At 37.5% G+C, this 60,948-nt stretch overlaps 2 protein-coding genes across 3 annotated transcripts in view; both read left to right on the top strand.

Annotated features, from left to right (window-relative positions):
- Positions 1 to 395: 395 nt before the first annotated feature.
- On the top strand, positions 396 to 30,137 carry epas1a (endothelial PAS domain protein 1a). Of its 2 annotated transcripts, none has more exons than XM_079800991.1 (16): positions 396 to 1,064; positions 8,948 to 9,138; positions 13,029 to 13,186; positions 13,294 to 13,378; positions 14,888 to 15,006; positions 15,099 to 15,301; positions 17,344 to 17,450; positions 19,698 to 19,845; positions 19,923 to 20,140; positions 20,966 to 21,177; positions 21,397 to 21,507; positions 24,723 to 25,126; positions 26,033 to 26,159; positions 26,248 to 26,362; positions 26,493 to 26,648; positions 28,664 to 30,137. In XM_079800991.1, exons 1-16 carry the CDS (start codon positions 1,039 to 1,041, stop codon positions 28,813 to 28,815), a joined length of 2,532 nt encoding a protein of 843 aa, XP_079657117.1. In that variant the 5' UTR covers positions 396 to 1,038; the 3' UTR covers positions 28,816 to 30,137. The 2 variants fall into 2 exon arrangements, with proteins under 2 accessions (XP_079657117.1, XP_079657118.1); XM_079800992.1 differs by having other exon boundaries at positions 714 to 1,064; positions 26,251 to 26,362; positions 28,664 to 30,119.
- Positions 30,138 to 43,987: 13,850 nt separating this feature from the next.
- Positions 43,988 to 60,948, top strand: part of glud1b (glutamate dehydrogenase 1b) — a 20,101-nt gene continuing 3,140 nt past the window's right edge. The window contains exons 1-10 of the mRNA XM_079801000.1: positions 43,988 to 44,627; positions 49,872 to 49,952; positions 50,129 to 50,184; positions 51,363 to 51,426; positions 53,710 to 53,804; positions 57,845 to 58,024; positions 59,972 to 60,109; positions 60,218 to 60,355; positions 60,453 to 60,533; positions 60,616 to 60,739. Of these exons, the coding sequence (XP_079657126.1) occupies positions 44,231 to 44,627; positions 49,872 to 49,952; positions 50,129 to 50,184; positions 51,363 to 51,426; positions 53,710 to 53,804; positions 57,845 to 58,024; positions 59,972 to 60,109; positions 60,218 to 60,355; positions 60,453 to 60,533; positions 60,616 to 60,739 (1,354 nt within the window). The 5' untranslated portion in view covers positions 43,988 to 44,230. The remainder of the gene's footprint in view (positions 44,628 to 49,871; positions 49,953 to 50,128; positions 50,185 to 51,362; positions 51,427 to 53,709; positions 53,805 to 57,844; positions 58,025 to 59,971; positions 60,110 to 60,217; positions 60,356 to 60,452; positions 60,534 to 60,615; positions 60,740 to 60,948) is intronic.

Genomic DNA, 60,948 nt, shown 5'->3' with positions numbered 1-60,948 from the left:
GGCCTAACTGTTCTGATGCACTCTTAAAAACAAACCATTTTGACACACTCAAAACAGTTCTTTATTGGCATTGATAGTTCATCTATCAAGAACTGTTAACATCCATGGAACCTTTCTATTCCACAAAAGGTTATTTCAAGTGTAAAAAAAAAAAGTTCTTTAGATTATTAAAATGTTCTTCACGAAAAAAGATAATATTGTTCTTTCAAGAATTATTTATTTATTTTTGAGCGTAGGGCCTATTACAGACACGCTTGCTGTTTTCCATCAACTACGTGCGTAAAGTCATAACAGGGTTATAGGGGATCGTTTACATGTTTGTTTACATACTGGTATATACTCAAATATCTACTCTAATCTGTTTTATTAAATGGGAATGGGTTCAGGACAGAGTTGAACTAAAGTTAAATTTGTTCCAGTAGGCTACTCCTGGAAAATACGCTCTGTTATTTTTTCCATGGTCGACGGTCATGTTTGCTTGTTTATCCACGTTTAAAGATTAATATTCAGCCCGAATGAACTTTCGCTCATTTTGGCTCCATCTTGGACACTTCACATGGGATTCCCGTTGTTTGTTTTATAAGCGACTCTGAAACAACTTTTTCGCGGCCAAAATGCTGACAGAACTCGCGGAGCGCGCAGGAGTGACTGGGAAGCGAGAGTCTCGGGATCGCGCGCTGGGAGGCAGCCGCGAGATATGAAGAGCACCAATCAGTTCGCACAGTGCCAATACAAACCCTGAGAGTGCTGATAGCACGCGCAGCACAGGAGTGGCGCTCACGAGCTCTTGTCTTTACTAACGTCATGACCCGAGTCAGTGTCACTCTGGAGAGGTAGTGCGATCCTCGGCAGTGTTCTGAGACTGCACTAACTGCTCCGGTCATTACTGGAAATGTCATGAGAATGGACATTAAGGAGGACAAATGACAAAATAAAGGCATTTGTTAAAAAATAAGCGAATAAAGTTTTTCTTCCTTTCGGAAAAGTTAAGTGAATTCCTTATACGCAGGACAAGGTTGTCTTCAGCATTGGCGCATCATGACAGCCGACAGAGAGAAAAAAAGGTAAGGCGCAAGAAATCATTTTATTACAGCGTAAACTATCAGTTATGTATTGACTTGAGTTGTTTACCTTAATTTGAGATTAGCAGGTGAGCTTTGCACTGGCACCTGAGAGGAAAAAAAAACGTTTTAACAAATCTGAGCCACATATCGAATTAAAGGATTCCTAATCTTACCGGTGTTGTAGGTTGAACTGATATTTCCCCTCTTTTATGAATAACCTATTCACATAATCTCCCCCGCAAGTTTAGTTTCTCAAAACTTTGATATTGGAGAGGTGCGCGCGGATCCTATTTTTGGCTCGTCTTGTTAATGGACTCAATATAAATGCCTTGAAAAGTTATTAAAATGTCATCACCAGAGTCCCATTGCTACTACGAAATAACGAATGCCTACGGGTTAAAAAGATTTGGATACAAATAATTATGTTGTAGCTAATCATCATTGGGCATGTTCAATATGAATTTATAATATAGAACAAGACAAATAGTTTATTCAAAGAATTTGACCCCTTAGAGACTTTTAGAATAAAATGCGCAATGAGGTCTGACAATAAATAACTACCTGACTGTTGAATTCAAATATTATACTCGCATTGTAAGTTTCTTTGTTTTCATCCATTTAACTTGTCATCTTTTCTGTCATTTCTATTCGTTTCATGAGTTTCTAGAGCTCAATTTTCTTATTCAGTCATTATTATTATATATTAGTATTATTAGGCTACATTTGTTTAAAATATTCTGATTTATTTCAGAATTTAGCTATTGTGGTATTTTCTCTATCCTGAGTAAAATAATTCTAAACAGATTTAAAAGTCCTTATTGTCTTTTTTCTCTTGCAATATATTGAAAACAGTTAACAACCCATTTTGGCAATCCTGCTAAATTTAGAAGATAAACATGAAGTAGTGCAAACATTATGACAAAGTCTCTTTTTAGTCAGTAATTCACCAACTACTTCTGTGATATTTTTTTTCAGTTTGATCTTAACTATTACACTACTAATTCCCACTCATTGGGAATCAAAATGTAATATTTTTCTTGAAAACATTGCATTTATTTTGAATGTTTACAGTGTGTGTCTATCAGGTAAATAACAGCATGCAACCATGTTACTCTTATATACTTTTTAGAGTTTTTATTCCAATTCACATCTATTGGTCTGGGCATCAAAAATCTGCATTTGCTGCTTGGTGTAAATTGTGACATGGGGATTTGCATGGATGATATTGAAATCCAGATATTGCCAGATACAGCATATTGATTTGGTGCTAAAATAAACCAGCACTGGCTCTCTTGTGCCTAAGGCATGTTGAAGATATTCCTCTGCGTGGTTCTTGGTGGCTTGTTAACAGGAAAGTAATGTTCCAATTGAAACTGAGGTTATCAGATCAGGGCTCACCTCTCTTTTTAATGCATGGACAGGCATGGTGTGTCCCTGCTCTGGTTACTTCCATCACTTTATCCGATTCTTATTTCTTATCTGGTTAGTTTAACTTGCTCTACAAGTGTTTCATTAGCACTGTGATTTACTGTGATGTCTTTTGTCATTGGTGCCTTTGGGGTAATGTAATCATTTAACTCTGCTGTTTTAATGACATCCATCAAAGCTTGCACAGAAGGAATATGCACTGTAATACATATGCAATATGATTATTCTGACATCATATTCTGTTTAACACTGAATCGTTACTGGATTATTAGTTGAACTTGAGAAACTGAAGGCTGGCCATCTCTTTGAGGTTATGGGGAAAATAGGATTATCTGTCGTGAATGGCTGCTCTGTACAGTCTGGCTTTTGGCTTTCTGTGAACTCTGGCCTAATCTGGTTGAGAGGGGAGATGTAGAGAGAGATAGAGGGAGGAATGGGTTCACATCAGCCTGCTAATCACATGATCTGCCCCCTTTGACAGGTTTTGCCTTGGTTGTGCGCGATGACGCGCGATGAGGCAATAGGTGATAGTTACAGCGCTTTTGCCATTGTGTTTGCTAGGTTGTTATGTGCACTTTATGAATCGTGACAGCTCTTAAAATCTCTCTTAAGATCTCTCGCTGAAATACAGACTATTCTCGTGTCAGCTAACCTGTTGAGAGCCTGATTGACACTTTTAATGTGAAGAACACTGCATGTTGAGAACCGACGGGAGTGGCTACATAGCTGTCGGTCTTGTTATTTTGTTCTAGTAATGCCACGAAAGGTGAAAAGAGCGCAAAAGAGAGCACAAAGCAGTAAAAACGGCCAGCAGGCCTCTGCCTTCAGGCTATTTTGACCTGTAGCGCATCTCTAATTCAGAAGTTGTTTAGCCAGCTAATGTCGAAAGCGTTTGCAGCGTAACTGGGGGTTGAGGTCAGCAGCTGGACCGTGTGGGAACAGAACTCAGTAGCCTAGTAGAGGGCAGGGGACACAACTCCCCTTCATTTGAGAGATTGAATCCAGTTCGAATGAGGCCAAAGGGTTTGGAAAAACTACATCTCAGCAGAGAGATAAACCTTTACGCTCAGCTCACATCCAAGGGGCGTTTGGGCAGTGTAGATCTGGATTGTGTTACTTAAAAAATAAGATAGGAGTTCACGCATTGGGTGATGGTTACTGATTCCAGCTGGCTGTGAGAGAAGTGTTTTCTATATGGTTTGAATCCAAACCACTGGAATAATCAGATATGTATTATATATTTTTGTTATTATGAATCAATTCAAACAAGCTATGGGAAATATGCATAATGCTGATTGGGTTTTTTAAGCATTTTTAACCCTAAACAGGTAGGTTCGATATGCCAGTAGGTGGCAACAAGTGACAGTCTTTGTCATTGAGTCATTGAGCATGTTTACACTCTAAAAAATGCTGGGTTAAAAACAACCCAAGTTGGGTTGAAAATGGACTAACCCAGCAATTGGGTTGTTTTAACCCAGCGATTGGGTTGTTTTAAGCAAACATTTAACCCAACCGCTGGGTTAAAATGACCAAATTGGTGGGTTAAAACAACCCATTCACTCGGTTAAAACAACCCAATTGCTGTGTTTGTCCATTTTCAACCCAACTTGGGTTGTTTTTAACCCAGCATTTTTTAGAGTGTAAGCTGATAACTCAAAAATATCAGCTTATTGAAATAACCAGTTTTCCCCGTTTACAGTAAACCGCAAACCAGTAAACTGACAACGTAAGTAAACCGCGTTTACATGACTTTATTAATAAATTGGATTATTTCCTTGTAGTGACGTCAAAAATAATAACTTCCGTATCTGACTCTGAGTATTCCATATGTTATGTCAGTTGTGATGTTAAATAAAGCTTACAATGTGTCAGCGGGAAACCTATGGCTCATATATTACTCTCTCAGATGCAGCGTTTTGACTGAACCACTTCTGCTGCACGAGAGATGAGAACACATTTTTACAATTTTCTGGGTCTCAAAAAAGTCTGCGTTTGTGATACATTTCCTTCTTTCTTCCATCTTTAAAACGCTCGCTCTGTCTAGATGTGTTTAAATCTGCTCTGGGTATGCGTATCACACTTGCGCACTTCTATAAGAAAGCAGGTTATGCGTTTACATGCCATGCCGCGCAAAATCGGGATAAGAGGCAAAAGATTACCTGTTCCGACGGGTTTATGCCTAAGCCGTTTATGACCTTACTCCGATAAAAGAAAACGGGTTACCGCGTTTACATGACCATGTTCGTTGTCGGCTTATTAAGCATAATCGGCTTAAGAATGTGCATGTAAACGCACTCATTCACTCAACTGGTTCATTCGGACCACTGATTTATTCAGGAATAAAACAAATAGCTTATAACTAGTGTCTTTTTAAGTGAGTCATTGAATCGTTTACTCAACCGATTAGTTTAAAATGGCAATTCATTTAGAACGAAACTTCATTATGGTGTCTTTGCTTGCAGATTTATTCTGTTTTGATCTTAGTTTGTAAAGAACTATTTTCGTTGACGTACATAACAAAAATAGATAAGGTATCTGGCAACTTGTTTCTAAAATGTACGTTACTCAGCTCCTACAACCTTAAAAGTAAAGGTGCCAGGAAGAACCAAAAAGGGGGTTTCACAGCGATGCCATAGCATAGAAGAACCATTTTTGGTTCCCCCGAAGAACCATTTTGTGAAAGGTTCTTTAAAGAACCATTCTTTTCAAGCCATTTTATAGTCCTAACCTTTCTGCGCTACAAAGAACCTTTAGTGCAATGGAAACGTTCTTTGGATATTAAAGGTTCTTCATGGAACCATACACCCCCGCCAAAGAACCATTTAAGAACCTTTATTTTTAAGAGTGTAGTTTATTGAACTTGCTCTTTCTTATGTGATATTGATGAATTATTCTAGATTTGTTCAGTTCTGAAATGTGATTTCTGGCACTGAAAGTCGTAACTCCACCTGGTTTCTCTGGCACAACAATTTAGTTTCTATTTTAGTTTATAATGTTGTCTGGTGAGTTCATGTTTTTCCACGCGTGTCAGATTTTCAAAATGAGAGAACAATGTGCAGTGTTAAAGTCAAGCGAAATGCTGCATTATGCAAATTTTACAGTGAGCAGCACTTTGTTGATTTTAATGCATTAGTGCATATACAAATTGTACATATACAATATTGTGCAGCTTGTCTGTTAAATTAAAATGCCCTGCTGTTAAAATTCCTTCTTGACATATAATTGACACTTGCATGAATTTAACAGTTGGATAGTTTCCAAGAAATGATAAGAAATTAGAGCATTTGTAAAAGGGCAGATTCTGTTAGAGATTGTCTTGTAGCTCCAGATTACATACGATCATTTCATTAGTGTTTTATTGCGCAGAACTTTAAGTTCTCTCTAACTGTAAATTGCTTATATAATTGTTTGTATAAGCACTCAAACTCTGGAAGGTCATCATGCAGAATCAGCTGATGTCAAGGAATGTTCCCCTTTTCTGCCACAATGTATTGAACATGTGAACTCTCTGTATCAGTTTGCATTATCTTTCCCCTTTTATTTAACCATTGTGTCTGTATTTTTAGAGCTGCACTTGCTTTCTGCTCATTAAACCCGATGGGTTTTCATTTATGGTTGGAGACAGAAAGCAGTAACTGTTTGGGTTGAAATGGAAGTTGCCATTCCTCATTTAGCTCTGAGAAAATGCAGACAGAATATTCATGTTTAAGTCCCATTGGTTTGACCTCTGAGTAAAAACGATCAGCCATTTCCTGTGAGAACAATCCATAGTTACTATTAACAATGACAATTTTTTTCTGAAAATGGGGGTGGTGGGAGGGCAGAAAGGGGGCATGTTGTGGCCGCCAAATATGCAGCTGTCTAATAGAGGGCAGATTATCACATTCCTGCACCCCCGCACCGTGCTGTGCACATTTGACAAACACTCCCAGAGCCGGGAGGACCTGAGCCGGGGAATAGGGAACCCACACTGGGAGGCTGCTACTGGAGTTACACCGCTAGATCCTGGTCTCAGCATCGGCCTCCCACAGACACTGAATCTTAGTGCTGCATACAGGCCACGCGTCATGAGTTGGTATCGGTGTTAGTGTGTTATTATATGTGACGCATTAGAGAGCACTTGTGGTGTTTCGCCAACAAACAGTGCTGTGGCTTGGTTTTGTTGTGAGCGTGGCACAGTTAACTGTGGCACACCGCACTCAGAGGCCATTGAGAGTTCAGCTAATCTATGCCACACTCTCTTTCACACACTGGCAAGCCACAAACCACAGAAATCTTTCACCTGGCAAGATAAACGTCCGCACAAACAAATTCCTTTCACTCTCATTTTTACATTTTCATTGTTGGGTCCCTTTAAGCTGTACGGTTATAGATAGAATGCTATTATGCACTAATTAATAGCAGCATATGCTGCATTACACTTTGTCAGCACTCATACATACACTAGCATTCAAAAGTTTGGGGTCAGTAAGATTTTTTTTTTTTAAGAAATTGCTTTTATTCAACAAAGAAATATGCATTACATTGATAAAAAGTGACTGTAAAGGCATTTATAATGTTACAAATGATTTGTATTTCAATTAAATACTGTTATTTTGAACTTTCTATTCATCATAGAATTCCATAAAATATTAAGCAGCACCACTGTTTTCAAAATTGATTTAAAAAAAATTGATTTAGCACCAAATCAGCATATTAGAATGATTTCTGAAGGATCATGTGACACTGAAGACTGCTGAAAGTGCAGCTTTGCGTCACAGGAATTACATTTTAAAATATATTAAAATAGAAAACAAGCTCAAGATAGACATCTGCATGGGCCCGGCCCTGTAACCTGACCTGACCTGACCCGGCCCGATTTGACTGGTTTTTAATTTATTGTGCCAAATTAAAGAGCAAACTATTCATGAACCTGCAATGACTCCGTTTTTTTTTTTTCTCTGTAAGTGAGTAAAACTAGATTAAAACCCTGATGCTCAGATTCTCACAGGTGTGGTTTTGCAATGCTTTTGCTTTGACTCAAAGAGGATGTTTGAATGGAAGCTTGTTTCAGCCAAAAAAGATAATTTAAATAAAAAAAAAGATAGTTTACATCTCGCAATTCTGAATTTTTTTTTTAGAATTGTGAGAAATAAACTCGCAATTGTGAATTATAAAATCAGAATTGCGTAATATAAAGTCAGAATTGCGAGTTATAAAGTCAGAATTGCAACTTTATATCTCTCAATTCTGACTTTATAACTCACAATTGTGAGTTTATATCACGCAATTCTGAGAAAATAAGTCAGAATTGCGAGTTATAAAGTCAAAATTGCGTGATAAAGTCAGAAATGTGAGATAAAAATTTGCAAAGGACTTTTTTTCTCGCAATTGCAAGTTTATAGCTCGCAATTCTGGCTTTATTTCACGCAAATCTGACTTTATAACTGGCAATTCTGACTTCTTTTCTCAGAATTGTGAGATATAAACTTGCAATTGTGAGTTATAAAGTCAGAATTGCGTGATATAAAGTCAGAATTGTGAGTTATAAAGTCAGTATTGTGTGATATAAAGTCAGAATTGTGAGTTATAAAGTCAGAATTGCAATTTTATATCTCATAATTCTGACTTTATAACTCACAATTGCGAGTTTAAATCTCACAATTTTGAGAAAAGAAGTCAGAATTGCGAGTTATAAAGTCAGAATTGCGAGTTATAAAGTCAGAATTACAAGTTATAAAGTCAAAATTACGTGAAATAAAGTCAGAATTGCATGTTATAAAGTCCAATTCTGAGGGGAAAAAAGGCTTTTTCTCATAATTGCAACTATATCACGCAATTCTGAAAAAAAAAGTCAGAATTACCTTGCGCATTACCTTTTTTATTTTTTATTCTGTGCCGGAAACAAGCTTCCATATGTTTGTGCTTGTCCACAAAAAGTATGCTCAAAATAAAAAACATTTTGAAGAACAGATTATTTTTTATTAAAAATGGACCCAAACTTGTTCCAAACTTGTTCCGGTCTGGGCTTGAATTGAGAAGCACTTTTGCGTGCTTTTAAAGTAATTTTTATACATTCTGAAATTTCGCATGTGGACAGAAAAAATGTACCTCACAGATTTTTGCATCAGGTTCAAGTTTGGTGAACTTTGGCACACAAATTTGCCATGTTGACTAATAAAAAGCTACTGGGTTTAGAAGTGACACCTGCATGAGCAGTAAGACTTTCTTTGCCCACAAAATTTCCCTATTGTGACTGTGCCAACAAAAAGACAATAATTATCTTCAATCAAAGTTAAAGTTCATAGTTTTTTTCCCCCAAAAAATTATTAAAACAATAAATAATGTACAATTACTGTATGTGGATATATATCTCTCTTTTCACCCATTTAAAAACATTGACCGCACACAGTATCTAAGCTGAAGCTCAGCCTATAGGCTAGGAGTTGTTTTCATCAGCCTCCTCTGTTTTCCAGGCATCCTTCGGAAAGGCGCAAGGAAAAGTCTCGCGATGCAGCGCGCTGCAGGCGCAGTAAAGAGACAGAGGTGTTCTATGAGCTGGCCCATGAGCTGCCGCTAGCCCACAGCATCAGCTCCCACCTGGACAAAGCCTCCATCATGAGACTAGCTATCAGCTTCCTGCGCACACGCAAACTCTTCAACTCAGGTACACGGCTACACAATTTTTTTTGTGCATATTGTATCTGTTGGTTTTCGTATTATTGTGATTCTATCGCATCCCATAGAGACATACATTAAAGAAATTGGGATGTTTTTGAGTACACTTGGTTTTGGTTCAGATTGTGTTGGTCAAAAGTTATTAAAATATGACAAAGCCACATACTTCTTTAACTGGCTAATAATACACTATTTACATTGGATTCGCATATTGTTGTTGTTTGTTTCTGCTTACAATTTTGATTTATATTTTTGGTGAAACATTTTAACAAACGTGCTGGTTAGGATGTCTAATAGGAAGTTCTGTATGTTAATGGTTGTGTAAATGATTTCCAAATTTACAGTGGCTACTGTACAAAAGTCTGGGGTCAGTAAGATTTTTTTATGTTTTTGAAAGAAGTTTCTTCTGCTCACCAAGGCTGTATCTATTTGATCAAATATACAGTAAAATAGCAACATAGTGAAACATTATGACCATTTAAAATGATTGCTTTTTATTGTCATTTATTTTTAAATTTATAATTTATTCTTGTCATGGCAAAGCTGAATTTTAAGTGTCACGTGATACTTTAGAAATCACTCTGATTCGGTGCTTAAGAAACATGATCAATGTTAAAAACAGTTGTGCTGTTCAATATTTTGGTTTTCTCAAAAGAACAGCATGTATTTGAAATAGAAAAATGCGTTAATATTATGAATGTCTGTCACTTTTAACGCTGTAGTTCATGTCTGACCATATCTGCCTATGTCTTTATTTGGAAAGATGATTTAGAAATAAAATAATGGATTCAGGTTAGTTTGTAGCCATTATAATTGGTAACACTTTATTTTAAGGTGACATAATTACACATTACTAAACCACCAAACCCTAACCCAAACCGTAACTCTATAGTACATGTTCATTAATATTACTCAGTACTTATTTGAGCAAGTACATTGTAACTACGTCACCTTAAAATAAAGTGTAACCTTATAATTAGATTTTTATAAACACAGTAGAGGTCTGTGGTGTGTGCTCATTTACTTAGACAGCTAAGTAAGCATGTTATGTTTCAGTGAAGTTGGGGTGGGTTGGTCCATGAGATGTCCTGTACTCCTTAATCTATACAATAAGAAATACAGGAAGACAGACAAAGAGCACTGCACATTGTTTCCAGACTCCAGTCCTGACTCCTGACGCACATATGTGTGTACAGTATGTGTGCATATCTCTGAGAGAGAGGGTGGATTAAACAATGAAAAGGGAAGAGATTGAATCTGTTGGTGAAAAAGTGTGTGTGTGATGTGGAAGTGGGTGGAGGAAGATCGATGTATGTGGAGAAACTGTGGAGGGGTGTAATTAGGGATGTGGAGTAATTAGGGGCTGTTAGCCGTATTGTTTTCTGTGAACACTGAACAGTGAATTCTTCTCACACTCTTCTCTTAGCCACAATCATCTCTGTGTTGGCGCCTTGCAGGTCTGCCTGTGATATTCGACGTGCTGTATGCCTTTCTGGATGTTCTGATTTATTCTTTGGCCTTTGATACTGTAGGTCACTAGATTATAAAACCAGAAGCTTTATTAACCGATATATTCAATGACTGCATAGTCATAAAATCATAATATCACTTATAGGTGTTAAAGAGGTTGACCATATCCTTAATGGCACACTTTGTGTGCATTTGTGGTCTTGCAGTCGTATGGACCCTGCCATAAGTCCACAAGACCATAGCGTGTCCGCTTTTTCATTTTAGGTTTCAGAACGGTGCTCGTCGTGAGAGCCCCCTTTGCCTTCGATATGCACCCTCGATGCGCACAGAGTCCAGAGTTCACTTTCGTGACGTAACAGCACTTTGACTGTCGGGTCTGCTGCGGAGCTCGCTCCAGTGCAGGCTCAGCAAAAGTGCGCATCGAGGGTGCATATCGACGTTTTGAAACCTAAAAGGACAAATGGGACACCCTATGGTCTCATGGACTTAATGGACATGCTCACGCAGCAGCCATTGTAAGTCCACAAAACTGAAAGTGCATATGAAGTGTGCCATTTGGGACAGAGCCTAGGTCACGAAAGTGTGGACTCGGAGGAAGATCGTGATGGCTTAGGGTTTCATTTGGGACAGGGCTGTTATGATTCTCAACCGAACCAAATCTCAGTCTTGATCTTACTTACCTCAAGGGAGTCATTGGTTGAACACTGGGGCATCTTAATATATTCTGAATTTCCAGCAAAGTCCTTCTGAAGATATAAATCTTTGAACCCTCATTAGTGACCCATGTCTGTCTGTGTGTGTGTTTGGTCTTTCTGTTGTGTTTTGATTCTGTCACATGCTCTTTTATCTTAGTTTCCCGCCACCTGTCTGTTTCCTAGGTGACCCTCGTTAGTTCTGTTCAGCTGTGTTTAGTGAATTATCTCGTTTCTGTCTGCTAGAAGTTCCTCTTGTTCACTCTGTCTAGTCACTGTTATGTTGGAGTGTGTTTCCCTGTCTTTCTGTTTGTTCATGAGCGTCATTGTTTAAGTTTGTATTTTGATCTTCTGAGTCTTCAGCCTGTTCCTGGTTCACCTAACCGCCACAGTTAGCAAATGGCCCAGGACAGATGAACCAAAGAGGATCATCTCCTGTCAAAATGAAAAATCACAACTTATCTCTAACAACTCAGTTGTTTCTCCTAGACAGCAGTAAGATAAAATTGGGAGCAAATGTAGACTATTTCAAACTGCCCAGTTTTCAACAGAAGGTTCTGTAAAGGACAATTCAACAGTATTAGAATAGTATTAGAAGAGGATTCTTCAGAGACCAATTGATCTGAGCTAGCCACATTAAATGTATAGCCCCGTACTCGTACTGTAAATAATCGTATCACTTACACTATTGTTCAAATGTTTGGGGTTAGTAAAATGTTTTTGAAAGACGTTTCTTATTTTCACAGAGGCTGCATTTATTTTACAGTAAAAGGGTATTATTGTGAAATGTAATTGCAATTGACTGTAAAATAACTTTTCTATTTTAATATATTTTAAAGTGATATTTGTTGTGTGATGGCAAAGCTACGTTTTCAGCATCATTACTCCAGTCTTCAGTGTCACATGTTCCTGCAGAAATCTTTCTAATATGCTGATTTGCTGCTCAAGAAATATTTCTTATTATTATCAATGTTGTATCATCAGTTTATAAATGTCTGTACCATCACAAAAAACTTACTGACCTCAAACTTTTGAACTTAAACCAACCTAAATGAAACATACTGTAACTTCCTGAGACATGAAAGACCAAGGCTCTCAGAGAACCTTGTTTACAACCAGAAAAGGCCTAATTATTCTTATAGAGATGGACTGAGGCAGAAAATTGTGAGTTCTTGGGTTTGGCTGAGAGCCAGAGAAGTAAGACTTCACAGTGAAGTATTTATAGCACCAGAACGAATGTAGTGGGGCTTGAGGTGGGAGCGCAGACATGGACCACCTGCTGATACCCAAACGCACAATGCGGACACACAGTGCTGATGTCTGAGCGCTCGGGACCTCAGTGCCTGAGCCGGGGAGGAGGTCTTATCGGCAGGGAAGCAGACATGAAACTCACAGCATGAAGCCTTGCTTTAATTATTTTCTCAAGTTGTTGATGCTTTTCATGGCATTGTGTACCTCAAACATCCCCTCTTTGCTGATCAGATGAATAGCTTGTTTTGATTCCATGTTAGTATGTGAATTTAATTTGATAAATAAGTCTGTTTAATTGAATCTGAGGTGTTTACTTTTTTTGTGAAGCTAAAGAGTGTGTGATTGTGCCTTAACTTTGGATTTGAGAAGGTCTTATTGAGTTTGATAATTTGCCAGTGTAAATGACAAATAATACCAAATGTTACACTCTTACAGACACATACATACTAAGTTGTCTTGTCTTTAGTCCCAGGCCCCACAGTCCAACAAACCCGGTACCAGGATGACAGCCAGATAGACAGTCTATATCTGAAGTCTCTGGAAGGCTTTGTTGCTGTGGTAACATCAGACGGGGACATGATATTCCTTTCAGAAAACGTCAGTAAATTTATGGGCCTTTCGCAGGTGAGTCTCACCTTATTTCCTTTATTCTTTCAGAATAATACAAAGAGAAAACCTATATTCTGTTACTTCATTTATAGTGACTGAGCATTTATTTTAAATGTCATCAGGTGGAACTGACAGGCCACAGCATCTTTGACTTCACACACCCCTGCGATCATGAAGAAATCCGAGAGAATCTCAGTGTCAAATCAGGTGAGCATTATAGCAGAACAATTTACCCAGAAGTATGTTGATACATTTCTTTGGGATACATTGTTGCCTTTAAAACCATAATGGCAGAATCTCCTAGTCCTCTTTATCTCTGGGTGTGTAATTTGCCATGGAGATTGAGTCCTTATCTGAGCGCACTTATCAGAGTCATGATGTTTCATTTTATACATTCTTGTGGTGGCTCCAATTTTTTTTACAAAGCCTCACACTATAGACCACAGTCCAGCCTGTAGTCCCTCGTGTAAAGGATTATTTACCTAGGGCTGAATGATTTGGGGGAAAATTGAATTGTGATTTTTTTTGCTGATAAAAATGGCTATTTTATATATATATATATATATATATATATATATATATATATATATATATATATATATATATATATATATATATATATATATATATATATATATATATATATATATATATATATATATATATATATATTTTCTTTTTAATTATTATTTTTTAAAGAGCTCCAGGTTTGCTGTGTTTGTAGGACTGCATAATTTGGCCCAAAAAAATCTTATTGTGATTATATAAAAATTTGACCACAAAATAATATTTTTTATTTTATTTTTTATTTAAATAATGATTTAAATATTATTAATAATTTATTACTATTATAAAATATTAGACAAAGTAAGAACTACATTACTTTTGTAATAATATTACAAATGTAAATGAAAATAATAATAATATTAATAATTCTTTTATTTTACAGAACAACTGAACTGTAAACCCTATCAATACGCATACAAACTGGACTAGTCCAGTCTCATACACAAGGGGAATTGTTTTACTAATTGTTTTGTTTAATTCAAATAATTACTTGCAGTTTAATTGAAAATACAAAAAACATATGTGGCTTTAAAAAGCATTCTATAGTCAGGGCAATAATTATTTCAGTATCCGTACGTATTTGGGACGATGACAGGAATTGAGCAGACTTGATTTGAATAGTTTCAGTGCTAGCTTGTGAATTTTTATACATTCATGTCATTTATTGGTACCAAACTTGGTGGGAACTTGGCCTTTACTCTGGCCCAAGTAGTTTCTGTAACTTACTATTTCTTTTGCTATCATGTAAGCAGTGTGTGCTTGCTCACAGACACACACTCAGAATGAGAGTAAGTGGGCCTTCCCCACAGCAAATGTTCCTCCTCTTGTTTTATCTGTCTCTCACTGTCTCTTCCTCTATCTTTCACTAGTCTGTCACCTGACCTGTTTAGCGCTATTGAGCAAATGACATCATTTTCTTTCATTGGCCACTCGGAGATAATTCCTATGCAATAGCACAGAAAGCTCAATATACTGTAGTTAAGGTTTCGACAGACCGATTCAGCTTCGGTTGAACTTTGCACCTGGCATCCACGACCCACTGACAGAGCAAAGTCCTCTGAATGTGCTAGAAAAAAGCTTTATGGCCAGCACAATGGTCCATTATAAATGATTTTTAAGCATATATCTTAAGAGGGGTTTTATTTGCAGGACCTGTGTATGGCAAAAGAGGTAAAGACATGAGCATGAGCAGAGATTTCTTTATGAGGATGAAGTGTACGGTCACCAACAGAGGTCGCACTGTCAACCTTAAATCAGCCAACTGGAAGGTAATAATGCGTAAGCATATCATACAACTTCATGCATCGTACACATGGATGTGCTGTCAAATAAAACATTGTGTCGCCGCTCTGTCTTTCAGGTGCTGCATTGCACGGGGCACCTGCAAGTGTGCAACAGCCGGCGCCCTCAAGTCCTGTGTGGGTTTTCGGAGCCACCCCTCACATGCGTCACTATGGTGTGTGCGCCGATCCCACACCCTTCTAATGTCGACACACCTCTCGACAGCAAGACGTTCATGAGCAGACACAGTATGGATATGAAGTTTATCTACTGTGATGAGAGGCAAGGCACTGTTCACTAATTGGAGTATGAATGCTTACCGTGTATGTGTGTTTGTGTATATGTGTGTACAGAAAAAATATCTGAAGCTCTGAACACAAAGATGTCTGATGTATTTCCTATTGAGACAGGAAGTTTAGCATTTAGGACATTCTCATTCTAGAGAGCATTTGATTGGACAAATATCAATGTAGTTCAGGATGAGTCGTACTGTATTTATTGTCTGAAAGATGGTGGGCTTTATTTTAATGATATGAGCGCATGATCTGAAGCGCAGGTGCACTTAGGGCATGTCCGAAACCACTTTTGCTAGTTTAACGGCGGAAAAAACAGTTGGTGCATGCGCCAAAAGGGTTGTACCTAGTCTCTTAAGGAGTCATGGGTGTGTTTTGGGCATAACGTGCAATAACCCAATCTCATCTCCTTCTCCCATTCCATTTAAAAGCAAGTTGCACTTGCACCATGGAGATGTCCATATCTGAGTGCACTTATCACAGTCATGATGTTTGTGTGCTACTGTGCGTCCCTGTGTGTATAATAAGCAGAGTGTATGCGCGTTGTGTACCCGCCTATAGGCGCATATTACTAACTCGCCCTTTAAACAACACAAAAAATATAATGGCGCAGTCGTTTTCAGTTGCCTCAAAATAGCAACGCGCCAAAAATACGCCTGAACACACCTCGTTTTCAGACCAGCACACCCATGGGTGAACAGATGGACGCGAGTGCATTTGCTATTTAAACAATGTGGCTGCATCAGGCTGAAATTAGCAAAAATATCTTGTTTCCCGAACCTGTCGTTGCATTGTGCTGGGAGTATGATGGGGCCCTATGTGTGTGTATGTGCTAAAATTCATGCTACCATTCAAAAGTTTGGGGTCAGTTTTATTTTAAATTTTTTTAATTAATACTTTTTATTCAGCAAGGATACATTATATTGATCAAAACGATATTTTAAATCAAATAAATACAGCCTTGGTGAGCATAAAATACTTCTTTCAAAAGACTAATCGTACAGACCCCAAACTTTTTGTTAATTTTTGAATATTTAGGAGTACAGTAGCATATGGATCGCCACACATGGACTATCAAAAAGTCACTGTATCTTTGGTAAACAGTGTTCACCATTTTTTCATTTTGCGCTTATATGAGTGCACGTTAGTGAGCTAATATGTGTGTGTTTCAAAGGTCAGTATTGGGAACTCTTATCATAATCCTGTTTTGCTGCTACCTGCTTTGTTATCATTGTGTGTGGTAAGGGAGAGTGATTATGAGCTTTTCTTGTTTTCTTGCTATATTTCTTGAAAGCTCCTAAAGGGCACAATTGACTTCTCTTACAAATCTTGCATAACAAGTCTGGGGGGTTTGTTTGTCCCCTGGCAATATGGGGCCGGTGCTGCTCTGAGTGCCTGGTCACCCATCTGTACTACACTACAGTGGATGTGTTGTGAAGCAGGTTAACAGCTGAGGTCAGATATTTGCATGCTTTCATTTAATAGGGCTTATTCGTGACCGCACAGAGTTCATTAAAAGCCCATACTGGAGCAGGAAATGAGAGGAGGCTACTCCAGGGAAAAACTGTATTTGTACTGTTTTTGTACGGAGTATTCAACATCACAAAAAAAATGATATGGTGAAGATATTGAGCATTGCAACAAATGCATTTGTGATTAATAGACAAGCCCACATCTGCTTTCAATCTGGCATATGTCTTTTGGAGGCATTGTATTGATACGTGTGTGCTGTTCTGTTCTTTCTTTTCATCCAGCAAGTTGAAAAACAGACATTAAAGATAATGATCAGACAGAACAAGTACGACTCTCTTGCACAAGAGATTTATAGCTCCAATAAACAAGGGTCCTGCTTGTAATCATTTGTTCTCACTAAGCTAAGCGGAGAGTTTACATTGGCTCCCAGCAGCACAAGTTTGATTGCCTAGATGTAATCATGAATCTTGGTTAATGATGGCTTCGGTGCTTTAATTCAATCACACTTTGTTTTGACTGTTCCATTAGTTTTATTCTTGACTTGTCTTTGTGTTTCAGAATCAGCAGCCTGATCGGATATAGACCAGAGGAACTTCTTGGCCGTTCGGTGTATGAGTTTTGCCATGCTTTGGATTCTGAAAGCATGACAAAGAGCCACCAAAATCGTGAGTAGCTGTCTACAGCCAACAAAAACAAAGCCAGGAAACACAAAAGTCTTTTTCTGTTTAGACTTGAAACGGATAAACAGATTTGAATTGGAGATGCCAGTCTGAACAAAGCCATAGGGTAGATGTCTGTTGAGTTTTCTGCGTCTGCTCTGTTCTTTGTAACTCCATTTCCTGCACTGGAGCAAACACACCAGAAACAACGCAGTAGCTCATTGTGTGAATACCGTTTTGGCTAATTTACCTATCTTTTAGTCAATCTTGACTTTGTCCTGAAATGACTCACGGTCTGGAACAGAACCATGCCTCTCATCTCTGTCCATGGGTAAACTATAGTTCAAAACCTTGAAGACCTGTGATGTTCCCATGGGCTTGATGACTGAGGGAAACAGATGTCCCGCCGTGCTCCAGGAATTGTTGAGGGATATTTATAAACTGAATGGTTGTTGCATTGCATTATTTATTTGCTTAGTAGATGCCGTAGACTATACGGGTAATGTTTTCGGCCACTTTGCTTTTAAAATTGAACTTAAACCTACCATGTGGTTCTAACCTTAAAGACTATTTTTAAAAAATCTATATTTTTTATATAAGTTTCCGACTTTTTAATCTCATAATTATGATCTCATAGCTATTTTGTATTGATTACTTATTGATTTATTTACATTTATTTTATTTTTAACGTATTATCTCAGGCATAAGCAGTGGATAAACTTTTTTTATTGCATAGGGGCAATGAGATAATTCCCTCACATACAATAATGGACAGCTTCCAGTTTTATCCTAAACCACAAGATGAAACCTCTGTATACAAAGGCTCCTGTCAAATTTTGTTTTGAATGTGATTTATGATTTTTTTTTGGTACATTTAGAGGACACTGATTTGATTGTTGTTGCTACATGAGGCATTGAGGCAGAATAGATGGCCTGAATCCCATTATATGTCCTTTGACTTCATCTATAACAACCCAAAAGCTCTCAGATTTGCTCCTTCAGGATGGCCCACCTGATTAGCTAGTGCATTAGCGGCTAACAAGCCTTTGTAGTGTGCAGCACCTCTGTTCTGGTTCCTCTGATGACTTTAATCCAGAACAGTGCTCTGGTGTTCTTCACCTCCTCTTCCAGTGATACGTACCTGGAGCATTACCTACTATAATACCTTTTGATTTGATGACTACTTACATGATCTGCAGTAATGGACCGTATTCAAAGGGAGTATTAGGTTTAAGCCGCTTACTATACATAGTGTTACATTTGAAAACTATTCAGTAAAACTTTACAATAAACTCTCCTGTGTTAACATGAACTAACATGAACTAACAATGAGCAATATATTATTACAGCATTTATTAACCTTTGTTAATAAAAATTTTCACATTCATGTTACAAAACACTGTGAAAAAACAGATATAAAGTTGTATTATGATTAGAAGACATGCTTTAATAATCCATCTAATACTCCAAATGTGAATATGGCCAATGGCTAATGTGAATACTTATTCTGAGTATCGTCAATAGTCATATTAGTTGAAATCAAGTACGTAAATGTCCTGGCTATTAAACCTAAATGGAGATGTTAAACTTTTTATCACCTTTAATATCTTCATTTTATGCAGGATCATGAATGTTTAATTTTTAATTTTATTTTTTATTTAACTACGTTTAAGACACACCCACCCACACACACACACACACACACACACACACACACACACACACACACACACACACAGACAAACACATTTTTAATTATTTAGTTAAAAAGTTTAATTAATTAAAATTTGTGTACAATTATTTAAAAATTAAATGATGTCTCATTTTTAGATGCCTGTCCAATGGTATTTTTAACTTGATTATCAGTTGTATATTTGGCATAAATGTAAAGTATATCCATTTATTATTAATTACGAGATAAAAATGTGAAATTGTAACATAAAAAGTCAATACTTAGTATTTCATATTTATGGCTTTATCCCATAATTCTGACTTTTTATCTTATAATTATGACTTTATCATCTCATAATTATGATTTACCAAAGCATGATGTGATGGAAATGGGCTTCCATAGTTATGTGATTCCATATTCAATTATATTTTTTAACATATTATCGTATTATGATGTTAGCTAACTGCGTGATTTATATATGTACATTTCTGAAATCCATTACTTGGACACTTGGTATCCATTTATTATTAGTTACATTTAACAATTTAAGCCATTCCATCTTTTTCTGTTTTCTTCTTCAGTTTGTAATAAGGGGCAAGTTGTGAGTGGCCAGTACAGAATGCTAGCCAAGCAGGGGGGCTATGTTTGGGTGGAGACCCAGGCAACCGTCATCTACAACAATCGCAACTCCCAACCACAGTGCATCATCTGCATCAATTACGTCCTGAGGTACTGTATTAAACGATGATACTAAATGATGATACTGATCCTTATGATACTGTTCTCACACTGTTGTTGAATTTCAGTTCTGTTGAGGAGCAGTCCCTCATCTTCTCCCTGGATCAGACGGAGGCTCTTTTCAAGCCCTACCACATGTGTAGCATGGGAGAACTGTTCAGCCAGGGTGGAGCTTCCTCCGTTTCAGAAGCTCAGGACATTCGTTTCACTAAGCTCAAGGAGGAGCCTGAGGAGTTAGCTCAGTTAGCACCCATGCCAGGAGACGCCATCATTGCCCTGGACTTTGGTCAGAATGCCACCCGGCACTACTTCAACCATTACCCCTACAATACCTTCACCCTCTTCACATCCTCAATCCCCGATTACAAATCTACTCCCATCCTGCATGCATGAACTCTTACTCCTTCCCTTGGCTCCCCTTACTCTACCTCACAACCAATCACACACATACACTGCCCAGGTCAAAAGTTGTGGTAGACGTTGTTGTACTGTAGCTCAGTGCCACTGTAGCTTGGCTTTACTCCAGGATACGCAATATTTGACAACAATAAAAGGAAGCTGAAACGTTCTGCTCCAATGCAACTTATGCCTTAGCGTTGGCTTTAGCATAAAATACAGTTTTTGTTTGTTCGTTTTTTTTTTAATAATAAAAGTAAATGTTATTTCAACATCTCCTGTGTTTTTGAAGCTTTACCAATGACAGTAGGCAGTGTTTGTGTGTTTCATTACCCTCACCACAGGGCTATAATGGGTATACTCGTTTTACTTTTCATCTCAAGGCATGTCTTTACTAGTAAAACCACTGCATGGAATGGAAATCACCACCTAGTGACGCTTTCAACAGATCTAATTGCTTTTGGTGATGGCTGAGGTTGTTTTTTAACATCCTAATTATTTATGTAACCATTTATTCTCTTGTAATCATAGTGAGCACTAATCTTTTGTACATTGTGTTGTTTAAGGTGTGTCTATCCACTGTTAGTTGACTTTCCTTGGCTCTTTATGTAGTAGTTCTATGATATTGCATCTCAATTCAGTTATTTTTATATGGAACTGTGATTTAAGAGGCATAATTTGACTAGTTACTCTGTCATGTGCAATGCATTTGCAGAAAGGCCAGCGTTTGAAGAACCGACTTACTTCTCTAAGTCCACCAAGCTTCCTGTGGTGGGACCGTCGTGGGTTGTGGACACGCCCCCTGATGGCAGTCCTGATAGAAACCTGTCTGGCATTCCCTCCACCTTCACCGTACCCCAGGCACCTCCTGCGGGCAATTGCACGCCCTGTACCACACCCTGCTTGAGTGGCTGCAGCAGTTCTACAGTATGTCTCATCCCCATCTGTGACACCAGGGACATATCATCCTTTTTAAATTATTTATTTTTTCCTACTGGTATATAGCTTTTGCATGTCCAAAACAGTAATTTAGTTTTCATGGTCATTTGTGACCTGCTCTCTCTCTGAGAATTTCTGTTGCTGCACCTTTAAGATTTCTATATTTAATCCATTTAATTGGTGTTTTTTTAATGTGTTTGTTTGCAGCCTAGCAGTCCAGAAGATTACTGTGGCAGTGGAGAGTGTGATCTGAAGGTGGAGCTGACAGAGAAGCTATTTGCCCCTGAATCTGTAGCAACAAATCCCACAGACTCCCAGGTGAGTGAGGCATTTCATCCGAAATAGTACCTCAGTGTTCTTTGTCTACACAGTTTCAGTCATAGTCTTTGTCTTTTGATGAAAATGTTTTTTCCCGAGTTCACACTTACAAATAATCAGATAGTAAATAGTATGCGTAATAGTATGCGTATTTGGTGTGCTGTCCGAGGGGAGGGCTCCGAGTTCAGTATTTGGCCCAAACCTAGAGTACTCCCCCCGTATCTCTGGTTAGGAAAGTAACCAGGTGAGTGTGAGGAGACGGGGTGGTGGAGGGATGCTGAAAACTGTCGAGGAATATAGGTGAGTTGACTGCGTATACAAGTGCTGGTCATATAATTAGAATATCTTCAAAAAGTTGATTTATTTCACTAATTCCATTTAAAAAGTGAAACTTGTATAATATATTCATTCATTACACACAGACTGATATATTTTAAATGTTTATTTCTTTTAATTTTGATGATTATAACAGACAACTAAGGAAAATCCCAAATTCAGTATCTCATAAAATTAGAATATTACTTAAGACCAATACAAAGAAAGGATTTTTAGAAATCTTGGCCAACTGAAAAGTATGAACATGAAAAGTATGAGCATGTACAGCACTCAATACTTAATTGGGGCTCCTTTTGCCTGAATTACTGCAGCAATGCAGCTTGGCATGGAGTCGATCAGTCTGTGGCACTGCTCAGCTGTTATGAGAGCCCAGGTTGCTCTGATAGTGGCCTTCAGCTCTTCTGCATTGTTGGGTCTGGCATATCGCATCTTCCTCTTCACAATACCCTATAGATTTTCTATGGAGTTAAGGTCAGGCGAGTTTGCTGGCCAATTAAGAACAGGGATACCATGGTCCTTAAACCAGGTACTGGTTGCTTTGGCACTGTGTGCAGGTGCCAAGTCCTGTTGAAAAAATGAAATCTGCATCTCCATAAAGTTGGTCAGCATCAGGAAGCATGAAGTGCTCTAAAAACTTCCTGGTATACGGCTGTGTTGACCTTGGACCTCAGAAAACACAGTGGACCAACACCAGCAGATGACATGGCACCCCAAACCATCACTGACTGTGGAAACTTTACACTGGACCTCCAGCAACGTGGATTGTGTGCCTCTCCACTCTTCCTCCAGACTCTGGGACCCTGATTTCCAAAGGAAATGCAAAATTTACTTTCATCAGAGAACATAACTTTGGACCACTTTTTTTCCTTTTTGTCTTTAGCACAAGTGAGACGCTTCTGACGCTGTCTGTTGTCCAAGAGTGGCTTGACACAAGGAATGCGACAGCTGAAACCCATGTCTTGCATATGTCTGTGCGCAGTGGTTCTAGAAGACTCCAGCTCCAGTCCACTCTTTGTGAATCTCCCCCACATTTTTGAATGGGTTTTGTTTCACAATCCTCTCCAGGGTGCGGTTATCCCTATTGCTTGTACACTTTTTTCTACCACATCTTTTCCTTCTCTTCGCCTCTCTATTAATGTGCTTGGACACAGAGCTCTGTGAACAGCCAGCCTTTTTTGCAATGACCTTTTGTGTCTTGCCCTCCTTGTGCAAGGTGTCAATGGTCGTCTTTTGGACAACTGTCAAGTCAGCAGTCTTCCCCATGATTGTGTAGCCTACAGAACTAGACTGAGAGACCATTTAAAGGCCTTTGCAGGTGTTTTGAGTTAATTAGCTGATTAGAGTGTTGCACCAGGTGTCTTCAATATTGAACCTTTTCACAATATTCCAATTTTCTGAGATACTGAATTTGGGATTTTCCTTAGTTGTCTGTTATAATCATCAAAATTAAAAGAAATAAACTTTTGAAATATATCAGTTTGTCTGTAATGAATGAATATAATATACAAGTTTCACTTTTTGAATAGAATTGGTGAAATAAATCAACTTTTTGATGATATCCTAATTATATGACCAGCACCTGTATTTATATAAGCCACTCGTGCTGATTGGTAAGACATCTTGATTACTGATTGCTGACTGCTGGTTGGAATGACATGAACTTTGTTAATAAAACATAATTTAAATGTAGTCAGTAGTTTGTCATATCATATTTATTAATTTAGGCCATTTTACTATATTTGATTAAAATGGAATATCATTTTACTAAACAAAAAACATATATTTTAATAAATGAAAATGCCCAAAAACCTGTAACAGACCTTTAACATTTTGAGTTACATATTCTGATTAGCTTGTAACTTCAAGTTCTTCTGTTCATTCACCTCAATGTCTGTGCGGATGCAAGACGCACAGTAATATTGCATTTACATGATGTTTTATTAACAAATTTCAGGAGGAACACATTCAGATGATCTATCCAATCATCACGTCATTCCAACCAGCAGTCAGCAATCAGTAATCAACATGTCTAACCAATTAGCTCGAGTGGAGGCTTGCAGTATATAAATATACGCAGTCAACTCACCTATGTTCCTCGACAGTTTTTAGCATCCCTTCACCATCCCGTCTCCTCACACTCGCCTGGTTACTTTCCTAACCAGAGATACGGGGGGAGTACTCTGGGTTTGGGCTAAAATACAGAGCTCGGAGCCCTCCTCTCGGACAGCACACCAAATACAAATACTACTTTACTCTATCCGACTTATTAGTAAGTGTGAACTCGTGAACTGATTATTTGTAAGTGTGAACTCATGAAAGTGAAATTGTGGAGATGGCTGATTAATCACATATACACTACTTACTACATATCTATTTAAGAGAAATTTAATACTTGTATTTAGCAAGGACACATTAAATTGGTCAAAAGTGACAGTAAAGAATTTTACAATGTTACAAAAACGTTCTATTCATCAAAGAGCCTGAATAAAGCTATCACAGTTTCTACAAAAATATTGATAATAATACGAAATATTTCTTGAGCATATTAGAATAATTTCTGAAGGATCATGTAACATTGAAGCTTTGCCATTACAGCAATACATGACATTTTAAAATATAATAAAATAGAAAATGGTTATTTTAAATTGTAATAATATTTGACAATATTACCATTTACTGTATTTTGTAAAGTTACAGAGTAAGACAACAGTAGTCTATAAAAATATATAATGATATATCAGCTCTTTCATCCCAATTCCTGGCATACTATTGTTTGAACCAAGTTGTTCTTCTTCTGAAAAAAATGTGCAAGTATTTATTTTCCCTTATCAACTGTTTTAAATGAATATTTGGCTGACATGATATCTAACTGTGTGCAGTTGGACCTGAGTGATCTGGACCTGGAGACTCTTGCTCCTTATATCCCAATGGACGGTGAGGACTTCCAGCTGCACCCCATTTGTCTGGAGGAGCCGGTGCCCGACACAAGTCCAGGCCTGAGCACAGCCCTCCAGCACAGCTTCAGCAGTGTAGCTGACCTCTTCCAGTCTCTGAGTCCATTCCCTCCTGACAAGAGCAGTCCTCACACGTGTCCAGACACAGCTCATGTGGAGGCTTTCCAAACCGCACCAAACGGAGCTTCAGAGGAGGGTAGACAGAGTCTTCAGTGGCCCCCCAACCCACCCTCACAATATGAACGTACAGATATTGGATGCATGGACGACAGAAACACTGCAGATCCAGGACAAACATGCAGTTTTACTTCTGCACTGCCACAACAAAGGTGAATAGAGTTCATCATTCCCTAACACATGCATTTTATGTGGCAAAACATGAACTAGGCATTAATGATTAATTAGATTAGGACTTCCAGAAGGAAATTCACGGCCTTTGCTAGGAAGCAAAAGAATTGTGTGAAAGTTTCAAGTAACCTTCTATACAGGTAAAATGTTGCATCAGAGTTGCTTTGTCATTGTGACTGTACATCTTTTTTTCTGTCGTCTGTATTTGAGAATCAAGTCTAGACGAAACACAAATTAGCATGGAAATAGATGGGAAAAAAACACCAATTGCAAATCAGTGTGCAAATATGTTGTGCCAACACTTTTAATGCTAAACAGTCTATCAGTGCAATATATATATATATATATATTTATTTATTTATAAAGGCCCATTTATATTCTGTGAGAAAATAATAAAGTGTGATATTATGAAGACATGTTTGCAAAAAAAAGCTTTTATATTTTCATAGCACTTAAGTCAAAAGAATTTAAAATATTATCTGGAATTATATTGTTAGATATAAAACAAAAGAGACTTTTCAATTAAATTCAAATTACTTTGCATATCAACATATCAACAAGGCTGAATTTATTTGATAAAAAAATACAGTGAAATGGCTATTGTAAAGTATTATTACAATTTAAATAACTGTTTTCTATTTGAATATATTTTAAAATGTAATTTATTGTTATGACAAAGCTGAATTTGTAATTTATAGTAATATGAGTGTGCTGTCTTTTGTATATCTAGAGTCTTTGATTTAATCCTTGCTAAGTATAGTATTTTTTAAGTATTTCCTAAAAAAAAGAAGAAAAAAAAAGAAAAAAAAACATATTGACCTCAAACTGTAGTGTACGATAACAAAGGGTCATTATGTTAATTTTTCTATTTTTCTTGCTATTTCCAGGTTCTTTGAGAGCTTCGCCCCTGTTCAGAAAGACATGAGTGTGGGGCAGATCGCTCTCCTCAACAACTTCAAACGGAAGCGGCTCTCAGATTTCGGTCCGTCGTGCTCTTTCTCCGATATTCCAAAGGTAAGCTCTCAGGCTCTCACTGTAGACTAATGAGTGCATTTATATAGTGATACTAAAGACAGAATATCAAATTAACATGTGTGTTCAGCAGGTGGTACATCCTCACAAGTCTGCAGATGTAATGCGAAAAAGGATGAAGACGATGAACGTTGACAGCTGTGCCTTCTCTGTCAGAAAGTGTCTCAGCACGAGCATGCTCACAGGTACATCAACTCTCTCTCTCTCTCTCTCTCTCTCTCTCTCTCTCTCTCTCTCTCTCTCTCTCTCTATTGTTAGTTGTTTTCAAATTTTTCTATGCCCAAATTTACACACTCCTTTGTCCCTTTTTCTCAGATAAATTTCCATGCATTCAAAGTGGATTGGTTGCTCATCACGGCTGCAGTCAATCTCTCAAAGGGACCTCAGAGGATCTCAAACAGCATTTCACAGAGTCATTCTGCTCTCCCAGTAACAGACAATACCACATGATGCCTTCACACAAACACTCAGGTCAGTCACTAGTCCTTACAGCACAAACCAAAATATTACCAAAACTTCATATACTATACCACGATTCATATCTTGGCAGCATCAAAGGGATCATTTAAATAAAATATTAATTAAGTAATTTTATTATTTACTCACCCTTATATCATTTCAAACCCGTATGACCTTGTTATTCTGTGGAACACGGAAAGAGATGTTTCGGAGAATGTTCACGCCAATCGTTCACGTCAATAGTTCTTTTTGAAAGAAGTCTGATATGCTCTCCAAGGCTGCGTTTATTTAAGGCTGCATTTATTTGATGAAAAATACAGTAAAAACAGTAATATTATAAAATATTATTACGATTCAAAATAACTTTTTTCTATTTTATTATATTTATTTTATTTTATTATATAAAATGTACTTTATTGCTGTGATGGCAAAGCTGATCACATGCTGGTCACATGATCCGTCAGAAATAATAATTTCTTTTAAAAAATATATATATTACCAAACATAAACTTTTAAACAGTAGAGTGTATATTCCAAATTTCTGAAGTCATACAATATTGTGAAGAACGGACTCAAATCGGACCAATTGGGTCATCTTTAACTATGGCCGCATTTATACTGCAGGTCTTGATTCCCATTTCCGACCCAAAAACTAACATTATGATTTTCAAGAAATACATTTTAATAAGACATTGGGCCCATTTTTAATCGCATGGTCTGAAGCACATAGGGCAGGTGCACTTAGGGCGTGTCTGAATCCGCTTTTGCTAGTTTAACGACGGAAAAAACAGTCTGCGCGCCAGGTGCATGGTCTAAAAGGGTTGTACCTAGTCTCTTAATGAGTCATGGGTGTGTTTTGGGGCGTAACGTGCAATAAACTAGAGTCTCACCTCCCATTCCTTTAAAAGCCAGTTGCGCTTGTACAATGGAGGATTAGCGGAAAGACTGAACCCTTCTCCAAAGAGGAATCCTTTTATTTTTAATATTCACAAATGTTTGTGTGCTGCTGCGCATCCCTGTGTGTGTGATAAGCAGAGTGTACCGTGCGTACACCCGCCTATCGGCGCACATTACTAACTCGCCCTTTAAATAACACAAAAAATACTGCGCTATTGACGTTAGATCAGGTTTTTGTTGGTCAATGGTGCAGTCGTTTTCAGTGCATTTGCTATTTAAACAACATGGCGCTGGATGTGGAAATGATAACTGCATCGGGCTGAAACTAGCAAAAAACACTTGCATCACGCCTTGTGTCACCGATTGAGTTTAATTTATTGACATGGAATTCATAGAAACATTTTTTATGTAATAGTTTCATCTGTATATCAAAATCATTATATATACACAGATCCGCTATAAAATTTAGTGTGTACTAATGGTTTGATGGTAGAACTTTTGTTAAGCATGTCAGAGGTTCTGGGTTCGAATCTGCCATCGAATAGGTTTTTTTCCTCATTAAAATGTGTTCATCAGTGATTGTATATCAAGAGCAGGGACATGTTTGTGTGCATTTTATTTTGAGTTTCCACTCGAACAAATAGAGAGTCTCCACAACGGGACTGAAGTCGCTGTCACTGATAACAGTGACAATGAGCACTCAGGATGATTTCAAAAACAACACATTTCTGCTCCAGATCGCCTCTTATTTAACACAAACAAACAAAATGAATACTCTGCTAGTCAACTAGAGATGTTTTATTTGTTATAGATATATAGATAGATATCTGGACCGCAAAATGTTTCAAAAAGTCATTTTTTTCAGTGACATACGACTCGCATTGATCGATCCCGTTTACACGGCAGGCACAAATGCACGTATCCAAATCATATCAGATTTATTTTCAGATATGAATGAGGCCTGAAACCGATCTGAGAATCCAAGCACTTTTTTCCTGCTTACACGTTCGTGGGTCATATCCAATCTGTGCCACATGGGAGGAAAAAATTGGAATTGGGTCACTTGAACCATGCAGTGTAAATGCGGCCTATGCGACATTTGAGTTACAAGTCTCTTTTATTTTTGACAGGCATGATAAGTCAACTGTTGGGGCCATCCTTTGACTCATACGGTCTGCCAGAGCTGACACGATATGACTGCGAGGTAAACGTGCCTCTACAGGGAAACTTGCATCTGCTTCAGGGCAGTGACCTTCTGAGAGCCTTGGACCAGATCAAGTAGACCCAGAGCTTCTTCAGCGATCCATTCACCCAATGCTTTTTCTGTATATGCAGTTGTCTTGTATACGCATGTATTATCAGCCTTTATTTAGACCTATTTGTACATTTTCCTTTAACATCTGTGTGATATTTAATATATATTTGAAAAATCTGATTGTTACATGTTTAGAATGTGTTGGGACGTACCACGTTCTGTGCTACTATCTCTGACTCTAATATTGTCTTGTGCCTTCAGATGCTAAGTGTTCTTAACATTTATGGTCAGATTTACCAGATTCACTGTAGCAGAATTAGAGAATATACAAAATATAATATTATATACAGTATAGTTTAAATGGTAGTTTAATTTGAAACTTATTCATTCAGCTTGGTGTTTTGAAAAAACTATTGCCTTAAATATTTGCTTCGAATTTGTACCAGCAACAAATGTGGCGTAAAACTTGTGGGACTGTTTTCCCGTTTAGAACATTAGTCGTGGAAAATCTTATGCATCGACTTTCCCCTATCCCTCAACACAATCATAATGAGAAAAATGCTGTATTAAATGTATAGTTTCTGTAAAGCACTTTATTTTAAAAGATGCAAATGGAAGACCAAAATGAAAAAGCCCCAGTATAGTGGTATATAGTATAGTTTTGGCCATCTTCTTAGGCCCACCAAACACTAACCATTCTCTAAAATATCTTCTTTCTTTTAAAACCGAACTGTAAATTCAAATATTATTTTATTATACAAACATACCTATTGTGTCTACATTAGATGAGGTCAGAGTTCTACTCTCCGGATCTCTGTAACACGTGAAAAATGTTTGTATTTGGTGTTCAGAAGTGCCTTGGTACTTGGTCTTGTCTACCTAGCAGTAGACAGAGACGTATCTGTAGCTTTCTCATTTACACTACATATCTAATATATAAGGTTATTAGATTTTGTATTATGTTTATCACCTTCTTGTGATGCTCTGGGGTTTCTGTGTGTTTAACAAAATATATAAAGCTAATTTTATCTTGTAGTTTTTGAAAGTCTGTGATTGTTTATTCTCAGGATAGTCATTTCAAGTAACAAGCATTTGTATTCCAGTCTTTCTATGTAGCATTAAAAGATATGAAAGATTGCATTATGTCCAACGCAAATTAAAACATAAATGGTGCTAGTTGCAAATCATTCTCAGCGTATTTGTATCCTCCTATCCCCCTCCTTTTTGAGCATAGATTTGAACTTAAATGGTTGTAATTCATGCAGACCTAAGGTTGGTCTCTTTTTTAAAGAAGACACTCAGCCGAATATTGCAGAAGTGGAAGCAGCTGCAAAAAAATGAAAGTTTATAAAAAGAACAGATGTTTAATTTTAGCGTAAAAAAATATATATGTAAAGATTTTTTTTTATTTTATACAAAATATAAATTTTACAAAATGATTTGAACTCTAAAATTGCTAGAAAATCAAAGTTATATCATATCAAGTTCAAGTTATGTCAAAATATCAAGTTGTCTTCCAAATTTGAAATTGATATCACAAAAGTTGAGTCCGCTGAAAGCTTTTAAATTACAGTTTCTATGCATGGTATTGCAATGTTAAGTTTTTGAACAAATTCAATGAATTTTGAGCATTTAAGCTTTCGAATAATACCTCATTTATGACGATTACTAAAATATGTGATAGGGAAAGGGATAGGGATAAGTTTCCTTCTGTTATTATTGTACCGTTTTTATTTATATAAATTATGAGAGATACCATATCTGCTCAATCTTCCCACTGCTGCAGTTCTTATAGATTTCCACTGACTGACACTGACTACACACATTCATGCAAATGAACATCACTGCATCCAGGCCTGGATTATGGACCTGGGCTGCATTTCTCAAGTCGATCGTATAGAGACCAATGGTTGCAATTGTTCTAGGCATACAATGCTCATTGTGGACAGTGAGCCCCATATAGATATGAGTAATTAGTATTAAATTAGTGATTTTAAAGTATTTTGGAGAAATAGGCTAATAAATTGATGTTTAGTAGCACATTTATGCAGCAAATTTATGATTTACATTACCATTGCACCTTATTATGAATTACTTATGGGAGTTCAAGAATGTTCAAGCAAGCCAAAAGAAATGACTGGAGATACAGAAAATTAACTTGTTTTTAATGACATAACAATTAGGCTACAGGAACATTCCGATCCTGGCCTCTGTATCCCACAAGACCATGATACTGTTGGCCACAAACAAATGCCTAGCGCCAAAATAAACAAATGACCATATAAGGAATAAACATTTAAACACTGAACAGGCAAACACTTCCTATCACATGCTTCTGGGAGTATTGATGAAACAAAAATATATAGGCTGCATGAAATTGATAGGTGTTCATGTATGTGGATCACAAAAACAAAGGTTCTTTATTGGCACCATATGTTTGCATGAAGAACCTTTATGCATTATTAAAATGTTCTTCACATAGTAAAATGGTACTTTTACGAACTTTTCGCTGAAAGGTTCTTTGAGGAACCCAAAATGGTTCTTCTATGGCATCACTGGAACCCTTATTTTTTGAGCACAGGTGGGAATTCAATGGGATCATTTGTGTAAGAGATGAGAATAAGGTGTGTTGGGCATGCGTGGATGCATGATGATTTCTCAGAGTTCCTATAGCTACACACCCACATAAGATAAGGCCATCAAAGAATTGTGTTCATTTGTAGCTGAGAAAAAATGAGAAGATTTGGAATATCATACAATTTCATGACTGTTGAGATGTTTTTCAAGGATGGCTGTGTGCTTCCAACTATGCTGCACAAAAGAAGGCATTGTGTTCATGTCTATCTGAGGGGAATAAATGGGAAAGAATGGAAATATTATCATCATTTTTAAGCCAAGAGACAATCTGATTGCAAGTACACTGGCACACTTTCAGAGAGGAAGTTTCTACAATGTGATGTGGTTAAAAGTGAGTGATTTTGTTTAATACTGCCCATATGAATTCAGCAATATGTATCCAGTAATTGTTCCAGTGTGACAATAGATGTTTCATAACCTAAATCACGTCACTGATGCTATTGGGGTCAAACTTAAATATTATGTAACTAGTTCCATGTGGTTCCTAGAAATCTTTCTAGCCATTAATCAAAATAATCTGGGTAAGCCAGGTAAATCCTTTATATTTATATAAGTCTTTCAAAAACACTGTAACTCTGCCTGCAATTAAACATGAACTATTAAATCATTCACCCCTAATATTTTACCATGCATCTTACTTTGGTTATTTTTTGAGTAAATAAATATAGTAATACGCTATTTTTCTTTTGTGCATTGTATATATTTTGTACAGTACAAGTACATTGTGTGCTCTATAACAGTAAAGGTTTCAATTAAATTATTAAACAATCATCAAGTATAGTTATTTTTTAACTTTATTTTCATGCTAATCATGCAGCACCACCTGCTCACGTAAAACTTGTATCTGAGTGCATATAACATTATAAAATAACAGAAGTGAGACTGATAGACTGTTTGTCAAACTTGTTTATTTTTGCTATGCAAATAAGTTGCGTTTTTCTCATGAAAGATGTGGATGGAAGCCAAGCAGCCTTGTTCCCAATGGGATTACAGGCATCTTTAAGAGCCTCCCATAATGTGCAGGGTCTTAGTGGCAGACCGTTATTTTCCATGGAGAAGGGAAACAAAAAATAAGGAAGAGTCAAAAGGGTTAGGGTCATTAGAATCCAATAATGTCACAAGAACAAGAATTTCACAGAACTGTAGTCACTCAGAATTAGGCCTACTGCAAAATAAATTGTACATTTACCAGTTTAATTTAAATTTATATTATATATAATGGATTACTTAGTAGGCTAATATAGCCTATGGCATGAGTAACCGAGTAGACTATACAATGACAACAAAATTATTTTCATGTTTATTATAGTTTCTCAAGTTACGTTACCTTATATGTTAATTGAAATAACCATTGTTTGCGTATTAATAGAAACATTGCAAAAGAATGCTTACTTTATGTCTTCCTGCTGTCAGAGTTTTTGTTGTGAGGACAATACTTGAGTTATTATTTATTATCATTATCATCATAGCTTTCCGTTATATAAAGATGCTGTAACACAATGACCTTTTGGACAGTATGATTTCTGTTGAGGAAGAATCTAAATAAATCTCTTTGAGTTATGTTTCCGGGGTATTCAAAGTGCACCATTCTGTGAGCGTTTCTATGTTAGTTTGGTGGATGGAGGAAAAAAATTAGAGCAGTCTGCACTTCTCAGGCTGCAATGGGGTTTTGTGTCGTTTTGACCTGGCGAGGACCTTCATGCAGCTACCAGAGACGACGGAGCGCAAGATTTCGGCTGTGATTTGTTAAAGAGGAACGAGACAATGTAGAGCTGTATTCAGCTACATTGCATTCGACGTTATCTGTTGTTATCTGTTGCTAACATAGTGACTGATTCGAGACCAGTGACTAGTATAGCCTAGTGTGTCGCCAGCTAGGCAGATGCATTGAGCTTTACGCAAAAACTCAAACCACAATAACCACCATTTCCGGCTGTAAGGCACACGACTGGAGCTTTCTCGTGGGAACTTGTTCGACACTTTACCTCTTGACTTTTTCATATTCACACACACACTTCTGCGAGTCTATGTGTGTGCATGTGCTACATCATGAAACCTCTGCTGTCGCGTCTGCATATAGTAGACTATATATAAAACCCTATTCAAAACACATGACATTTGTCAAAAATACGGATGAGAACAAAAAATATAATTGTTTTTTTTTTAATCTGTATAATGATCAGTTCAGCATATGTAGACATAGCCAGCCTATAATGTGAACTGGTTTAGGACGCTGTAAAATTATAAAGCGAATGGGTGAAGTGAAGGAAACTGAAGGAAGGAAAACTGCATGAAAACATTCTCATGAAATATAGGCCTACTTAATCTCAAGATAGTTTGCAGTGTTTCTTTTCCTCGCGGTAAACAGTCAACGATCAATTTTTGACGTTTGGCCTCCATCTAGTGGCAAAAACAGCAAAACTCCACTTTTCGAATTTGCTGATTTCAGGATCATGTTTGACAATGCTGTTAATTCACTTATCCAATGAGCTTGCCTTGGACCTTTGCAGGAAAACTGCTCCTCGATACAATAGTTTCCAGCTGCAGGTCCTAACATCTTAATAAAACAAATACTTAACATTTTATGAGGTAAACCTTAAAATAAAATAAAAATGTAGATCTTGTTGAGAAGAGTGTGAATAGTTTGTAAATAGCTTTTTTTATTATTACTATTATTAAATGCCGCAAGAACAAAAGGTAGCCTATTATTACAAACATAATTAGCAACATTAAGCATAGCTGGAAAAGTGACATACATGTCAGTGTATTTAAAAATGTAAGTCATTAATAAAGAAATGTTCAAGAAATGTTTCTAATAAAACAAATAATTGTCATTATATACATAATCATTGTTTTTAAATTACATTACAAAGTGTCATTCTGAAAATAAAAAGCATAGCAAATATAACCTCTGTAAATACAATGATGCATAGCTACATAGCCATTCTGCTGCACATCACCTAACAACTTCTTTTAGCCTGACCATCAGTACACTTAAAAAAAAAAAAAAGGTTCTATATGGCACCAAAAATGGTTCTTGGCTCGTAATCATAGGGGAACCTTTTTAAGTGCTATAGCACCAATTTTGTTGCTTCAGTGGTTCTTTAGCGGTTCTTAAGAGGTTCTTCACCGGTTCTTTGACTAATAGGTGCTATATAGCACCGCTAACTAAGGTGCTATAGCACCGCTACCATATACAGAACAAGTTAAGATATGGTGCTATATAGCTCCAAAAGTGGTTCCTCTATGATTACGTCGAAGAACCATTTTTGGTGCCATATAGAACCTTTTTTTTTTTAGAGTGTATAGTTGCAGTTGCATTTTAACAAATGCAGTTGCCGGGCACAACCTAACGCAGGGTTAGTTGTAACACACATTAAAACTTCTCACACATGCCAGAATGATGAAACTTAGTGTATTTACTAGTTGCCATATCAACATTGTTTAGAGAAAAAATTGCGGCAAAATTCAAAAACTTTTGAAGACAGGCCTATTACTGAACATTTATTTAACCATAGCAAAAGTACATTTCTTACTTAAGTTTATTTTTCATTTGTTTGTTTTTTTGTGTTTATTTAAAATAAGACAAATCTGATATTATTTTAATCTTATATCTGTTATTTAACAGTTGAGATAGTTCTTTAATGCTGATCTAACCAGCAGAAGACACGAGCCGGGTTTAAATCCCAGTTGTCCAGGTGGGGCATGCTGTTACTGCGTTACTTTGTGCCCCTATTAGAAATATGCTATTTTATTCTATACTTTTATGAATTCTATTGAGAAACCATGAGAAAAAGGTGAATAATGGCTGAGAGTCAATTGTTCCGAGATTATTAATTATTATTATGTTTTTTTTTTAACTTTGCTGTGTATTTAGCGATGTGTTTGTTGTCAAAGTCAAAAATTTGTATATTTTTAATGAATACAAAATGCCATTATTTTAAAAAGGTTAATATTGAAAAAATATTTTAGTTTGTCTTGGATATTTTTTTACTATATCAGGTAACATTTTAAGCTGTCATTTGGTCATGTTACAATGTACCCCTCACATGTTACAATGTACCCCACATATGGGGCAAGTTGTCACATTTCACTTCCATTCTTTTGGGGTAAATCAAGAAAAAAAACTATACACTGCATTAATGAAACAAAACCACATCATTGTACTAGACATGTGGGACATTCATGTGGGAAAAAATAAATAAAGTAAAAAAGCGTTAGGTTGTGCCCCGCTCTGCCCTACTCACTTTGGCCAAGAGATGTCACTATTGGAGCACTTTACACTAAATAACCAACGACTGAAAACAGGCTAGAGAGACAAACAGATGTCTACTGGATGACAGAATCACACCCTCCCTGTTTTTTAGTGCAACATACCTCATGCTTTCTAAGATAGGTCTTTTAGTACAGTATTATTCTTTTGGTGAGTGTACCTCATAGGCTTCTTAAAACCTCGAATATTGAGTGATAGCCTACTGAAAAATAATTATTTTCAGTTCTCTTCATGACCTAATATTCATTCATCAGAAATTAAAGTCAAACATATGCATGGAGTCAAGCATATGAATATTTGATCACAAAAAGTCACATATTCCTTTATTCTAGCATATTAATACGGGAAATCATTTGTCTAACGAGGAACACAGTAAATAACTGAAGGAGACTTCACATGCTGAGTTGCAGTATAGCTTGGGGTGGAGTTGGGGTGTCGAGGGGCGTTGTGGACTCACATAAAAACGTAAAAAAATTCCCAAAACCAGAAAGAAGAAATGCTACACAATGTGGCTGCACATTCTTTTCAATGTAAAGGGGAAGCCATTCTTGGAACAACACATAAAAGGACAGTTCATTTACAACCTCTCCCCGTCCCCGCCCCCAACGCACCCTCCTTCCCATTTATCCAATCACGCAGTGGGTGTTGTCGGTGTGTGAGCCAATAAGGGCCAAGCACTTGCCCTTTGAAACATGACCATGATAAATGATTGTATGTCAGTCTTGTGTGAAGAAGAACCGTACGAGTGGGATGAGACAGAACAAACCAGCAAAACACAAATCATTCCCTTTATCTCCGGCCTCAGTTAATTATTCGTCTATCATCAACATGCTGATTAAATCACATTACTCTTATACAGTAGCCTAATATCTTTGCCTTTACAATAATCTGTATCATAATATTAAAGGGTTAGTTCACCCAAAAATGAAAATTCAGTCATTAATTACAAACCCTCATGTCGTTTCAAACCCGTAAGACCTTACTTTTTCTTTGTGATGAAATCCGTCAGTCATTGCAACTTTAAAGGCTCAGAAAGATAGTAAAGACATCATTAAAATAGTCTGTATGACTACTGTGGTTCAACCTTAATGTTACGAAGCTGCAAGAATACTTTTGTGCACACAAAAAAAAAACTAACAAAAATAACGACTTTACTCAACAATCTCTTCAATGCCATTCTCCTACACTGTTCACATAGTAAACATAGCGCAGCACTTCCAGGTTCTACACCAGAACGCCGTCTCATTTTTGGCTAGTTCCGGGTTGCCAAGTCTATGCAGCAAAAGTAGCCCGATGGCCAGTCAAAAGTAGGCAAAAATAGCCCAATCCCAATTTTCTCCATCGGATGTCCGAATTCTCCACTGAATTTGTAAGTCAGGGTGGAGTTTCGGGGATGTTGGAACGTTACAGGGGTGGAAATCAACCAGTGGGAAAAAAAAGTACAACTTGAAAGCATCCCCATTGGCAACACTAGCTCCTGCGTCAGCATCACAGGCATGAGTGCTCACATGAACAGCATCGACCAATAATAAGCGGGCGTTCTGAAGTAGAACCTGGAAGTGCTGCACTGTGTTTACTACATGAATAGTGAAGGAGAATGACAGTGATTGTTGAATAAAGTCGTTATTTTTTTTGTTTTTTCGTACAAAAAGTATTCTCGTCACTTCGTAACATTAAGGTTGAACCACTGTAGTCACATGGACTATTTTAACGATGTCTTTGCTACCTTCTGGATCTTGAAAGTTGCAATGACGTTGCTGCTTATGGGTGGTTCAGATTTGATTCCATCAAAAATATCTTAATTTGTGCTCCGAAAATGAACAAAGGTCTTAGGGGTTTGGAACTACATGAGGGTGAGAAATTAACAACAGAATTTTCAGTTTTGGGTGAACTAACCCTTTAAAGTGTATTAAAGGAACGCACCGAATTTTTGGGACTTTAGCTTATTCACCGTATCCCCCAGAGTTAGATAAGTCCATACATACCATTCTCATCTCCGTGCGTGCCATAACTCTGTCTGACGCACACACCGCTAGCCTAGCTTAGCACAAAGACGGGAGGTAAACGGCTCCATCTAGCCTACTGCTCAATAAGTGACAAAATAACGCCAACATTTTCCTATTTACATGTTGTGATGTGTATAGTTACACCGTGTACTAAAACCGACGGAAAATGAAAAGTTTCTAGACTGATATGGCTAGGAACTATACTCTCATTCCTGCGTAGTAATCATGGAACTTTGCTGCCGTACCATGGGTGCAGTGGCGCAATGAAATTATGCAGCGCCTGAATATATATACAGTGAGGAAAATAAGTATTTGAACACCCTGCTATTTTGCAAGTTCTCCCACTTAAAAATCAAGGAGGGGTCTGAAATTGTCATCGTAGGTGCATGTCCACTGTGAGAGACATAATCTAAAAAAAAAAAAATCCAGAAATCACAATGTATGATTTTTTAACTATTTATTTGTATGATACAGCTGCAAATAAGTATTTGAACACCTGTCTATCAGCTAGAATTCTGACCCTCAAAAGACCTGTTAGTCTGCCTTTAAAATGTCCACCTCCACTCCATTTATTATCCTAAATTAGATGCACCTGTTTGAGGTCGTTAGCTGCATAAAGACACCTGTCCACCCCATACAATCAGTAAGAATCCAACTACTAACATGGCCAAAATTGTAGACAAAATTGTACACCTCCACAAGGCTGGAAAGGGCTACTGGGAAATTGCCAAGCAGCTTGGTGAAAAAAGGTCCACTGTTGGAGCAATCATTAGAAAATGGAAGAAGCTAAACATGACTGTCAATCTCCCTCGGACTGGGGCTCCATGCAAGATCTCACCTCGTGGGGTCTCAATGATCCTAAGAAAGGTGAGAAATCAGCCCAGAACTACACGGGAGGAGCTGGTCAATGACCTGAAAAGAGCTAGGACCACCGTTTCCAAGGTTACTGTTTGTAATACACTAAGACGTCATGGTTTGAAATCATGCATGGCACGGAAGGTTCCCCTGCTTAAACCAGCACATGTCCAGGCCCGTCTTAAGTTTGCCAATGACCATTTGGATGATCCAGAGGAGTCATGGGAGAAAGTCATGTGGTCAGATGAGACCAAAATAGAACTTTTTGGTCATAATTCCACTAAACGTGTTTGGAGGAAGAAGAATGATGAGTACCATCCCAAGAACACCATCCCTACTGTGAAGCATGGGGGTGGTAGCATCATGCTTTGGGGGTGTTTTTCTGCAAAGGGGACAGGTTGACTGCACCATATTGAGGGGAGGATGGATGGGGCCATGTATCGCGAGATCTTGGCCAACAACCTCCTTCCCTCAGTAAGAGCATTGAAGATGGGTCGTGGCTGGGTCTTCCAGCATGACAATGACCCGAAACACACAGCCAGGGCAACTAAAGAGTGGCTCCGTAAGAAGCATCTCAAGGTCCTGTGGCCTAGCCAGTCTCCAGACCTTAACCTGAAGACCTGACATTTTTTTTGAGGAAGCTGAAAGTCCGTATTGCCCCGCGACAGACAGCCCCGAAACCTGAATGATCTGGAGAAGGTCTGTATGGAGGAGTGGGCCAAAATCCCTGCTGCAGTGTGTGTGTGTGCAAACCTGGTCAAGAACTACAGGAAACGTATGATCTCTGTAATTGCAAACAAATTTTTTGGTACAGAAACCTAAGTTCTGTTTTTCTGATGTATCAAATACTTATGTCATGCAATAAAATGCAAATTAATTACTTAAAAATCATACAATGTGATTTTCTGGATTTTTTTTTATTCCATCACTCACAGTTGAAGAGTATCTATGATAAAAATTACAGACCTCTACATGCTTATGAATATATATATATATATATATATATTATTATTTTTTTTGTGTGTGTTATTGAAACAATATGAGCAGATTAAATAAAAAAATATATTACATAAAAAATTATTAAATGTTTTTTTATAGACAATCCTTCAGTCAATAGCTAATAATAATAATTCCATTGTGTGTTTGTATTCATTTGGTTAGAAAATAAGCAACATTTGTTATCTACTGTACATCAGCATCACTGTCACTGAGCCCATTATTATATCATTGCATTGGCTTTTTAGAAACTCATAACAGTTTAACATGTAGCTAGTTCTTCCTACCATATCTTTACAACTCTTCACTACTCCACAGATACTAGCTGTGAATGAGAGTACTGAATATTGCATAACGTCTCTTTCTCTCTCTGTTATCTTCTCTTATCCTGTTTGACTCTTACTGATCAGAGACTTCAACTATCCTTTGGCAATAGATCTACGCATCATTGTGGCAATCATTGTAGCATAAAACCTGATAAACTGACCCTTCGGTCAATCTACGTATAGGTTGTAGGCACAACGAACCTTACAAATTAGCATGATGAGATAACTGAAACATTATAAACTATCAAGATTTTCAAAATTGTCCTCAGAGCTTCGAATGTAGAGTTTTGTCTTACTGTACCAAAACACTTTGGTTGATTTTAAGGCAGTGAAGAACAAAGCAGATGCAATGGAAAAACAATCAAACTGTCATAGGGAGCCATACAAATGTATAGACATTTTTAGCAGGATGATGGGATTGATTGCTCACACACTGGCGGGTACACATAAACAATAGCCATGATGATAGTCTGTTCTTTTCTCGGATGACGAATACTCAGCAAATACTTTTTCTAAAACTTGTTAATATTTGCTTATTTTCTTAACCAGACTTGGGGCCAATTTGTACCAGGTTCCATGGGGATCAATCGTAATCTTATCTTCTGTGCAGAGTCCATTGGGGGTAATGTGAACTCAGTGTAAAGGTTAGACTGTTGTGAATTCAATAACAGCAAAACGCTTCCCCCATATTGTCCATTATAGGTACTGTACGGCTAAAGACTGCATAGTGATTAGGTTATTTAGATAAGTTGAACGAATAGTGAAAAATAAAAATAAATCAGCAGTTAGTTGGTTAGAAAAATAGTTGGTCCTGCTGCTTCAGCTGGTAAATAGGAGTGTGGAGGAGGGGTCTGTTTTTAAAACAAGCCTATCAGATGATCAACTGGACAGAGAGTAAAGGCCTACTTGGTTTATTAAAGTGTGTCATAAAAAATCTTTCTGATAAAGATTTAATCAACTTTATTGACCATATTCATCGTCAGTTGTTTGATTTTGAATATCACAGCAGGAACTTAGCAATTCATTTAGCAATGACCTTGTGACTGGTGGACATGTGACAGATTCCAGGGACAAACTTGAAGGACTTTTATTTTCTTTGTGGCTTTGCTATACCTACTGTATAAAACAGAATAAAAATATGTGCAAGTTTTATAAATTTGTATGTATGACATAAAATGTGGGCTATAATTGGTGAGTTTGCTTTTAACCAACACTGTAAAAAATATTGTTGGTTTAACTTAAAAAAGTAAGTAACCTGGTTGCCTTAACATTTTTAGTTCATTGAAATTAAAAATTTGAGTTAATACAATGAAGGAAATTGGTTTAATAAATAGAAACTGAAAATATTATTTTATCTGAACCACATAAATTAAATTTTTTGTGTTAAATCATGAAAATAGCACAAATTCACATAAAACACAATTACGCAATATGCTTACAAAATCTTTTAATGATATTTGAATAAAGGGTGATGTTGTCGATTCTCAAAAATGTAATTGTATTAACTCAAATTTTTAATTTCATTGAACTCAAAATTTTAGGTATCTTACTTTTTAAAGGTCCCATGGCATGGCATTTTTCTATTATTTTATAATGTTTCCTGAGGTGTACTTATATTGTTAGTGTGATTTTTACATAAAATGTCATAATTTAGAAATAAAAGGCATTTTTTCTAAACTGCTGTTTGCCCTGTGGCTGAATGCCCTGTTTCAAGAGGCGTGTCTGCTGTGAGACTTCAGTAAAAACGCCCACTGTTGTGATTGGCTGACATCTTTGCATTTGAAATGAGCGGAGGGGGCGTGGTTTAACGAGGTCTAAAACGCACGAGCTGCTGCCAGAGAGACGGATGGACCTGAGTTCACTTCACATCAGTTCTCAGCATGTCTCACTTCAGTGAACTGTTGTAGTTACTAGAATATACTTCAGGTTATTAGTTTATTTCTAGTGGGAGGGGCTGTCACTCATGTCAGAAAGTTAGTAACTTTAGTAAATTATGGATCAGTGCTGACTCGAGACGCAAACTGTTTAGAACGATTCAGTCCGATTTGGTGAACTGGTTCGGTTCACTAAAAAGAACCGATTCAAAAGAATGATTCGTTCGCGAACCGGACATCACGGAGACGGAGCGATTGCTAACAAAGTTATTTATAGTAACTACTGAGTTGTGAGAGCGCTGTCTGTCAGCGCAAGTTTATTGTGTTTGTATCTGAGAGTTCTGAATAAACACGAGTCCCAGTCACACCGAGTCCGTCTTCATCATTATTCTACCAACTTTGTAACACATGCAATGTACCATTACAGCGAGATGAACGAGTTAGTAAGTGTTGATTATAGCATTATTTTTAGATATGTTCCAATCATATGAAAAGCGTCAGTGACGCGCATTGAGTACACAGTGCAAACAAAGAAACAACAGCGCAGTAATCGAATGTAATCCAGTTTATTGTGGGGAAAGCTGCCTAGCCCGGATATGCTCACGCTTACCCCCCTTCTGCTTAATCTCGCGCCGGGTTTGGTGCCTCCGCTGTGGCCAGATGCAGTACTGGGGGTCGGTGATGTTGAAGGCCAACCGGTCAGTGCAGCCCGAGCTTCGGCGTGCGTGAGGTTTATCTCTAAAGAGATGTGAGTCTGCCGATGTTGAGCAGAAGTTCATGATTGTATGCACATTGTAGAACAGATAGACGCAACGAGGACGTACAAAAACACTGACTCACAAGATAGAATACGCGAAAACACCGTTCTGTCGAGAGAGGGAGAAGCCGCAGTGTGTGCACAAATAATAAATAATTAGCTACACATAAGAAATCACTGATCACAGATCAGAAGGAACTGAAAAAAGACTTCTGTTTTCATTTGTACATCCAAACACTGAGAAACTGCCAGCATTCACTTGTTCACAAGCCATGATCTCTCGAGCGTTTGCATGGGCGTGCCAGATTCTCTGGGAGGAGGAAAGGGAGGTAACCGTTCCTGTGTGGACGTCAAAACAGGAGACTTCAGGATTGGCTAGTCTGGCCTGTAATTTTCTCAAAGGCAGAGAAAGACAGCCAGAACTCGGTTTTACCATAGATATCCATAATAAAGGCTAGATGTCTCGTGCGCGCTGCTGGCCAATGGAGGTCGACGTCACAGGCAGCTCGCTCACTCGTAACATTGTTTTCATGGGTGCTTGCACTTTTAAAATAACCATAACTTGCTCAATTTTCTACCGATTTTCAAACTGTTTGGTTTGTTATAAACGTCAGAGATGTAGTTATGACACTGCATACTTATGGAAAGATTATTCATAATTTGTTCAAGCATCCATAATTATAGCCACGTTAATATTGTTTGTAAGAAACCAAATCATTTGTAAATCCGTCAAGATTTCAGTGAGATAAGAGTATTTGTGTTCATGCAGATCATCAGGTACCACAGAGCCCTGCCTGTGACAAGATGGCCGTCGGTGATGACATTAGAGACTCCGCCGTAAGACATCTAGCCTTTATTATGGATATTTATGGGTTTTACACCGATCAACATTTCTATCCACTTATTCAATATTCAGGCTAGGGGAACTCATATTAATGTTGAAATACCTCATAAAATGAAAATTTCATGCCATGGGACGTATAAATATTTTTTTTACAGTGTATGGACATATGTGATTTAAATGTAATAATAATAATATCCAGCAAAATTTGATTTAATATTTGAATAAATTAACTATTTCTTGCGCAACACATCAACAGATGACTAACAGTATTGTAGTAGATTTAATCTGCATATTTTATTGATCTTTTTACCTCAGGATCAAAACATCTGACGTGACATTGATTTTTCTTTTGTAACTTTTTATTTTATTTTTTATTTCTGGATCTATTAAGTTTTTTTGAATATATATATATACATACAACTATTTGCAATTGCAATTCATATAAAAAATATTCATTATTAATGTTTCTAAATGAAAAGTCATTTTGGAAACATATGTATGAAGGCTTTTTAAGTGGTTAATGTTAAGTGAGCTTAAACAATAGCAATATTTATAATAATGTCATAAATTAATGAATCATATATAGCTGATAGAATAAGAGTTTTAAAAGTAGCGCGAGCGTTTCCTCCTCCTTCCTAACACGCAGTGACCCTCCGTCTGCTCGCGCGACTCCTCTGAACACGCCGCTGCCTTTTAAAGCGCGAGACAGCATGAGCGCTGTCACTTTGACACTGAACGAGGCAGGCTCAGGAGCTTCCGTCGTCTCGTTCATTTACCCCCCTTTTCGTTTCCCCTTTTCACCACGTCGATAACCCATCATCCTTTAATTTCTTCTTTCTCCATTGTACCGTAAGTTTCAAAGCACCTTGTCGCCATGTACCGGTATTTTGGGGAGCTGCTGACTCGCGGAGCGGGTAACGCTCTGGCCTCGGGATGCATCGAGTCCGCTCTGCCGGCTTCCTCATCTTTGTTGAGGGTGCGTCACTACAGCGACGCCGCTGACAAGGAAGATGACCCGAACTTCTTCAGGATGGTGGAGGGCTTCTTCGATCGCGGCGCTGCTATCGTCGAAAACAAGCTGGTGGAGGACCTGAAGACCCGGGAGACGCCGGAGCAGAAAAGACACCGTGTGCGGGGGATCCTCAAGATCATCAAGCCCTGCAACCACGTCCTGAGCGTGTCCTTCCCCATCAAGAGAGACAACGGAGAATGGGAGGTTATCGAGGGTTATCGGGCACAACACAGCCAGCACAGAACTCCCTGCAAGGGAGGTAAGATATATATTTTTATTATTATTATTGTTTATTAATAAGGCATAATAACAGATCGGTTTGCTTGTCATGTGTTTTCCGCAACAAGAGGTTTCACAGCAGTTTCGGTTTGCAGTTGCAAGTAGGCTACATCCATGCTGGCTGTGGTTGGCATAATGACTATTCTGTTTTTCCTTTTCTTTTCTTTTTTCTTTTTTTATGTTTGCACGATTTGAAACTTTGGCTAGATTTGACTAGTCCCTTGTCAATAATAAATCACATTGACACACCTTGCACCTGCACAGATGTACACAGTGTTGGCAGGAATTTAGGATCCCCCCACCCCCCCCCGAATTCCATTTTATTTTTCTCAAATTCTGTTTTGCATTTTAGTTTTTATAGCTTTAAATAAATAAAAATAACTGTTATTTACAAAATGATTCAACACAGAACATGACCGTATAATATAAAACTATTCACCAAATATAGTATTTCACTTCATAAAAGTTTAGCAGAAGACATCTATGGCTGAATCACAACCTGCTATTCAGTTCAACAGCACTTTGTATGTTCTCCTCAATAATGATAATAAGTTAATGAGTTACAGCAAATATATTTTACTTTACAATAATAATAGATTTTTGTCTTAATTCTTAAATTTCACATGTCTGGTTAAAAAATGGTACTGATGGAACAATTAGTAGGATACCTTTGTTTCTGTGTGTATTATTAGTCAATAATTTTTAACTAAACTTTGCATTCCAGATTAAATAAAATGGGGAAATGATATGGCCCTAGCAAGACTATCAGGCTTTAGTGTTACTTTTTGTGTTTTGATATCTGCGGTTTCTGTTTGCCCTCAGAATAACACATTTACATGTTTATACTGTAGGTCATTAATGTGAACAGCCCAGTTTCTGCTGTTTATACTAACTTGCAACTGATTTTACCCTCATGCCAAACAAAGGCAACAAGTTGTTTCAAGTCTACTGTGTGTTTTCATTACACAAATCATTCATGTCATTCAGTTAGGTCCATTCATGTTAGGTTAATAAACACTAACCTGGGTGCTAGTTGATAAGAAGGAGGTTTTTAATGAAAGCAAGGCTGTGATGCATCTCTTAAGTAGGTTGTACTGTTATTTAATGTGTTTTTGCTGACGAAACACTGACAAATATCTTTCCAAGAAAGCTGACAACGTGAGCTGTGGAAAATGGCTTATCTAGGAGCTTTATAGAGCGTATGCCATTGAAAACATGGTTAGTCTATCCCTCACTGCCTCACTTTCATACCTGTCATGGCGCTGCTCTGAATAAGGTCTATACTCCAATGGAAGGAGTTTACTCCCATGGGTAATCCACATTGTAAATCATGTGAGGCCCACAGAATCACATTCATTTTTAACAGCGGACTTTAAGGAGCTGTGGTCAATCAAGAGATTGAGGTCGTAGAGTGGGAGGGGGAGATGTCATCATGGCACTGCATTGTGGGTGATTTGTGGGGTGACGTATCGTGAGAGAGAGTTGTAAGGGTGGATATGGGGGTAGGGCTCATCAGGCGCTCTGACTCGTCACTCGACAGGATCACTCTGCTCACATTTACACATAGTGTTTGGAGACCAAAACTCACCAGTGTGTATTTGTTCTCATGTTAATGCATATAAGTTAAGGGATATTAATGTGACTGCAGTCATGCAACGTTATGAAATTATGGAAGAGTATAGGGTCTGTTTGACAAAAAAATCTTCTGCTGCAATGCGTTGTTCTCTCTTTTTACTTGTTTTTCTGTCTCTTGTAGTGAGTTCGTAATAATCCTTAATCTTAAAGGCAACAGCTTCCCAATCAGAAAGTACTGATTTCCTTTTTTAAATAGTACTTAAAGTTGGCATTGAATTAAATTAATCATATCTATTTTCTCACTGTAAACGCAAATATGTCAGCAAAACTCAACTCAAAACAAAAAAAAATTAGGAAATTCAATTTTACATTTTAATTGCTCTTAACTTGTAATATTTGAGGAAGCTCATTCATACATTTAACTTAAAATGATCATGTAATCTCAACTTAAACATTTTTAGTAGTGGAAACTTGGCTAGCTTTAACTAGCTAAATTGCTAAAACAATGCTTTGATAGCATCAGCATAGCAATTGCTGAATGAGTACAGCAATATAAAATATTTAACACACATCTGTTCTCAAACCAAGCTCATGCTCTACTCGTCTCCGTGATGGTAACCCCCCACAAACCCACATTACAGAAACTCTTCTAAATTAGCATAGCAAAACATTAAACACTACCAAATCTCCCACTTAACATTAATATTGCATAAAAACTAAACAACCCCCCCCCCCCCCCCCCAATTAAATAACACTTAATTTGAGCATTTACTCAAAAAACTCAAACAATTAAATAATTCAGATTACTTAATGTGTACGTTTTGTAAACTCAAAAGAAAGAAACATTTCTAAATACTGATAAAAGTTAATTGGATTGAAATAATTTGTTTCATTTAAGTTGGCTCTACTCAAGCCAATTAATTATTTTGAGCATTAGGGTTTACAGTTTGTTGTAGATCTTATTGTGAAGAATTCATCCATGCATATGTTTGTTTTCTTTTTACTTTTTTAACTCGTAATGTTTAATAAAAAATGGCATTACAGTGAAAAATACAGACCTTTCTCTGGTAATATATGCCGGACTTCTCAAATAATTTTTACCCAATTGAGTGCAACATCCACATCTCGAAATCCAAACAACAAACAATGCATACAGAACCATATATATATATAAATATGGTCACGATTTTAATGAATCATCAATGTGATTATGATAAGACCAGTGCTAATAATAATCTCAGCACAACCTTTTGATGCATAATTTTCTCTTCGCAAAACAATGGCGGCTAGCAAATGTATTACATTTTTGAATGTCATGCGTAAATTGCTTTTGGTAAAAGACCCATTTACAGCTTGGCAGACACAAAATGGAGCACCTTCGGTAAATCACGATGAATCTGAACCAGCCAATCAGAAACGCTCGCTCTGAATCATTTAGCATATTCAGGTGGTTTGTAGTTAATTTCCAAGTGTCAGAAGTTAGCAAAACGGTAGACATCAGTTGCAGCACTTTTAATCATTCATTTGATGCAGACTCTTGATCTCGGTGGCTCAACGACTATCACTGACAAAAGTGCTGCGATTGACATTATCTATGTGTAATAAGCAAGATTAGGTACACATTACAAAGTACAAGAGCAATTCCACTAACACACCGTGAGCTAATGGCGGTGCATTTCAACATCTGTTTCATCAGCCAAAGTCATGCACGTGAACGTCAGAATCACTAGATCATCTGAAACGTTTTGGCCGCGTATCCTTTATATGCAAGAGTAATGGGAAAAAAAGGATGGTGTGAGTCAGACTTGTGCAGAAAGTGCACATCCTGTTTATAATAAAGCACATTTGGCTTGATAAGCAGAGTCGAAGGAGATGCTGGAAAGGTCTCCTGTTCGTTGGATGCAGTAGGTGATCTGTGCTGAGTCATTCCTCCATTCAAGAGCCCCTGCCAGCTCTCTCATACTGTTTCCCCTCCCCTCTGTGTGTAGGCCATTTCAGCTATAGCGGAAAAAAACACATCTGTTCAGCTGGTGAGCTTTTAAATGCAGACAAAACGACGCCTAGAGAGGCTGATTTTCTTATTGATTTTTTTTTCAGCAATTAAAAAACATCATGTTCAGTGATTTAGTTCCATATCTGTTGGCCTGTATGTTGGCAGTTTTCTCACTAGTATTATGAAAGTGAAATATGAGTAAACATTATAGCACATAATATCACTCGTTTGGGCCAAACATCCTCCTCTGCATTTACAGAAACATTGTGACCAAATCAGTCATTCAATATCACTAATTATTCCCAGTCTCATTTCCCACTGCTTTTGCAGAACGGCAGTGTGTCATTTATGTTAATTGTAAAAGAGATTTGATACATCCGCCTGGGTGTGAGACCGACACACTCTTTCACACTATCAATCAAGATTTATGATGCAGCCTGAGTCAGTACAGCCTCCACACACACACACACACACACACACACATACTCACAAATACACAGGACTCCCCCGGCACAGATGACATTCAGATACCCTTTACTTCCCTAGGTCAGACAGGACATTATGTACTTCCAGGTTTTCCCTTTTATCTTGTGTATATTTTGATAGTTTGTACTGTCCTTTTGTACAACCTGGAAATATAAGATCATTCTAAAATTGCGTGACATTACATTTACATTATTATAGTGAATATACAGCAACCATGAATAAATGGAAATGCATTGGTCCAATGCAACACATATGCATTATAAAGGTGTGGTCACATGGAATTTTGTATGCAAAAACGGGTTACATTGTCGATTGTCAATAGCATAAACAGAAACAGAAGTCACTTTCAAATCAAGCAGTTTTCTGCATGAGTGTAATCTGCTTGGGAAACGTTTTTTTGCTCTCACCTTAAACTTCAAATAGGAATGACTGGATTTCGTAAATTTGTTGTGCAACACTAAATGTTGCACGCATTTAAATGTGTCCCTTTGATTACACCGATAAGTGATAAAGAAGATCTGCTTGCGGACCTGATTCCTTCATTGCTGTTCAACTATTAACCCATTTTTACAGTATTATCATTGTTACATTATAGGACACATGGTTTGTGTCCTTTGAGGTCACGTCCATGCTGGATTTAGGAAACCAATACAAGGCGCCAGAGTCTCTAGAAGGAAGTAATGGTAGCACCTGTTCTAACGGAGCGTGACTAGAGCACAGAAGTTGAGCTTTTTTTTAGCTGCATAGCTGGAAAAGGTGACCTGTGTCCTTTAGAAACATGAACTGGTGAACCCATGTAAAAGTCTCAAAATGGTCTAAGCTTGGTTTATTACTAAACTGCATTGTTTGAAATGTATCTAGTCTTACATGTGTTTTCTTGTCTAATTATACGCAAAAAGTGAGCCGTTCATTAAGTCTGACGACATCTTGTCGTATTCTGTCCTGTTTATCTTCAGTCAATTCAGCATGAAGACACAGCTAGCACCACCGGCCAAGAGTCTGTATAGCTTCAGAGTGTCTGTTTGTTTAAGCCCATTGTGTGTGTTCATGGTGTTTGATCCTCATTAGTCGGTAGAGGAAAGATCTGCCGAGGCTTTAGTAACCAATTGACTCTTTCTAATGGCTGTGATTAAGTCCAGTTTCATGGGTCCTTTTGCTTTTCTTTTTCAGGTATCCGATACAGCATGGATGTCTCCGTGGATGAGGTTAAAGCTTTGGCCTCTTTGATGACATACAAGTGTGCTGTTGTGGGTAAGCTTTGTTTTAGTTTTTTCCTCAACATCTAGTTTGGGTGAATTTTTCACTTGGTAAATTGCTGAATTGTGCTTTAGATCTCTTTCCTAGACTCAAATGCATTATTCTAATAAGCCGTTGAGTTATGTTGGTTCTAAAAACTCATAGATTACACATAATTTGTCTTCTACTAGATGTGCCATTTGGCGGAGCTAAAGCTGGAGTGAAAATCAACCCCAAGAATTACTCCGTAAGTTCCAACACACATGTATAGACTCTGAGCACACAGGCTCCAGAAATAACTCTTTATAGTGTCTGTGGGCTGTGTTTGCTTTTTTCATGGGCTCGATGAAGTGGAAACACATTTCATGCCATCAGTCCTCCTTTCTCTTTTAAATGGGCCTTGCTTCCTGATTGGATGAAGTCTTGGATAATGGAGTCCACAATATAAAGATGTATCAATGTACAGCTTTAGATCTTCGCTTTGTTGTTCTGTTAGTTTTCTTACTGAACCTTATTGCTTAAAGGGATAGTTCACCCAAAAACGAAAAATTTATTTTTAACTCCAACAGTTGCCGTCTGTCAGTCATATAATTCATGTGAATGGGGTCTAATTAATAGTAGTAAAAAAAACTAGTAAAAAAAACATGCACATACAACTTCAAATTAAACCCTGCAGCTCGTGGCGACACATTGATGTCTTAAGACACGAAACGATAGGTTTCTTCGAGAAACCGAGCAGTATTTCACCTATTATCAGATTAATTTCATCAGCTCTCCAGACCGCCATAACTTCCTGTGAGTAAGGTCAAAATGCCTGCTCGGTCATAGATATATACATAGATGCCTCATAAGTGCCTGCGCGGATCGGTCGAATGAGGAATTTACATATATATTTCTATGATCGCGCTGGTATTTTGACCTTACTCACAGGAAGTTATGGCGGTCTGGAGTGCTGATGACATTCTTCTGATATGAGGTGAAATAATAGCATAAATACCGTTCGGTTTCTCGGAGAAACTGAACGTTTCGTGTCTTAAGACATCAATGTGTCATCACGAGCCGCAGGGTTTAATTTGAAGTTGTATGTGCATGGTTTTTTTACTCTAATAGAATTAGACCCCATTCACATGCATTATACGACTGACAGACGGCAACGGTTGGAGTTAAAAATCTTAATTTGTGTTCTACTGAAGAAACAAAGACACCTACATCTTGGATGCCCTAGGGGTAAGCAGAAAAACAACAAATTTTCGTTTTTGGGTGAACTATCCCTTTAAGGGAGTGAAAGTGTTTACTTTTACCCTGTACTTATTTCCATAGGTGAACTTGCTATGATAATATAATATAATGTCATATGTCATAATAAAATGTTAAAATCGATCAATTTAACAAACAATGAAAAAACATTGATTTTGTGCTGTTCAGGATAATGAGTTGGAGAAAATCACAAGAAGATTCACCATTGAGCTGGCCAAAAAGGGGTTCATTGGTGAGTTTGATTCATTAAACAGCACAACTGTTTTTAACATTGATAGTAATAAGACATATTACTATCAGCAAATCACAAGCAGCAAATCGACATATTAGAATGGTTTCTAAATGATCACGTGACACTGAAGACTGGAGTAATTGTAATTAGGGCCCGAGCACCAGTAGTGTGAGGACCCTATTGGAATAGCTTGGTCTATTATTATTCTTCTGAAATTCGGTAGACACATGTAACAGCCGAATACCTACAAAAAAGTCCCTTGGAGCAAAATCTGAAAACCAACAGAAAGTGAAATATTTTACATTTTCTCTGCAAAAGTTTTGCAGTTTTTGCCATTTCCACCCTTACTTTAACAAACTCTTCCTAGAGATTTGATCAGATAAACATCATATTTGGTCAGTCTAATCTAGGCCTTTGCAACGTTAAATTGTGAAGATCTTGCTTTTTTGTTGAAGGGCATGTCCATGGCAGCCTGACAAAGTTCGATGTTTCACCATGAAACAGGCATAACTCGGGCATGCAATGTCCAATCTCCCCTAAACTTCACATATTTGATAACAGTCCTGACCAGTGTTGCCAAATTTTTTCCAAGGAAAGTAGCTAAAGCCTGCCCAAAAAGTCGTTAAATGTCGCTAGATGACGTCATGCGTCAATTAGCATATCCGTGACGTCACCGCGTCGTCCTTGCGTTCTGCCTGCCTAATGTGCTCTCTTAATCCGTGCTCACATACTGTATTTTAAAATAATACAATACAGCCAACTGTCCAATAAATATGTTGTCATTTCCTATATCTTTTTTTTTTTTCATACAGTAGAACGAGTATGATATAGTTAATGACTAAATGTTTTTTTAACAATCTGAATTGAGAGATGTCTGAACCTGGATGAACTAAAGCTCTGTGATAGTGAGTAATATAAGGGATAAGCACAAGAGAAGAATGGAAATCATAACGGGTCAAACTAAATTCTTTAAATATAAAACAAAAGGAAGCAGATATTTGATTGGTCCGTGGCAACCATGTGTAGCTCGCTCATTCACGTCTGTCAGCTGCTGTGTGTTTTCAACATAGACCATAAAAAAAATACGGCACGCGCTGCTCCTCTCAGCCACAGCCACTCACTGAACAGGGTAAACGCAGAGAGAGGTGTGACGGCAGGGTGAAAGCAAGACCTCGCGCTCGCAGAACAGTACTGGCGACATTTGTAAAATAAAGAAGCTGACGTTAGTCCAAAAAGTCGCTAGATTTGTCGCTAGTCGCTTTTTTGAAAAAGTCGCTAAAACATCAGTCGCTAAGTTGGCAACACTGGTCCTGACCTGAAGACATCTACATGGCAATATTCAGTTATAGTCAAAGCGCCACCTGCTGGCAGCAGGAAGTGTGGCACATAAAAATGCTATTTTTCTCCTATATTTACCTGCTTAAATGCTTAAATGTCGACCACTATTCACTGTTTTCCTGAGGCCACCAGGAGCGAGGGCCCTTTCATCGCTGCTTGCAACTTTACTGGGTTTTTTTTTTTATCACAATATTAAATATTATAATATCTTACTGTTTTACTACTTCCTATTTAGCACTGGTGCATATAAGATTATTTTAAAAACATTAACTTTTGAATGGTAGTGTAAATATTTATATTATACTATAAAATATAGTTCTGTTTATAGTCTTAACAGATAAAGCAGATCTCACTAAACTGAATTATAACACAGTGCATAGTATGTTTGTGACAGTCAATCACTTACGCATTATAAGATATGTTTTGTGATATCACTGCATTGCAACAAATCTGGAGGTATCAGGAAATTCTCATTGAAATATTAACTTCCCTGCTCTTTTAACCCGGAAGAGCTTCAGCACCCTGGTGCTGTCAAAAAAAGCTGCGTGCCCCCTCCCTGCCCCCTCTGGGGCTGTTTTTGGAAATGTATTCCGAGTGCAAGGCTGTCCGCGTAGCTGTTTATCTGGATGCCTTCCTGTTTTCCCTGGCCAAAGCAACTGGCACTGGTGTGGGGGGAAGGGTGGTCCGCTCTCACAGCGTCAGAGTGGGAACTGAAACTCCTGCTCTCCAGTAAAACAACACAAGCTGCCTACTCAGATCATTTGTTGCATTGCATCCCAAAATATTTCCCCCTGAGATGTGCCAACAATCAAGCATTCATATTTAAGTACATTAAGCGTGGTTCATGATGCTCACATGACCACCGTCTGCATTCATAACACAATTACAGCTGACAAGTTCTAAACAATCTCTTTCCTCTCTCCCTTCGTTATTCTTTCCATTCAGGACCTGGCATTGACGTACCCGCCCCTGACATGAGCACCGGTGAGAGGGAGATGTCCTGGATCGCTGACACCTATGCTAACACTATCGCCCACACTGTAAGCAACTGACCATGTCTTCTAACACCTTATCAAATTATTAACCATGCCATATACCCATAAAACTCTGCTGTTTTTACCTTGCTATCACTTGTAGATTAAGGCCTAGCCTGTTTTAACAAAAGGGAAAGGTTAAAAAGCATATCCCATAATGTGTATTTGAGCAATAGGTACAAAAACAATATTCCACAGAGATCTTCTTTAAGAAGTGAATCTTTCATCTTTTCGTAGCTTTATCAGGAACCTTACACCCTTTGTTTGTCTGTCTTTGATAGTGTTATGCTATCTGTACGACAGACTGTGCAATGTTTACCTTTGTGCCCTAATAAATGGATAAGTCACAGCTTTATTTGCACGGACAATAGCAACCAGTTTGTTTTCTTATTATATATGTGCATATTTTGGAGTGTTTTTCCTCCTCGTGATATGATTTTGGATGACAGCTGAGTCAGTTGGAGTATGAAGATGCCTGAAGCAGAAATTGCAAAAATGGTCACATTGTACAGATTTTCACTCGGTCTCTGTATTTGCTATGGTGCTTGTGGTCAGGGTTATTTCTCCTAGAGGGCTCTTATTATAGTTACATCATCCCCTAATGCAGTACTAGCAATATCACCATGGCAACAAAAGAATGGTCATGTCTTGTTCTGTTTTTTTTTACGTTTAAATGGGAGGTTAATGACTGTGTTAAACAATATCCAGCCTTTGCTAATCCTGCAAAGACATGGAAATGGTCTTTGGATGCAAGATTTTTGCCAAGTCAGGCTGGACAAGGCAAGAGTCCAGTCACATCCAAGCACAATGGCACCCTGGAAACAACTTGACCTAAGAATACATTTTATATAACAGTACCTTTTCTGTAACGTTAATGTTAGATAAGAGATGTCCTACAAGCACAGAAAAATATCTATAGATGTATATCTAATATCTATCTAATCTATATAATAAAAATCTGTTGTTAAAGTTATGACCAATCATTATTTCCACATAATGGCTCATAACAAATAAATGGCTTTAAAGATTAATTAAATTAAAATCCTTTCTAAATAAACCACTAAAGATTAAAATTAGTTGTTTTAAATACTGCAAGTATAAGTGAATTTAGGTATTTATGTACAGTATGAAAAATTTATATTTGTTTTGAGAATTGCTAAAGATGACTTTCTACAGTGTTATTAAATGTGTGTTTTAAAGATTCACTTTAAGTGAGCATTAGATGTCAAAAATGTTTTATTTTACTATTATTTATATACTATTATAATATTATTTTATAGTTGTATAGTATTATTTATTTAATTTTAGTATTATTTCAAATTAGCTTTTATTTTAATATTTTTCATTTTAATTTAAGGTTGTAATTTTTATGTGCTCATTTTTATTTTTTAATATTTCTATTTAGCTTTAATTTATATTTCCGTTTTAGTAGTAATTTTAATACTTCAACGTTTTTCATCTAGCATTTTTATTTTATTTCGGATTTATTTAATTGAATGTATTCTTAATAGTTTCAGTTCATTAATAAGCATACGTTTAAACGACAACAATGTACTAAAAACTGAAACATTTTTCCTTCTTTTCGCATACAGACATTGTCAAAAGGATCCCTGTTCACGCTGTATTATGCATGCCAACCCAATAGTTGGTGATGTCACTTTGTAAATTGTGCTGCACAAGTCCTGAAAAGTGAAGCCAAAGAATTGCAATCGCCCTCTGGTGGCTGGCTGTAGTATAGGTCATAAACCCTGCCCTGTCCATGTAATTGAATGGGACGCAAACTAATAAATCCAATTACACTTCAAATTATTTCATTATTTCATTGTCATTTTAGGTAGTTCTCATTATGCAGATGTATTTTCAATTGTTTGTTTTTTCACCTAAGTTTGGTTTTAGTTAGTTAGTTATGATGCTATAAAAAGAGGATGTTACTTCATGATTGACAGCAGTGTTTGCGATTTTGAGTGTGGGCGGGACCTTGATACCCCGGCTCCACCTCAGGATCACTACTGTGCAGACTCGGGCTCCAAGTGACGTAATCGGCAACGACTGTTACTGGGATAAGTTGGCTTAGTTTTTCTACAGTGGAAGGAATTGGAGATGTGCTGTCCATCTTTTTATACAGTCTATGGACTGAACACTTAATTTGCATGCGCATGAAATAACTCTTTTCATAAATTCACATTTTTGTAGTTTACACTGAGATGATAATGGTATCGTTAATTTGTACTTTGAAACCCATTTTCAAAAGTTTGTGTTTTCAGGCCCCTAAAACGCTGTTGTTGTGTAAATGAACTGCCAAAACCCAACACTGGTCTAAATGTAAAAATAGGGGAATTGAGCATGAACAGTGAAATATTCAGTACGAACGGTTTCTGGCAAATTAAAAATGGTCTCACTATAATAAACGTTGCTTGGTCCAAAGCTGAAGTTTCAGACGCATGGGAAACTTTGTCTGCCAGGGAACAGTTAAATATTGATAGGACTGGAATATAGTTGAGGTTATAAAGGGCAATAATCGCACTAATCACACTAATACTGCAGTCTCAGCAGATTTGTGCACAGCGGCAGTCGAGGGGAACGTTGAATAAACTCGACTCAGGCATGCAAATCATGTTGATGGAATGTTCAGCAGTAATGAGATGCTTTGATTTCCCCTCTCAGCCTTTCAGATGTTTGATTATTATGGTGCATATGATTTGATCGCAAATACGTTTTTTTTTTTTACATTTATCTTTGTGTGCACTTGTCTGGAGGTTAATTAGGTTGTTTTATATTGTTGTCCGTCCCCTGCAGTGACCTCTGCCCTGGTCTACTCGCTGTTGTGCGTCATCTGTGCGTAGAGCACATCTTGTTGCCGTTTCCTCATTCAATGACATAAATAGGGTTACAGTAGCTGCCCTTGGGGATAATTGCAAGCTGCGATTGGTCTGTGACCCCTCTCACATACCCTTACGACAGCGTGATGTGATCTCTTCACATCAATCCAAGAACTCTGGATTGTCGGTGCATCACATGTTGTCCTTGTCCTACAGCCAACCACTGTTGACTGTACGGAGTTGAAAACCAAGAACGTTTTTTTTTTTTTTTTTTTTTTTTTTCAGAACTGGTCAAAATATTGGAACTGATGGCGTTCCATTAATGGTTTCACATTAATGTGTACTAAAAGGGTTAGTTCACACAGAAATTAAAATTAGCCCATGATTTACTCACCCTCAAGTCATCCTTGGTGTATATGACATTCTTCTTCGGAGTTATATTAAAAAAGTTCTGGCTAATCCAAGCATTATAAAGGCATTGACTTTTTTTGAAGTCCATAAAATTGCATCTATCCATCATAAAAGACATCCACACAGCTCCGGGGGGTTGATAAAGGCCTTCTGGAGCGAAGTGGTGCGTTTGTGTAAGTATAAAATAGCTAACTTCTGGTTGATTGCCACACGCACCGATTTACGACGAAATAGTAACCCTTGACACTTGACACATTAATATTGATGAACGCAGAAGTGCAGAGGATAGAGCGAAACAAAACTTAGCATCGGGGGTTACTCTTTTAGCGCAAGTCGACTCGTGCACTGCTGACCACCGGAAGCTATTTTAGTCTATTTTTAAATATGCTTATTTTTCTTACACAAACGCGCCACTTCGCTTCAGAAGGCCTTTATTAACCCCCTGGAGCCGTGTGGATATCTTTTATGATGGATCGATTTATTTTGGTACATAAAGTAAATGGGAAATGTTGTCTCTGTGACTAACTGAAATTTAAAAAAAAAGTGTTGTCAAATCGATTAATCGTGATTTAATTGCATCCAAAATAAAAGTTTGTTTACATCATATGTGTGTGTACTGTGTATAATTATTATGTGTATATATAAATACACACACATGCATGTATAAAAAAAGTTAAAAACCACATATATATATATATATATATATATTATTTATTTATTTTTGTTTGTGTTTTTTTTAAAGTTTTGGTTAACTATATGTGTAGCTGTGGTAGAAAGCATAATGCACTAATAATTGTTTCTGTTCTGTTTCTGTAGGATATCAATGCCCACGCCTGTGTGACGGGTAAACCCATTAGCCAGGGTGGAATCCACGGCAGAATCTCAGCCACTGGTCGTGGAGTCTTCCATGGCATTGAGAACTTCATCAATGAAGCCTCCTACATGAGCAAACTGGGCCTGACCCCTGGATTTGCTGACAAAACCTTTATTATTCAGGTACATACATAGAGGGCCATTTGAAGAGGATAAACTGACAGTAACTAGTTTTTTTACTATGTTTGGATAATTGGCAAATAGTTTTTCTATACAATAAAACCTCACTGGTAGAGTAAAATGCTCTATTTCATACAGTGAAAGCGTATAACCAGGAACTGTCGAGCTAAAAAAAAATGAAAAAGGCTGATGTCACCTAAAATGTTTATTACATAAAGCTGTCGTATGACTTCAGAATCCTTTTAATATTGTGCAAAATTTGGACTATTTTTGTTATTTTAGGAACATGACTGCCCCTGGTCAAAATATGTTTTCATTTTATGGAAAAAGCATTGTTAAAATTATACAAACCTACTTTTGTGTTGCACGTAAGAAAGTTATTCCAGTTTTGTAACAACACAAGGGTGCGTAAATGATTACAGAATTAAAATTTTGGGCTGAAATAACACAGTGACAGCCTAAAATGCTGACTAAATATCAGTTTTACACAAAAAGGGAAGAGTCAGTCATATGTCAACATATAGTACATCTCAGTTCCTTTGAAGTCATGTGCCGTGAGAATCCCACAGCAGATACAGCAAATCACTACTCTCCATTACAGCTGTGAAATCTGTTGATTTTACTATGAACTTGCTGGTTTATTCTCTAGGATTAAGATTTAGAGCCTTGCAAATAAAACCGAAAGTAGTTTTGTCAGAGTCTTTGGGTTCTGATGAATTTCAGTCTTAACCACAATGTGGTCGAAACTCCTAAAATCAATCCATGGAGCCCAGACTGCTGGGGGAGGGGATTCTCATCAGCTGTTGCTCTGGGATTACCGTCTCACGAAATTACATTTCTTTTTAAAGATTTACTGGCATGTGTAGCGAGAAGACAAGAGAAGATGCTGTCACGTGTCATGGATTTAGTGCAGTGCAGAGAAGAGAGAGCCTCATTATTATGAATCTAAGCCTCGGGAGAGAGTTTATTACATAATTATGTTGCGCTGACTTAGTATGACTGCTTCCCGTTTGTCCTTTTGTAGTGTGAGCAGCCATATGCATTTCCCCTTTCAACATGCACATGACAATTTGCCTGAAATACCTTTTTATGTGGTGAAAATCTTGCAAAGACAAACATTTTGGAGCAGTGGTTCTCAACCTTTTTGACCCCATTGTCCAGTAAAATATTCAAAGGCTCCCAGATATTCAAGTATTTGTGCTGTAATTATGACAAAGTTGCATATTTTCAATCTTTTTGTATAAACTGAAACTAGGAGTATTTATAGTATTATATTATGAAGTCGCAAAATGATTTGTGATTTAAGTTTCAAGAACTATATGCTCTTCAATTTAAAAACAACAGTTATTAAGGGGGGGGGGGGGGGGGGGGGCATATTTTTTTACTTCATTATTTATTCGTTTTTACTATAATTTATGAAGAAATATTTAGTTTGCATCTTGGTTTTACATGTTTTCCAGCATTTTAATTTGGAGTTGAGTTTGATTTATTTATTCGCTGCCTGTTCCTTGAGATTTTCTTATGGGGTTTTATAAATTTTATTAAAATAAGGTTTGCTGTGAACATAAATGTATTGTTCTGCAACGTAAATTACACACACCTTATCTAGTTGCTTATTTTTTTGATTACATACGATTTTTAACATTAATAAAAAACAGTTTGCATTTTCAATATTGGGTGTGTGTAGTTTACATTTTAGAGCAAAGTATCATCAAGTTTACCACAGACCTTATTTTACTCATCAATTGAAAAACCTCATAGGAAAATTTTGAGGGATCCAGTGGCGAATAAGTCTTCCGGTTTTTGACGTCATCCCTGCCCCACTCTATTTAGAGCCAATGCTAGAGCTAGTGTATGCTAAATCAAACCACACGGGGGCTCCACTTCCACACACACACAAAAATTATGTTTTAATCACAATTTCACCTAGTTTCTTGTCCTGTCATGCAGGGTTTCGGTAATGTGGGTCTGCATTCCATGCGTTACCTTCACCGTTATGGTGCCAAATGTGTGGGAATTGCTGAGATCGACGGCAGCATCTGGAACCCCAACGGCATGGACCCCAAAGAGCTGGAGGACTACAAACTGGTCAGTTAAGGGTCCATTTACAATCGCTTTTCTGAAACTCTAGTGAGAATTTGCTCTTCTTTCTGTACTTGAACTGATTTCTGAATATATTTGTGCTTTTGTCTTCAGCAACATGGTACCATTGTGGGCTTCCCCAACGCTCAGCCGTATGAGGGAAACATTCTGGAAGCTCAGTGTGATATCCTCATCCCTGCGGCTGGAGAGAAACAGCTTACCAGGAAGAATGCTCACAATATCAAAGCTAAGGTCTGACATCAACAGCATCATCCAGTTGAGCTCGAAATGTTTAAATGCCCTTTACCCATGCTGAACATATATAAATGTGATCTTTTTGTGGATTCAGATTATTGCTGAGGGTGCTAATGGTCCCACTACACCTGATGCTGACAAGATCTTCGTAGAGAAGAACGTCATGGTCATTCCAGTAAGAGAAATTTGTTATATTCTCTCAATTTGTCATGCTTAAGGATAATAGAAATGGGAATAATTTATTTCTTGGTGTGCAGGACATGTACCTGAACGCTGGAGGTGTCACAGTCTCCTATTTTGAGTGGCTGAAAAACCTGAACCATGTCAGCTATGGTCGCCTGACCTTCAAGTACGAGAGGGACTCCAACTACCACCTGCTGAGTATGTGTTTAAACTTCCTCCAGCCGCCCTACAGCATCCTATCGGACTCAGTCACTCAAAGAGTAGCAGCATGAATCAATAGAGGTGGCTCTGAACGTGCATCATGAATGCATCAGAGACATTATTCAAAGCTATTGTCTGCCAACATGCATCTTCAGAATGTTGTCTTTAACTCCCTTCGTGTTCTCGTTTTTACCTCGTGATTCCCT

This window comes from Gobio gobio (assembly GCF_949357685.1).
Source record: "Gobio gobio genome assembly, chromosome: 20".
Taxonomy (NCBI): Eukaryota; Metazoa; Chordata; class Actinopteri; order Cypriniformes; family Gobionidae; genus Gobio; species Gobio gobio.
This window is presented reverse-complemented; position numbering and strand designations above follow the sequence as displayed.

Coding starts and splice junctions, on each gene's coding strand:
- epas1a (XM_079800991.1), top strand. CDS start 1,039: ATGACAGCCGACAGAGAGAAAAAAAG. Junction 20,141..20,965: donor CATCATTGCCCTGGACTTTG/GTCAGAATGCCA, acceptor ATGCATTTGCAG/AAAGGCCAGCGTTTGAAGAA. Junction 25,127..26,032: donor TCTGCACTGCCACAACAAAG/GTGAATAGAGTT, acceptor TGCTATTTCCAG/GTTCTTTGAGAGCTTCGCCC.